This window comes from Malus domestica, chromosome 14 (assembly GCF_042453785.1).
Source record: "Malus domestica chromosome 14, GDT2T_hap1".
NCBI lineage: Eukaryota > Viridiplantae > Streptophyta > Magnoliopsida > Rosales > Rosaceae > Malus > Malus domestica.
In genome coordinates this window covers 27654998-27724816 of record NC_091674.1, presented here as the reverse complement: position 1 = coordinate 27724816, position 69819 = coordinate 27654998, and the positions used below count along the sequence as shown (strand labels likewise).

At 38.7% G+C, this 69819-nt stretch overlaps 6 protein-coding genes and 2 long non-coding RNA genes across 19 annotated transcripts in view; 6 read left to right on the top strand and 2 right to left on the bottom strand.

Annotated features, from left to right (window-relative positions):
• The first annotated feature begins 4068 nt into the window (after window positions 1-4068).
• On the top strand, window positions 4069-5522 carry LOC103422842 (mitochondrial outer membrane protein porin of 36 kDa-like). The gene is made up of 5 exons (XM_008360895.4): window positions 4069-4190; window positions 4287-4373; window positions 4464-4525; window positions 4673-4902; window positions 5041-5522. The coding sequence occupies exons 1-5, from the start codon at window positions 4142-4144 to the stop codon at window positions 5342-5344; spliced, it is 732 nt and encodes a 243-aa protein (XP_008359117.1). The 5' UTR covers window positions 4069-4141; the 3' UTR covers window positions 5345-5522.
• On the bottom strand, window positions 5432-24836 carry LOC103422841 (hypersensitive-induced response protein 1). 8 transcript variants are annotated; one of them, XM_070812469.1, is made up of 8 exons: window positions 24574-24739; window positions 24051-24122; window positions 23066-23151; window positions 6853-7054; window positions 6534-6654; window positions 6322-6413; window positions 6142-6238; window positions 5432-6031 (listed from the first exon to the last, which is right to left on the bottom strand). In XM_070812469.1, exons 3-8 carry the CDS (start codon window positions 23086-23088, stop codon window positions 5676-5678), a joined length of 891 nt encoding a protein of 296 aa, XP_070668570.1. In that variant the 5' UTR covers window positions 23089-23151; window positions 24051-24122; window positions 24574-24739; the 3' UTR covers window positions 5432-5675. The 8 variants fall into 8 exon arrangements, with proteins under 8 accessions (XP_070668570.1, XP_028948481.1, XP_028948485.1 ...); XM_029092648.2 differs by having other exon boundaries at window positions 23066-23136; window positions 24574-24713; XM_029092652.2 differs by lacking the exon at window positions 23066-23151 and having other exon boundaries at window positions 24574-24793.
• A 9561-nt stretch (window positions 24837-34397) lies between these two features.
• LOC139191594 (uncharacterized) lies at window positions 34398-35194 on the top strand. Its single transcript, XR_011575681.1, has 2 exons — window positions 34398-34571; window positions 34803-35194. It is a non-coding gene; the product is annotated as an uncharacterized lncRNA (long non-coding RNA).
• Window positions 35195-37503: 2309 nt separating this feature from the next.
• LOC103437796 (uncharacterized) lies at window positions 37504-38656 on the top strand. The gene is made up of 2 exons (XM_008376298.4): window positions 37504-37887; window positions 38044-38656. Exons 1-2 carry the CDS (start codon window positions 37726-37728, stop codon window positions 38485-38487), a joined length of 606 nt encoding a protein of 201 aa, XP_008374520.2. The 5' UTR covers window positions 37504-37725; the 3' UTR covers window positions 38488-38656.
• Window positions 38657-44710: 6054 nt separating this feature from the next.
• On the top strand, window positions 44711-46056 carry LOC139191479 (uncharacterized). Of its 4 annotated transcripts, none has more exons than XR_011575551.1 (5): window positions 44711-44932; window positions 45017-45114; window positions 45198-45295; window positions 45379-45476; window positions 45652-46056. It is a non-coding gene; the product is annotated as an uncharacterized lncRNA (long non-coding RNA). The 4 variants fall into 4 exon arrangements; XR_011575552.1 differs by having other exon boundaries at window positions 44730-44932; window positions 45560-46056; XR_011575553.1 differs by lacking the exon at window positions 45379-45476 and having other exon boundaries at window positions 44730-44932.
• A 4288-nt stretch (window positions 46057-50344) lies between these two features.
• On the bottom strand, window positions 50345-53226 carry LOC114821211 (protein NRT1/ PTR FAMILY 4.6-like). The gene is made up of 5 exons (XM_029093195.2): window positions 53102-53226; window positions 52914-53019; window positions 52564-52781; window positions 51753-52193; window positions 50345-51569 (listed from the first exon to the last, which is right to left on the bottom strand). Exons 1-5 carry the CDS (start codon window positions 53102-53104, stop codon window positions 50580-50582), a joined length of 1758 nt encoding a protein of 585 aa, XP_028949028.1. The 5' UTR covers window positions 53105-53226; the 3' UTR covers window positions 50345-50579.
• Window positions 53227-61018: 7792 nt separating this feature from the next.
• LOC114820486 (homeobox-leucine zipper protein HAT5-like) lies at window positions 61019-63207 on the top strand. Of its 2 annotated transcripts, none has more exons than XM_029091222.2 (3): window positions 61019-61536; window positions 62022-62416; window positions 62511-63207. In XM_029091222.2, exons 1-3 carry the CDS (start codon window positions 61401-61403, stop codon window positions 62952-62954), a joined length of 975 nt encoding a protein of 324 aa, XP_028947055.1. In that variant the 5' UTR covers window positions 61019-61400; the 3' UTR covers window positions 62955-63207. The 2 variants fall into 2 exon arrangements, with proteins under 2 accessions (XP_028947055.1, XP_070668569.1); XM_070812468.1 differs by having other exon boundaries at window positions 61355-61579.
• A 6125-nt stretch (window positions 63208-69332) lies between these two features.
• Window positions 69333-69819, top strand: part of LOC139191556 (uncharacterized) — a 2106-nt gene continuing 1619 nt past the window's right edge. The window contains exon 1 of the mRNA XM_070812456.1: window positions 69333-69456. The gene's annotated coding sequence lies outside the window, so the exon portion shown is untranslated. The remainder of the gene's footprint in view (window positions 69457-69819) is intronic.

The following is a 69819-nucleotide window of genomic DNA, read 5'->3' as shown; positions in this document are numbered from 1 at the left end:
GTCGGGGTTTAGGTACTATGTCCCCCCGTTGTATATTTTCTCAAGTAATATAATTTGGGCGTGAGGGCCTAACCCCCTAGCTTCGACTGGGTTCTAGCCCTTGTTAAATTTTTTTTTTTTAACATATGTTTCCGTATTAAAAAGGGCACATTTTGAGCTTTTGCACTGGGCACCCAAAAACTCAGGATCGGCCCTGGCACTTGCTGCTCTTCTTTGAATAACGAAGCATGGTTTCTGAAATTTTATTTGGAAGTAAACACTTTTCAAAATGTTCCTGCTTTTCCACTAAAAGGATACTTTGGCTTTGGAATTGGAATCATGTGCCTTATCCACACTACTACTACCATGCATGGCATATATCCACCAATGACCATGAGACCACACACCCACTCAGGTTGATATGCTCAATTCGATACAACTGTTAATATTGAATTCGTTACACTATTACGTAGTGTTATTAATTTATATCATTGTCGTTTATTGTTATGCTAGAAACATCGGTTTTATGTTTTCCTTTTTTCCATTGTGGTGATCCCAAATTCGTTTGGACTGAATGTATTTTTAATTGGTATGCAAGGCTCGTCTTAAACAAAAGCATGCATAAAAAAAAATACATTATAAAAATAGGGGGAAAAACAGAGAAAATAAAGAGGGGGATGTAAAGTGAGAATGGAATCTAATCTCTCCCCCACCCCAAACCTACCAAAAAACATTCGCTTCTCTCCATTACCATTTACCTCTTAACAATGGCACATTCAAGATTTGAATTTTGAGTGGTCTCAGGGTTAAAGGTCTAAAATTTTTAGATAAAAACAGAGTGCAAAGAGGGCAAAAAAAATTTCTGTTTATTTATTAAGGCATTTCGTCAAATACTTGATGAGTGATATTTATAGAAATGTCGAGTGTTTTCAACGCAACATGTCAAGATACTAGCATGTATTACATCAATCACTTGATAGATACAGAAAAATTTGTATAAAACATTCGTAGAGTCCTTAAAAGACATTTACATTTGTATCTTCTGAACTACGAATAGTCGTGAGACCACCCAAATCCTAGTGTGCATTTGCCTCTGCTCCTCAACCAAATCTACTAACAAGGCCTGCAACGGATATCCGGCTTTCACAAGCGAATACGGTCGACCCGGATGAGCTTGATGAGGGATTCGACAGTGTACCAAGCTAGGGTCCGATACGACCCGGATGCTGGCAGCCCGGGTCCAGACCGTTTGGGTGATTTTGCAACCCAAGGAGAAAGGGCCCAAGCATTGGTGAGTTGGAGGGACCCAAGGCCACACAGTTGTTCATTGGAGTGTGCCTGGCAATCATTGTGGTTTTATCTGCAGTGCCACCAGAAATGGTTGCCGTGGCCTTGGGATTTTACTACTTCCGCCACCCCATGTTCCGGGAGCCTATGCAGCCGGCGAGCCTGAACTTCTTCCGGCGGTTGTCGAGCTTGTCCGACCGGTTAATGTAGTGGAAGGGAGGAAGCGAACTATATATATAAGAGCATTTTTTTAGGTGCCACATTATTGAGGGTGTGACAAATTACAAAGCCAAACAACTGTGCTAAGTTGAAAAGAGTGGTCTATTTTAAAATTAATATCTTAAAATTTGATCTACACGTGAAGATGCTCGTGTATAATTTGAAAGATGAGTATTAAAATTATTGGTCTATTTTTATTTTCATGTAAGTATTTGAGTGGCAGTAATATTTCTCGTTAAAATGATTGTTTGCTAGCCAGTGATAATTAGGAGGACGATTTTGTTGCGTTGAAATTAATAAACTGCATGAGAGGGCGAGAGTTGGAGGATAGATTCTTAGGCTTGCTCTTCCTCCTCTCAATCATCTTCAAAATTCACCACATTTTCGATTTTGATCGGAGGAAGCTCCCGGTTTGCAACATTTGTTGTGTTTAATATGGGAAAGACGACTTTGTTAGAAAAACATGACAGCTCTAAAAAGGAAAAAGGCAACGGTGAGAAGGATGAGAATGAGAAGACGGAAAAACACGAGGATGGAGAAGATGAAACATAATAGAAAAAGAATGAAGACAAGAAGACCAAGGAACGTGAAGGTTAGGAGGAGGATAGAGATGGTGATCCTGTATAATTTGATCTACACGTGAAGATGCTCGTGTATAATTTGAAAGATGAGTATTAAAATTATTGGTCTATTTTTATTTTCATGTAAGTATTTGAGTGGCAGTAATATTTCTCGTTAAAATGATTGTTTGCTAGCCAGTGATAATTAGGAGGACGATTTTGTTGCGTTGAAATTAATAAACTGCATGAGAGGGCGAGAGTTGGAGGATAGATTCTTAGGCTTGCTCTTCCTCCTCTCAATCATCTTCAAAATTCACCACATTTTCGATTTTGATCGGAGGAAGCTCCCGGTTTGCAACATTTGTTGTGTTTAATATGGGAAAGACGACTTTGTTAGAAAAACATGACAGCTCTAAAAAGGAAAAAGGCAACGGTGAGAAGGATGAGAATGAGAAGACGGAAAAACACGAGGATGGAGAAGATGAAACATAATAGAAAAAGAATGAAGACAAGAAGACCAAGGAACGTGAAGGTTAGGAGGAGGATAGAGATGGTGATCCTGAAAAGGAGGAGAAGAAAACGAAGTCTCAAAGGTAAAACCTAGCTAGCTAGCTGGCATTGGTGGCAAAGAAACAAGGAAATTGCCTAGTGCCCGTTCTATTGAGACTTTTTTGCAATAAGACTTGGAGATGCTTCAAATTTGTAAGGAAGTTTAGTGTTTTATATAGAGCAGTGGTAGCTACAATTTTTTTTATATTCTACACATCCTTCTTAATTTCTGATCGCCGAACATAAAGAATTAAAAATAATCAATAAAACATATATTAATAGGGATGTGTGCGAAATATTATAAAGGGTGTGCGGATAGTACCACCATTTATATATGTGAAACATTGTACACCTAATTTTTGTTTTTGTAAACTTCCATGTAACTAGAAATTTATATTTAACAATTTGCACTATTTTTAAAGTTGTCACTTATTCAGTTTTAATATAGGGAACTTGATTTAGTTATGATATAAAAAATTGTTATTGACACTTCATAGCGTCATTAAACAAATTTATTTATTTGTTTATTACAGAATACTACATAATGATTCCACTTAAATGTCAATTGTTGGATGCGCGCGAACCTGAACCAAACTGGTCACGAGCTAATGTGATTTAACCCAAATGGTCCGGTGGGTTAGCTAAATTTCACTGCATTTCTCAAGCTGGTTTAGAGAGCTGCTCTTCTAAAGTACTCATTTTGAGGATATGCGAAGTATTTTTTTAGATAAGCCATCATATTAATACTATTAAGCTACTAGCTTAAATAATTTTTGTTACACAGAAACAAAAAATAAGTAAAAAAATAAATAAGAAAAGAAAAGAATGTTTCATGTCATGTCGAATTTCTTTCATTTGCAAAACAGTCTCCTCATCGAATATCTAAACCCTGCAAACTCAATTGCATAAAATCCTAATAACTTTACACATCTAATTTCTTCCAATCTTTTATAATAATATTCAAACCCAATTAGTTACAAAGCACGAAACAAATTGAGATTGTGTGGTTTCGAGAATTGGGATCCCATTCTTCTTGAACGTGTGAACCCTTTTTCATATGAAATTTTGAGATTTTTTTTTTAATTTAATCACCTTGCAAAATTCTTCTCTTTCAGTGTAACAAAGATTATTGAAATTAATAGCTTAATCTACCATAAAATTAATCTGATGACTTGTATGAAAAAGGTCCTCATAGGTCATCAAAATGAGAACCTTAGAAGAGCGGTTCTATATAGGTATTATCAAAGTTTATAATTGAAGTGGTCCTCGTACACACGAAGTCTTATTATCTAATTTGTAATGACCTGAGTTTCAACTATTTCCCCGCTCTTCCTTTCCGTTTTGAAGTCAACATCTTTGAAGCGTCATCATTTGGATAACGACCTTTCATAGCAAACGATCCACCACAGAGAATTTCCACTCTTGTCACAACATAGTACTTTTATGTATTACTTTCTCACCAGCAAGGAAACTTCCTCACTAAATCCCCATGCAAAGCACCCCACATTATATAATTTTACTCTGCACACCCAGTTCAGTAACAAGCAATGAGTAACACTTCGGGTGTGCGCTACAACATTGGCAAGGATGCCAGAGGTTCAATTTACTCTGCACACCCAGTTCTTCCTTCTTCTCTTTGCCTCCTCTTTCCCTTTCTATCAATCCTAAACATTTTCTTGTATTTTTTATCAGATCTTCTCTACAAGGACTATGTTCATGAACTGCCAATTCGGTTTGAATCCAAAGACTTCAACTGGATCAGTGACATCTCGTGCAAAGGTTAGTCTGACTGATCTCTGTGATTTGCTTCTTCTGTCAAAGTATGAAACTGCGTTGAAACTCATTTTTTCGCGACGGTTTGATGTGCAGTTAATTTGATTGCTCCTGGACTCAGCACCCTTTTCAGTTTTAACGTGCCGGATTATGGCCAGGTAAAAATTTCCCATCATTTTCTGTCAGGATTGTTATTAGCACTCTAAAGTAGTCATCCTGCGATTCTCCGTGCTTTTCCATTTGAACTATTTTTCACCTTGATGTTGCTCTAGAATCTAGATCAATAGTCTTTAATGTTGTGACAGATGGAACTGCAATACGAAAATGGTGTTGCCGAGATTGCTGGAGGAATCGGGTTGAAAAGAAATCCGCTGAAAATGTGTGAACCGGTTGCACTCTTTTCTGCAGTGATAGGAGGCAGTTCTGTGTGCTCCATTGGAACCGACCTTGCCTTCGACATATCTGCGGGAGCATTAGCAAAATTCAGTGCCGGTTTCAGCTTGAACAGTGACTTTGTTTCTGCTTCCTTATCCTTGTGAGCAATCCTGTGAGAGCTTGGAGAAGAGAGAATGTTTACAAATTATATATACACACACACACATATACACACACGCGCACACACAAACACACATGCACACACAAAAGCAGCATATGTAACTTTTTGAATATGCAGGGACAAGCTTGACACTGTAAAAGCTTCATGCTTCACCATGGTCAACCCCCTGAGCAACACAGCCCTTGGAGCAGAGTTGAAGCACCGGTTTTCAACCAACGATAGTGCCCTTGCTGTTGGTGCCCAGCACGCGTTTTTTCCATCTACACTGGCGAAGGCTCGAGTTAGCACACACGGGAATGTTGGCGTTCTTATACGGCAAGGGTTTTGGCAGAAATTGTTCCTGTCTATGTCCGGAGAAGTGGATTTTATGGGCGTACAGAGAAGTCCAAGATTTGGACTCTCTCTTTCTGTTAGGCTGTGAAATAATCTAATTTGTAAGCAAAGTCAAATGATCAGATTGCGAAAAAGAGTAAAATTGCGATATGTTTCTATGAAGAAATTCATGCACTAAACAAATAAAAACGCTTTTAGAGTCGTCTGTAAAAGGCGAAACTGTACATGATTCAAGTTAATACACGAAGAATACTCTTATTGTATAAGATCATTATACGCTCACCAGAAAGTGTAAATGCTCACATATAATATTAAACAATTAAACCACAAAAAGAAAACTAAAAACAAATAAAGCACGCCGCAATGACCCAAAAGAAGTTCCTGCAGATGAGCAACAAAAAGCTTGTAGAAGAACCCTACTACTGGTGAGAACCCTGAAGAAGTCCATCACGAATCTGAGAAGCAACATCGCGTACAGCACCAGGTCCATGGGGAATAAACACGGCAGAGGATTTAGAGGCAGCGCCAATTTCCTTCATGGTGTCAAAATACTGTGTGACAAGGACCATGTCCATGACATCCTTTGAGGTTGTCCCTGGAACATTGACGGAAAACCCCAGCACACTATCTCTCAAACCATCTACAATTGCTTGACGCTGGCGAGCTATACCCAGCCCAGAGAGATACTTTGACTCAGCCTCACCCTCAGCTCGTTTAATTTGCAAAATCTTCTCAGCCTCTGCCTTTTCATTAGCTGCCACCCTCATTCTTGCAGCTAAAAAATAGAGAAAATACAGTAAAACAATTGAAACCGAACATATCACATATGTAGAACAATAAAATACGTTAAAGGAACTGCATAATCATCGAGAATAAGACTCATACCAGCATTGATTTCATTCATTGCCCGTTTCACATGCTCATCTGGTTCTATGTCAACAATGAGCGTTTGTACAATCTCATAACCATAAGCAGACATAGCCTGCAGCACGAAAAGCAACTTGGTTAAAATCAAGTTGTATTTAGAGACCACAGTATTCTATGACTTTTGCTTTGCCACATTACTTTTTCGAGCTCATTTTCCACCGCTTTTGCAATTTCATTCTTTTGCTCAAAAGCAGCATCCAGATTCAGCTTTGGAACACTAGCTCTAATCACTGCGGAAATGGAAAAGGCAAATTCAATTAGCTATAAATACTTCTGATTAAAAAAACTAATATACGTGTATCCAAAAGTTGCATATATCTGATTTATTAAGAGGGATATTTAGTTTATACCATCAAAGACATAGGCCTGGATTTGAGACCTTGTGTTGCTGAGTTTGTAGAAAGCATCATCTGCTTTGTTTGCTAGAGCACGATATTGAATAGATGCAACGACGTTAACAAATACGTTGTCCTGAAAAGTATATTACAAAATATTTCAAGTTTCACATATAAAGAACTTGAAATAAAAAAACATGCAATGAGACAGCAAATTCAGTTTCTTGTCCGAAAAAACTTTGGAGAATGAAAGTGTCCAATATTCAACTAGAAGAAATGCAATGAGCACAAATGCTACGGATTAAGTCATCTCCACTAATGAAAGTTGACACACCTTTGTCTTGGTCTCACAGCGCACGTCCAATTGCTGCAAACGAAGAGAGAGATGGCCAGCAAGCTGATGCCCAAGAAACCAAGGCAGGTAATGACATCCTGGCTCAAGAACTTCCACAAACTTTCCAAATCTCTCCCTTATAGCTACTGTGGATTGATCAACTTGTACACAACAGAATAAATTACCCATGTTCTCTTCACTACTGTACCTCCAAGAAAGATATACGCAAGTCAGGAATTTGCTGGAAACAAACAATTTATAGGAAAGGAAAAAGGATTATACAGTAATAATCATGATTTCAGATTTTCAACAGCGTTAGAAATCTTCGTATAAGAAGAACAAAAATCATGAAAAATTACTAGATATTGGTAATATAGTTGCCTGGTCGAAGTTAATAAAATTTCAACACAAGAATACTGTTCAATCAAATAGCGGGTATAAAGAAGAAAAAAAAAAGTATCAAGCTTCCTGCGTAATTAATCTAAGATTCGGATAGATATAAATTAATATAAAGTTGTTGTAACGATTTCCTCAAACAAATTTACTTTCAGAAGAATCAAGCAACATTATAAAAAAGTAAAACGAGAGGAAGTCAATCAATATAAAGGACTTGGATTGTCTGCCCTCCCATTTCGGTGCCCTTTCCGTGCCCTCCTGTTTTGTGTGGTCACGGTTAAGCCACGTCAACATTTTATATTGTTTTTTTATAAAAATAATAAAACAAAAAGAAATAGTATATAAAACGTTGACGTGGCTTAATCGTGACCACACAAACAGAAGGGCACGAGGAGGGCACCGAAATGAGAGGGTAGACAATCCAAGTCCCAATATAAATTAAAGATATCCAATCCCACTTTACAGAAAATTCTTTCTAGCTGATTATTCAAGGCTTTTGAGTTTTTTATACTTCACAATACCTAATTAAACAAGTAGCAGAAGTATACAAGAAACTACATAGATCACAAGTTCAAGACCAATAATCCATATCAAGAACCCACTAACTTCAAAGTCATCAAAGACAATAATACTAGTGTTTCTCTCTCTACGTGATTAGGCATGAGCTAGAGAGATTTAAAACTCATTAGTCAAGCAAAAGAGACAACAGAACTGAGGCATGATTGAAACATGGACATAATTCAAGTTGATCTTTCATAACACCATCCTAGATTCCAAGTAGGTTGTATAAAAAAGATGTTTTAGATGCAAAACACATTTTAAAATACCGAGAACAAGAACACAGACACCCCCAAAACTATTTGTTCACCTTGAGAGAGAGAGAGAGAGAGAGAGAGAGAGAGAGAGAGAGAGAAAGGAGAGACTACTAACAGAGGAGAACAACAAGAGAGGAAGGGAAGAAGGAAGAAAGATAGGAATGGGATGACCCAAACAAGGTAAGAATGTAAGATATATATAGACTCTGACAGTATAGACTTCTAAATCTCAAGTTTCAGGTTATACCACTCTGGCACAAATACAATGAAAACTTACAAAATCAATGAATTAGATACCGATAATTCGCCACTAGGTATATAACGAAGAACACTTAATACTATGAGCTGTAACAACAACTTCACACAATTAAATCCCAAACAAAATAAAAATTAACATTTAAAAATTGCAAATTCCTACATAAAACAAACTAGTTTACTGCAGAACAAGCCTCAGAAACATCGTAAAAGGTGTTTAAATAGCAAACATTGGCAGCAGTACATAGTATTCATCAAGATACAACCAAGAGATAACTTAGTATACAAAATCAAAGAACAAGAACAGACGCACATGTATCAAATGAATACATTCCACTCCCCCATCATTCATTGTCAGTGTCACAGCTAAGATCTAACACTCTTTGACCTTATTAACCACGAAAACGACATATGGACTGCATTTGTTTCTCCATTTTTTTTTTTTTATAATTAATGCAATATTTTAAACTACATGAGAGATATTCAAACTCGGGTACACACTGTCACGACCAACTAGCCTAACCCACATTGCACATTTCACATTTGTTTCATAGGCTTCACATATATACAGAAAAATTGAAACTTTCACCTTATATCAATTATTACTATTCCGTTGATTACATTTCCAAAACCCATGTTGCAATTCAAAAACAAAACAGTAATATTATTCTTACCATGTTTTTATACCACATTTATATACTACCTTATGTGGACAGCTACATCATTTAAATTAATCAGAATTTAATTTAAATTAAAAACCATTTAATAAATCAATAATTAAAAAAAAAACTAGAATTAAATAGTGATTGTGGCATACAAGGAGTCTTCTCCTTCCTTCCCCATTCAATCCTGCTTTTTCTCTTGTTTCTTCTTCTAGCCAATTCTTTCACGCCATATTTTTTTCACTCCAGTTTTTTTCATGTTAGTGTGGACTACCACAATCTCAACTAATTCTCATATGCCAAAGGTTCATCGACGCTCCCCTATTTGGATTATTGGTAAGCATTTACCATTATTTTTCAATGAATTTATATTTTTTCAGTCTGTTTATTCCTCTTCTTTCTCTCAATCTCCATTGGACTATTTACCTAAACCTTTGTTCGTAGAAAAATGACGCTGGGGGTTGAAGATTTAACACTCTGAGTCATTAATGACTCTTATCTTGTTCCTACCTATAATCAAATTAAAGGAATCTCAGACCATCTCCAAAGGAGATATTCAAATTTTGAACATAAAATTTAAATTTTGACAGCTTATGTGGCACTTTGACATCTTTTAAAGTTTTGTTCTCCAACCGATATGTCAAATTAAATTATTATTTTATTATTTTATAAAATAAATTATTAAACTAATTAAAATTTAATAAATAACATTTAAAGTTTAATCAGTAATTTGTTCACCTTCCTTGATTGAAAAAAAGAAAAAAGTAGGAAAATTGCATCGGTCAACTCAACATTAATTATAATAAATGATTAAACTAATTAAAATTTAATAAAATACATTTAATAATTAATAAAAAAACATTTGAAGCTGCGGTCAAATTTGACAGCAACCTCTTTTGCTGCCAATTCATGTCATCACCACATAGGATTTGACACTTCGATTGGAGAATATTAGTGTGGTTTTTTTTTTTACTGTTATAGCTGATATGTAGATTTTGGTATCTCTTTTGAAGATGCTCTCAAGTATGTGTCGTCAGGAAACCTTCATCCCTCGTCACAACACCACTAAAGTCAACTCTGATCAAGACCTGAAGAAGAATTTATCTTGCTACACAATGGGAATTGAGAGAAAGAAGAAGAAATAAACAGACTAAAAACAATTAAATTCATTGAAAAAAATGATAGATGCGTACTAATAATCTAAATAGGGTAACCCTTGAACCTTGTCGTATGAGATTTAATTTAGAATTTAGATTGTGGTGGATTTGACTGACTTGAAAAAAACTGGAGTGAAAAAATAGGGCGTGAAAGAAGAAACGGGAGAAGAAGCAGGATTAAATGGGAAGGAAGGAGAAAACTTCTCGTATGCCATAATCACCATTTTATTCCAGTTTTTTTTTTTAAATTATTGGTTTACTAAATAGTTTTAAATTTAAATTAAATTTTGATTAATTTAAATAATGTAACTGTCCACATCAGATGTCATATAAGATAGTATATACATGTGGTATAAAAACATGGTAAGAATGCATTACTGTACATGAAAACTTGAAAAGTATGGGTAGATGAAAAGTAATAATCTCCACATAGAAGTGTAGAAAACTGGTTGTATCAATAAATAACAACATTAAGGTCAACGTCACCAGGGCCGGCCCTGAGGGTAGCCTAAGTAGGCGCCTGCCTAGGGCCCCCACTTCGGAAGGGCCCAAAAAAAATTTATATCATGTAATTAACATATGAATACAAAAAAAGTAAGAAATATCATAATTCATTTGTTAGTGCAGTGGAAATGTTGATTTTTCTTGTTTTTCAAATTTATTGCTAATATGTCACATCCTGGCCCGGACCCCCACCACATCACGGACTCGACTCCACCGTAGCACAATATTGTTCGTTTTGGGCCCTGACCACGCCTTCACGGTTTTGTTTTTGGGAACTCACATGAGAACTTCCCAGTGGGTCATCCATCATGAGATTGCTCTCACGTGAACTCGCTTAACTTCGGAGTTCCGATGGAGCCCGAAGCCAGTGAGCTCCCAAAATGCCTTGTGCTAGGAAGAGGTGGGAATATACATATAAGGCTTACACGATTCACTCCCCTGGGCAATGTAGGATATTACAATCCACCCCCCTTAGGGGCCCGACGTCCTCGTCAGCACACATTCGGCCAGGGATTGGCTCTGATACCAAATTGTCACATCCCGGGCTTGACTTCACCGTAGCACGATATTATCCGCTTTAGGCCCCGACCACGCCCTCACGGTTTTGTTTTTAGGAACTCACACAAGAACTTCCCAGTGAGTCACCCATCATGGGATTGCTCTCGCGCGAACTTACTTAACTTCGGAGTTCCAATGGAACCCGAAGCCAGTGAGCTCCCAAAAGGCCTCGTGCTAGGAAGATGTGGGAATATACATATAAGGCTTACAAGATCCACTCCCATAGGCGATGTGGGATGTTACACAATCCATCTGTCCAAATGCATATAAAGTTATAAAACTCAAGTCTCCTTGTAATCTTTTTTCTTTCAACTTCTCATTCTCTCCATTTATATCGAATGTTTAAACCAACTTCTCATTCTCTCCATTTCTATTGAATGTTTAAACCAATTATCATATGGTCTTAAAGATTGTACTTTAAGGTAATTAAAACTTTGAATTTATATATATTTTTTCATTAATTTTTTATTTAATGAATTATTTTAATATTTAATTCGTTAGTTTGATGTTGATTTTAGAAGAAGAAAAAAAACACAAGAGAAACAATTGGCGTTGAATTTATTATACTCGTCAATCAAGTTTTATTGTTCTTCTCTCTCAATCTTAAACTCTTAACTGCAAACATTTAATACATTTGTGTCTAAAAATGTGAATCGTGTAATTGTGAACACGGAAAATTCCTGAAACGAAAGAGACAAGAAACGACGCGCACAAACAAATATTAAGTATTTGATGATTTTGGGTTACAATCTCTCTCAAATTTGATCCTCTGATTCGATCTCCGTAAGGTGTTGATTGGTGGGTGTTTCGTTGATCCAAGGGCCGTCGAGGCTTAATCTTGGATGAACAGTTGGAAGTTTCTTCAAAGGGCCGTGGGCTTGATCTTTGAAGGTGGATTTGAGCGGATCTTCAAGGGCTTTTGGGCTTGATCTTTGAAGAACAGTGATGAACGGATCTCCAAGGGCTTTTGGGCTTGATCTTGAAGAACAGTGATGAACGGATCTTCAAGGGCTTTTGGGCTTGATCTTGAAGAACGGTTGGATGTGTGGATTTGTCGACGTTGTTGATCCAAAGGGCCGTTGGGGCTTGATCTTGGATGAACGGATGATGAACGATGGTGCTTTCTTCAAGGGCCGTCGGGGCTTGATCTTGAATTGGTGGATGATTGTTGATCCAAAGGGCCGTTGGGGCTTGATCTTGGAAGAACGATGAACGAAGAACGAAGAACGCTTTCTTCAAGGGCCGTCGGGGCTTGATCTTGAAGGTGGATGATTGTTGATCCAAGGGCCGTCGAGGCTTGATCTTGGAAGAACAATGAACGAAGAACGAAGAACGCTTTCTTCAAGGGCCGTCGGGGCTTGATCTTGAAGGTGGATGATTGTTGATCCAAGGGCCGTCGAGTCTTGATCTTGGAAGAACGATGAACGAAGAACGAAGAACACTTTCTTGATTCTTCGGGAACCTGGATGCTTGAGAGCTTCGGAGTTTCAGAGCTTCAGAGCTTCAGAGCTTCAAGGTGTAATATCAATTGGTTCCCAAATGAATGAAATTGGGCTTGTATTTATAGAATTTTCCAAGGCCTAATTTTGAATATAATATTCCAGATGAAATAAGTCGTTTCTGCCAGGTATTGACACGTGTCCTATTTGATGACTTTTCCAACTCATTTCAATTTTCGTTGAGTCACATGCTACATGTAAAATTTATGTAATACATGAGCGTTGACACTTTGATTTATCGGTCAACATTTATTTACCGAAATTTCGATGTCTACAAATGCCCCCACTTCAAGGCACGTCGTATACATGTGCTTGTCACGTGTAGGAGATGCGTTTTGAAGTCCCTTACTGTAGATGTCGATCCAAGGGCCGTCGAGGCTTGATCTTGAATTGGGCTGGAGATTTCTTCAAGGGCCGTTGAGGCTTGATCTTGAATTGGGCTTGAGATTTTTTCAAGGGCCGTTGAGGCTTGTTCTTGAACTTTTGTTTGAAATTTCTTCAAGGGCCGTCGAGACTTGATCTTGAAGGTTGAAATTGGACCACAAGGAGCTTCATGTGGTAGATGATTTTTTGCTTTGGTAGTGGACGAATCGGCACGTATTTTGTTGCGCTTGTTGACCTTCCACAGCTTTGATCTTGAACTGGGTTGGAGGTTTTTTTCTAGATTCCTCCAATTGTTGATTTTCCACAGCTTATTCTGGAACTAGGTTTTGATTCAAGGGTGGTAGACACTTAGTCTTGAATCGGACTTGTGATTTCCTCAAGGGCCGTCGAGGCTTGATCTTGAATTTGGCTGGAAACTTCTTCAAGGGCCGTTGAGGCTTGATTCTTGAAGGTTGACTCGAACACATGGCAAGCAGGCACGAGGTAAAGGTGACAACCTGTTTCTTTGTTCAATCTTTCTAATTCACACCTGAGCAGTTTGGTCAACGGTATGATCTTCAAGATTGATGGGCTTTTCTTCCAGTCGGTGACTTGATCTTTAAGGATTCGATTCAAGGGTGGTGAATCGACACGTGCAGCTCACAACGCCTAGTAAGTCGACCCAAGAATTTGAGGGTCAAAACGAGTCCTTCACACAGAGTGATTGCAACTTTGATGATATGAGATACTTTTGATTTTGAAGAAGTAGCGGATGAATCGGCACGTGCTTTATGCTTGTCTCCACATGCTTCAATGTATCATTTCCCTTGCCTTATCTATTCTTCTGGCAGAATGTGGCATGTGCTCGAGTTTCTCAGTTCAGACTCCTTCTGCTGAGTTGATTGTGCATGCCGCATTTCCTTATTTGTTCTCCAGGCAGATGTGGCATCTTCTCGAGTTCTTCAGCTCGGACTCCTTCTGCTGAGTTGACTGTGCAGGCCGCATTCTTCTCTGCTTGTTTCTTCAGCACGTTGTCTCCACATGCTGCAAGGTATCATTTTCACTTGCCTTATCTGTTCTCCAGGCAGATGTGACAGCTTCTATGGAAGTACAGCAGCAGTGGGAGACGAGTACTCGAGAGCAGTGCTAGGCAGGCAATCAGGGAAGGGTTCCAAGCAGTCGGTTCCTTACCCGAGTTTGAGTGGAAGTTCCGGCATATTGTTTTCTTTATCCTTGTCTTTGTAGGTAGGAGCAAGGACAAAGGAAACGACAGGGAGAACGCATGATATGAGATACTCTTGCTTTCTACCCTGGTGATATGAGATACTTTTGCTTTGAAGTTATTGGCTTACAGAGGTACCCCAAGGAATAAGGAACACTAAGTGACTCGAGAGGCTTCGTTGGGAAGGCATTCTCGGAGATGAAGAAAGGTTCTGTATGTCTGCCTCGCTATGGAAGGTGAAGGTGGACAGTTATAGGAGGTCCCTTAATACCTGTAGAGGTACTATTCTTTCACTTGTGTCGGCAACTAACGCGTGATTGAACAGTAAACTTTCACGTGCTTTCTCCTTCACCGAAAATCTTCGACAAATTGCCCGTGATTTGCGCAAAGTTGAGTGTGCATATGACAGGTGATGATGCGGCTGAAAAAGACTAGCGCCTCTTCGATATCTGGGATCGGCGCTTCGACAAATTACCCGTGATTTCCGCAAAGCTGAGTTTGCGTGTGACAGGTGCCGACGTGTCTGGAAAAGCAAGATGCTTCTCCGATTTCTGAGCTTGCCTCTTCGATTTTTGAATGGCCTCTTCGAATTCAGAGCTCGCCTCTTCGATCTCTGAAATCCCGTCGAGTGCTGATTTTTTATAGAGGCAGGCAGTTCATTTCAAAGCACACTTGAATTTTTGCTTGTACCTTCTTGCACTTCTAAGATCTCGATTTGTCCGACCTCTTCTTTCTTTAACACCTTTGAAAATGTCTGGCCCATCCGATCGTCGTTTTGACTTGAATCTTGGTGAAGAGGCAGTCCCTTCTTCTCCAGACAACATATGGCGCCCATCCTTCATATCCCCCACTGGTCCTCTTACCGTTGGGGATTCAGTGGTGAAGAATGATATGACTGCTGCGGTGGTGGCCCGAAACCTTGTCACTCCCAGAGATAACAGACTACTTTCCAAACGGTCTGATGAGTTGGCTGTTAAGGATTCTCTGGCTCTCAGTGTGCAGTGTGCAGGTTCTGTGTCTAATATGGCCCAACGCCTATTTGCTCGAACCTGTCAAGTTGAATCATTGGCGGCGGAAGTGATGAGTCTCAAACAGGAGATTAGAGGGCTTAAGCAGGAGAATAAACAGTTGCATAAGCTCGCACATAGCTATGCGACAAACATGAAGAGGAAGATTAACCAGATGCAGGAATCTGATGGTCAAATTTTACTTGATCATCAGAGGTTTGTGGGTTTGTTCCAGCAGCATTTGCCTTCGTCTTCTGGGGCTGTCCCGCGTAATGAAGCTCCAGATGATCAACCTCCGGCTCCTCTTCTTCCTGGAGTTTCGCCGAGTGATAAGGCGCCACCTGATCATCCTTGAAGATCCCCTCCTGTAAATTTGATTTGACTTTTTTTTTTTTTTTTTTGTACTGATGTAAAATGTACATTTTTTTGTAAATTTTCAAAGAAATCAATAGATGAGCCTTATTTCATTCTTTGTGTGTGTATATATATATATTTATTTATTTAGTGCCAAAAGCATAAAGAAACTTTTTTCTTTTTTTTTTTTTTTTTTTTTTTTTTTTGCAGATGGTGCGTAATGCACCGTCTTTTTATTATATATGTATATATATATTTTTAATCATTGTGCACCCATTTTTTATTTATTTTTTTATTTTTTTATGGTTGCAGAGCACCAAACATCAAACATTTTTTTTCTTTAATCATGGTGCCAGACGCACCAAAGATAAAACCCTTTTTTTTTTTCGGTGGTACTCACACATACCAAATCAAAATTTTTTTTTTTATTATATTTTCTTCTTTGCTTTCGGTGGTGCTCACACTCACCACCACTCATACCACACCACCATCCTTCAATCAATGATTCCTGTCATCATTTAAAAAAAAAAAAATTATTATTATATATATATTTTTTTGCTTTCTGTGGTGCTCACACTCACCACCACTCATACCGCACCATTTTTTTTTTTTTTTTTATAATTATTATTATTAATTTTTTTAAATATTATTATACATACATACATATACATATATATATATATATGTATGTTCGCTGCATGGGATGAAGGGCGACCATCTGCCGCGGGGGTGGAAGCTTACAAAGAGCAGGCGAGGATGACGGATGAAGCATGCACAGAAGCTGGAGCAGCGGGGGCTCTCTTCAAAGCAGTTCTCGCGACCCGCAAGGTCTTTTCCGGGTCGGATGGTCTCAGCCCCAGGATTTGGACCAAAGGGTGTTCCTCGCGATTTGGAATGAGATCGCAGCGATCGGGAGGTTGAGTGAGTGACAGTGTCGAGGAGGAGAGGGATGCAATCCAAGTCCCACGGTACAGTAGCGAGGCAAAGAAGGACTTCGAACCCAAGACCCTCGAACTGAGCGGAGGCAAGGTAGGGACGACCTCGATGGTGGAGGAGATGGTGACTTGGGCTGAGCGTGTTCATGGGGAAGAACGTGGATGATGAGCAAGACCCGAGCTTCAACAACCATTGAGCTTTAACGGCTTCAACCCTCGAAGTTCAAGAACGGCGCTACCATCCACGTCACCTATGTCATGTCGAACTGGATGTCGCAGAGACGGCGGAGAGAAGGCAGAGAGGATCCTCGTTCCATTTTGACAATGGTGTGGATTGGTGTGCCCAGCTGCATCGCCTGGTGGATCGCGGTCGGAGTTGGCGAGAGGTTGGAGTGCCAGAGATTTACCGCATCCTGTCCACGTACTCCTGCAACGGCATGGCTGCTGCTTCTTCAATGGAGGAGTTTCTCAACGGCGGAGAGCGGGGAAGATGATCCAAAGGGCAGGAGAATGATGAGATGGGCATGGGGTTACTGACAGATCCGAACCCGCCAGAAAACCAGATTTGAAAACGCGACGTGCACTGCCGGAGAGGCTGACACGTTGGCTGTCGTAGCTGCAGCGATGGCGGCGGTGCCATGTAGTTTGGATGGAGAACATGACGATGGAGAAGAGGATGACTGTGGAGATGGCACGACGTGGCGTAGTGGATGATGTGTTGGCGGAGGAAGATGCAGCGGTGGCTTAGCGCTTCTGGATTTGCTTCTGCTCGATCTCGGAGCGCTTTGAAGAATCGCTTGCTGCTGGTGTCTTCTTTGAGCCTCTGCCGAACTCCTTTGTTAGGAATTAGTTGTTCTTCATTGCAATCTTCCAGATCAGTTGTCCCGGAACGGTAGCCATCGCACTTAGATTCTGTCTTGTAGTTGCAGAGAGACTGAGTGAGAGAGGAGGCAAGGCTTGGAGTCGTACTGGGTCTCTGACGGTGGTTCTGACGGCGTAGAAATCAAGCCCGCCGGAGCCGTCGAGTGTGAATTCAGCGAGAGTGGCGGGCGGGGTGGCTCCGTTGCCTGAGCACTCCAATTTTCCTGAGCTGCAGTCGGCTGTGAGGCAGGAGAATTTTCCGACAGAGTCGTGGGAGCAGAAGGTTCGGCCCCAGAAGCGGTTGCCGGAATCGGGTTGCGTCGGCGGAGAAGTCAAGTTCGAAGCTGTGGTCGTTAACTAGCAGAGGCTGCATGTTCCTGCTCTGCACCAGAACGACGCCGTCCGCGCCGCAGCTGTTCTGCTCCTGAGCTTCTTCAAGTTTCGGATCCAAAGCCCGTAGTCCAGATCCAGATACGGATCCATTTCCTGGAACAAGCACTGCCCCGAGTTCAGATCTGGATTTTCCACCGCCTTGGGGTTCGGGAGCAGCCACGAGGCCGCGTGGATCTTGGAGTTGCAGTTGACGCAGAGGAAGGCGGAGTCGGTGCGGCAGTACAGAGTCGCCGTCGCCGATTGGCAAGAGTCGCAGAGCTTTGATGCCATGACCGAAATCTGCTGAGGTGGTATTGCAGCTATTGACGATGATCAGGAGAGATCGACGGTGACTTTAATGTCGGATCCTGACAGGGAGGAAGATGGCAAGGTCTTTTGGGCTTCTTGCCGGGTTTGGTCTTGGCATCTGGGCCTGTGAAATAAAAGGAGGCCCGGGCTCTTACTCCCTTTCTATTGGTGGAGACGAGGCTTAGGGCCGAGTGAGGATGAGAGCTGAGCTCGCTAGGGAGAAAGAGCTGCGAGAGACTTGGGCTTTGACAGCCGAGCCTGGGTTGATCTGGTTTTGGACACGGGCTGCTTCTGAGGCCCTTTATATATATATATATATATATATATATATATATATTAATACATAAAACATATGTTTTTTTTTCTTCTTTTTTTTTTTGTAAATACATAAAACATGTATCTCTTTTTTTTTTTTTTTTAATTATTTTTTTTACATAATAACATACGTTTCTTTTTTTTTAAATACATAATAACATATGTATTCATTTTTTTTTAAATAAAATTGACTCTATTTAATAAAGCATTTATTTTTTATTTTGATGTGACTGAACTTGTAATTGAATATTCAAGCTACCTACGTACCCTTCCAAAGAAAGAGATCAAGTCAAAACGTAGTTCAAATACATACATATATATATTTTTTTTTTGGTATTTTCTTTTTTTTTGTGCCGTTTGCAGTTTCAGCTCGTGCAGACAAGGAGCTTTGGGTTGTCGCCTTTTAGGCTCGTGCAGACCAGGAGCTTTGGTGTTGCCTTTTATGCTCGTGCAGACCAGGAGCTTTGGTTCGTGCAGTTTTAGGCTCGTGCGAACAAAGAGCATTTGGTGCCGTGTTGCAGTTTCAGCTCGTGCAGGCAAGGAGCATTTGGTGCCGTGTTGTAGTTTCAGCTCGTGCAGACAAGGAGCTTTGGGTTGTCGCCTTTTAGGCTCGTGCAGACCAGGAGCGTTGGTGTTGCCTTTTATGCTCGTGCAGACCAGGAGCTTTGGTGTTGCCTTTTATGCTCGTGCAGACCAGGAGCTTTGGTTCGTGCAGTTTTAGGCTCGTGCGAACAAGGAGCATTGGTTGGTTCGTCAAGCGATCTGAGAAAGTCGTTCCTCGCAATCTTCATAGCAAGGAGCTTTGACCGTGTGTTTGAAGAAGTTTTCGGGCAAGAAGTCGCGCATCGTGATGGGGATGGACAGTCTATGTGTCGAAATTTCATCATCTTCAACACGTTCACGTTGCTTTGAAGGTTGACAAGAGCTGCTTTGCCCCCTTTCCGATTGGCGGACTTGTGGAGGAGACATATGTTTCTTGTGCAATTTCTTAGGAGTGACTTGAGTCCATCCTTCTACTTTGCTTGTCTTGGAGGATGCCCCCAACGGTTGAGGTGAAACCTTTGAGTCGGAAGAGCCAGAAGTGAAGGTGGTACAGTTTGACTCCCCCACATCGTCAAGATCTAGCTCGATGATTCCTTTCTGAGCCAGCTTCATGATGAGATCTTTCAGCACGAAACACTTTTCTGTCGGATGACTGATGAAGCGGTGGAATTTACAGTATCTTGGACTGTCAGTACGATTCATCTCTTCCGGCCGTCTGCACTCAGGCAAACTGATCACCTTCTTGTCCAATAGGTCATCTAGCATGGCAACCACATCAGAGTCGGGGAATGGATAAGTCTTCTCCTCAAGCTCCTTCAAAGTGCGTCTACGCGTCTCTTGATCACGAAAAGCTTCGGTTTGAATCGCCTTGCCTCGTGTGGATATTTTGACGGGAGATGTGTTGACCGTCATCGCTTCCTTGGTGGGTTTCCATGCAGCCTTTTCCACCTTTGTCCCAAGAGCTTTGTCGTTCTTGTAGTCGGCGATCGGTTCTTTCTTCCCATGATGGGCGATGCTCAACTCCATGTCATGGGCGCGAGTGGCCAATTCCTCGAAGGTCCGCGGTTTAATGCCTTGAAGGATGTATTGCAAACCCCATTGCATGCCTTGGATGCACATCTCGATTGAAGAGGTTTCCGAGAGCCTGTCTTTGCAGTCGAGGCTTAAAGTGCGCCATCTGTTGATGTAGTCAATGACTGGTTCGTCCTTCCACTGCTTTGTGCTTGTTAGCTCTAGCATGCTCACAGTGCGGCGAGTGCTGTAGAAGCGGTTGAGGAATTCCCGCTCCAATTGCTCCCAACTGTTGATGGACTCAGGCTCTAGGTCCGTGTACCATTCAAAGGCGTTTCCTTTTAGCGAGCGCACAAACTGCTTGGCGAGGTAGTCCCCTTCGGTTCCTGCGTTGTTGCAAGTTTCAACGAAGTAGGCAATGTGCTGTTTTGGGTTTCCCTTTCCATCAAATTGCATGAACTTTGGTGGTTGATAACCCCTCGGCATCCTTAAGGCGTCGATCTTCTTTGAATACGGCTTTGAGTACAACCCGGAGGTATTTGAGCTCCCTTCGTACTGTGCCTTGATGGTGTTGGTGATCATCTTTTGCAGCTGCTGGATAGAAAGAGATCCCATGAGTGCCGCTGCTTGGTCTGGCTCGGGCTTCCCATTGATTTTCTTCACCGGGGGTTCTTCGTCTCCGCCAGCTCCTCCCTTTAGTGGATCATCCTCTGGGTCGGGTTTATCGCCGTCTTGTGCCTCCAATCGGTTGACTAGTGCTGCAATTTGCAAGTCTTTTTCTTCCACAATTCGGGTTAGCCTTGCGATTGCTTCATTCATTTGAGCCAGCTGCTCATCGATTGAAGTTGCTCCAATGGTCATGACTTGCATGGCTGAACTGTCGCTTGAACCGGCATCGGAGAGCATGGATTCGGAGTATTTCCTTGGGCTTTTCCCCCTTGGTGCCCTTAGTGAGGCTAAGGTGATCAAAGGCTCGTGCCTTGGGTGCTTTTGTTCCCTTGGCAGAGTTGATGCAGAGGTGAAAGAGGCGGCAGAAGTAGCTCTTGCTATGCTTCGAGTCGTGATGCCCAAAGTGACACCAGTTGCGACGAGGACGCTTTTGTTCTTTGCGCCGGTTGCGGGAACAGTTTGAGCCTTCCTTGATGCCATTAATTTTGGAAGCGCGCTTGAATTTCTTGAACGGAGAAAGAGATGAGAGGCAGAGATTGTCCCACTGGGCGTGCCAATTTGTGAACACGGAAAATTCCTGAAACGAAAGAGACAAGAAACGACGCGCACAAACAAATATTAAGTATTTGATGATTTTGGGTTACAATCTCTCTCAAATTTGATCCTCTGATTCGATCTCCGTAAGGTGTTGATTGGTGGGTGTTTCGTTGATCCAAGGGCCGTCGAGGCTTAATCTTGGATGAACAGTTGGAAGTTTCTTCAAAGGGCCGTGGGCTTGATCTTTGAAGGTGGATTTGAGCGGATCTTCAAGGGCTTTTGGGCTTGATCTTTGAAGAACAGTGATGAACGGATCTCCAAGGGCTTTTGGGCTTGATCTTGAAGAACAGTGATGAACGGATCTTCAAGGGCTTTTGGGCTTGATCTTGAAGAACGGTTGGATGTGTGGATTTGTCGACGTTGTTGATCCAAAGGGCCGTTGGGGCTTGATCTTGGATGAACGGATGATGAACGATGGTGCTTTCTTCAAGGGCCGTCGGGGCTTGATCTTGAATTGGTGGATGATTGTTGATCCAAAGGGCCGTTGGGGCTTGATCTTGGAAGAACGATGAACGAAGAACGAAGAACGCTTTCTTCAAGGGCCGTCGGGGCTTGATCTTGAAGGTGGATGATTGTTGATCCAAGGGCCGTCGAGGCTTGATCTTGGAAGAACGATGAACGAAGAACGAAGAACGCTTTCTTCAAGGGCCGTCGGGGCTTGATCTTGAAGGTGGATGATTGTTGATCCAAGGGCCGTCGAGGCTTGATCTTGGAAGAACGATGAACGAAGAACGAAGAACACTTTCTTGATTCTTCGGGAACCTGGATGCTTGAGAGCTTCGGAGTTTCAGAGCTTCAGAGCTTCAGAGCTTCAAGGTGTAATATCAATTGGTTCCCAAATGAATGAAATTGGGCTTGTATTTATAGAATTTTCCAAGGCCTAATTTTGAATATAATATTCAAGATGAAATAAGTCGTTTCTGCCAGGTGTTGACACGTGTCCTATTTGATGACTTTTCCAACTCATTTCAATTTTCGTTGAGTCACATGCTACGTGTAAAATTTATGTAATACATGAGCGTTGACACTTTGATTTATCGGTCAACATTTATTTACCGAAATTTCGATGTCTACAGTAATGTTTAAATAATGCTTGTATATTTATCTTCTTTTGATATTAATTTTTAATGATATTTGATGTGAAAATAGAACTTTTTATTTATTTAGCGAATTCTTTTTTTATACAAATCAATATACAAAGAACTAGAGATCAGAGAATTTTAAAACCCTACTTCGAAGGCTCACCTAGGACCTCCAAATTCTCAGGGCTGGCCCTAAACGTCACTGGTGCAATTTGTCTCCATAAAATTAAAATATTGGGTCAACAAATTAATAAAATCAGTTGAAAAGTCTACATTTGGTATGATTGGTTTTGGTAACTTAGTTTTTTACAATTATACGGTATATTTTAGATATTACAAGTTACATGATGAGAAAAATAAAGAAAAATATCGTCCGTTTCATGGTAGAAGAATCTACCGTTGGGCACCGCAATCTAAAGCATAGACTAATCAAAATAGGATTAGTTTGGCTTCTAGAGATAAATCATCTCTCTAAAATATCCAAATTTATTCTTTAGTTTTGGATAATTTCAAGCTGACATTTTAGATCAGAAGCAGTGTTATATCAAAATTTTCATCACAAGATGGAGTCCTTAATGACTCAGAGTGTTAAATCTTCAACCCCTAGTGTCATTTTTCTATGAACAAAAAGGTTTAGGTAAATAGTCCAATGAAGATCGAGGGAAAGAAGAAGAATAAACCGACTAAAAATATATAAATTAATTGACAAATAATGGTAAATGCTTACCAATAATCCAAATAGGGGAGCATCAATGAACCTTTGGCATGTGAGAATTAGTTGAGATTTGGTAGTCCACACTAACGTGAAAAAAACTAGGGTGAAAAAATATGGTGTGAAAGAACTGGCGTGGAAGAAGAAACATGAGAAAAAGCATGATTGAATGGGGAAGTACGAAGAATACTTCTCGTATGTCATAATCATCATTTAATTCTAGTTTTTTTTTGTTGTAATTATTGATTTATTAAATGACTTTTAATTTAAATTAAATTATAATTAATATAAAATGATATGGCCGTCTATATCAAATGTCACATAAAATGATATATAAACGTGGTATAAAAACATGGTAAAAATAACATTACTGATCAATAAATAACAACATTAAGGTCAATGTTACTGGTGCAATACTTCTCCATAAAATTAAAATATTGGGTCAATAAATTAATAAAATCAGTTGAAAAGCCTTTACATTTGGTATGATTGGGTTAGGTACTACCGTTGAGCACCGCAATATAAAGCATAGACTAATCAAAATAGGATTAGTTTGGCTTCTAGAGATAAATTATGGGGTGTGATATCCACACTCTTTTTTACTTCTTTCACACCTTTTTAATTTTCGACCGTCGGATTGGATGAATTAAAGAATATCAAAAGACAGAAATTAACAAGGAGTGTGAGAGAAGTAAAAAAGGTGTAAAAAAGGGTGTGTGGATAGCACACCCCTAAATTATCCGTCTAAAATATCCAAATATATTCTTTAGTTTTGGATAATTTCAAGCTGACATTTTATACCAGAAGCAGTGTTATATCAAAATTTTCATCACAAAATGGAGTCCTTAATGACTCAAAGTGTTAAATCTTCAACCCCCAGTGTCATTTTTCTATGATAAAAAAAATTTAGGTAAATAGTCCAATGAAGATCGAGAGAAAGAAGAAGAATAAACAGACTAAAAATATATAAATTCATTGAAAAATAATGGTAAATGCTTACCAATAATCCAAATAGGGGAGTGTCGATGAACGTTTGCCATATGAGAATTAGTTGAGATTGTGGTAGTCCACACTAACGTGAAAAAAATTGGAGTGAAAAAAATATGGAGTGAAAGAACTGGCATGGAAGAAAAAATGAGAGAAAAAACATGATTGAATGGGAAGGAAGGAGAAGACTCTTCGTATGCCACAATCATCATTTAATTCTAGTTTTTTTTTTAATTATTGATTTATTATATGATTTTTAATTTAAATTAAATTCTAATTAATTTAAAATAATGTGGTTGTTCATATCAAATACCACTTCAGATGGTATATAAATATGATATAAAAGCATGATAAGAATATCATTACTGATAACAAAACAAAATTTCCGGGAAAAAAAAAACAGAACTTTGCCTGGAAAATGTGCAGATATCGTAAAAAGCAAATAATTTCGATACAAATTGCTTAATTAAACGAAAATCGCAAATCAACCCATCATCCAAAATTCAGAATTGCAGAGAATGAGATGCGAAAGGTACCTTTTTTGCAGACCTTAGGAGATTTCAGTTCCCCCTTCGACGCTTGAAGACGAAGAAAGATAAGAATTGCGGTATTTAAATTGAATAAAACCCGGGGAAAGTGATAAGCTTTGAGTTTTCCATCGGAGCGAAAGATCGTGTGCATTTGTACATCTTCGTCATAATTATTATTTCTTATTTAATACGTTTTTCTATAAATGTTCTCTCAGCTGCAAACGATGAATTAGCAATGTTTCAGTATTTCACAATAAGACTATGACAGTGTGAGGTCATTTCGTGAATAAGGCCAAATAGGTGGTGTCGTTCTGTATGGACCCAAAATTACATCATCGGTCCATGCAATCAAAATCATTGAGTAAACATAACTTCTAACTGTTGGATAGGAAAGTAAAGATAATTTTGTTATTGTTAAAAGATAATATGATTTTTATCATAATAATTATCTTTTAATATGAATTATCTTACATTTTCTTAAACGGGATAGATAGGATGCAGAATATATCCCTAAGCAAGCAGTACAGTTCAAATTGATTTGGGATGTCTAGCGTGTGGTGGTGGTGACAGATTGATAAGTAGTCAGAAATGAATTTAAAATAAATTTGAAATTCATTAAATGAGGATTAAGATAAATGGATGAGTGATGGAATTATGATGAGATAAGAAAGCCTAGGTAGGCTAGGCTTTTGGTCATGGTAACAGCGGAGGCAGTAACAAGGCTAGAGTGAGCTCTAGCATAGGAAGAGTTTTAGTTGTTTAAGGTTAAAAATATTGATAATTTAGACTATTTTATTATTTTTAATTGTTATAGCCCACCCAGTAAGTAAATGTTCTGAAAAATAGGACTATTTTTAGAAAAAGTAAGAGTTAATAAATATTAAATAAATTATTTACTTTAATCAATATCAAAATTTATTATTATTATATTTTAAATCGTACACATTGACACACACGTCCCAATAAATCTTTTCATTTGATTAGTTTCTAGGGAGTAGTCTATAGTGATTAGTTTAGGTTTCCTATGAGTAGTCATTTTTAACTCCATTGCAATGATGAAGAATTGGTACAGATGAAGAGAAAGAAATGGTAGAGAGAAACAAACAAGATTGTATTGATTGAATTAGAGAAAATGTATACAAATGAACTTAATGAAAATAATAGCTATATCATCCCTTATATAGCCATGTATCCCAATTACAATAATACACTTCTAACTATACTAACAAACTTCACTACTATAATAGTGCCATGTGGCATTTCTGTTATTACTCCCCCCTCAAACTAAACTTGGTGTAGCCAAGTGAAGTTTGAACTAGCTAGAGCTCTGAAACTAATATGGAATTGCAAGACCAAGATGTCTGCAATGATGCAAGAACCCAAACAAATGAATACCACGAGGTGCCAATAACCACCTCTCCCCTCGAAAATTGCGCCACAAGAAATCTCTTCTTCTCTCTCAAAGTTACCCGAATCTCTGCTTCTGATCATCATCTCCCACTTGCCCTTCAAAGAAGCCGCAAGAAACTCCATCCTCTCCAATCCCTTATATAATCCTAACTCTTCACCAAAAATTTATGAGAGCTCAATTGATCAACCTATGAGGCGTGCTGAAATTTATGTAATTGCTGAAAATGCTCTACACAATACACATAGACTGGCACCAAATCAACTAAGGAGAATGACACTCCAAGAAACCAAATCAACCAAGGAGAATGACACTCCAAGAAACCAAATCAACCAAGGAGAATGACACTCCTGATAGCTTCCTAAATCTTCCCAGAGACTAACACCAAAATTAACCAAGGAGAATGACACTCCTGAGATCTTCCTAAATCTTCCCAGAGACTAACACCAAAATTAACCAAGGAGTGAATGACACTCCTGGGATCTTCCTAAATCTTCCCAGAGACTAACACTAAAATTAACCAAGGAGAATGACACTCCTGAGATCTTCCTAAATCTTCCCAGAGACTAACACCAAAATTAACCATCCTGAGATATTCCTAAATCTTGTCAGAGACTAACACCATAATTAACCAAGGAAAATGACACTCCAAGAAACCAAATCAACCAAGGAGATTGACACTTTTGAGACCTAGAAACAACAAGAAATTTCATCACAAATCTTCAAGAATTACAAAAAAAAAAAAAAAACAACAACTCCTTTTGCAATCACCAAACCCCCCAGATCACAGATACATAATCGTAGAAATTCGCAATAGCAAGTGAAGTAGGTGCAACCACAGCACCAAGCCAAATATCCCAAATATCCCAAATATCACAAACACTAATCTTGAGCACTGATCAAATTCGCAGACACGCAATAATCAACAACCCAGAGAAGAATTTGGTTTTACCTTCATGGAAATGCTTGGATCTTTTCACAACATATTCAAGAGAACCCGGAAAGAAAGAACATGGGTATTTTCTGTCATTTGAAGCAATAAATGGAGAAAGAAAGTAATGAAGAAAGATAGAAGAGAAATCAACCACCAAGATCCATTGCGTGAGCCTTGGTGGCTCTGATACCATATTAACTACATTGCAATGATAAATAATTGGTACAAAGGAAGAGAAAGAAATGGTAGAGAGAAACAAACAAGATTGTATTGATTGAATTAGAGAAAATGTATACAAATGAACTTAATGAAAATAATAGTTATACCATCCCTTATATAGCCATATATCCCAATTACAATAATACCCTTCTAACTATACTAACAAACTCCACTACTATAATAGTGCCACGTGGCATTTCTGTTATTACTAAACATTTCTGTTATTAGTCATCTGGTTTTAAAGAGTAGATTTAATATTTTATTATTTTACGTTTCCTAGGAGTAGTTTATTATTATTTTTTTGACTTTTGGGGTACAACAGTGACCCTTGTTCACTTTTCAGAAAACCTTCGTCTCATCTCACCTGCAGTTCACAAAAACCAAACATACAAGTGAGAAAGTTGATTGATTTTTCTCATCAATAGGTAATTTTTTTATCACTTTATTCTTATGTCTTGATGATTTTATTTGTTTATTGCTTTAATTTTAAGAGTTCGTACTTTAAAAATTCAATTTCAAGTTTAATATATTTTTTCTAATAGTTTGATAGATGGAGATGGAGAGTGAATTTCTAGCAGATTCAATGGTTGTGTACATTAAAAAAGAGCTTGCCGAAAAAATTGATTCAGAAGAAATAACAAAGGATTTCAATTGCATTAAGGATCGAAAGGCACAACTTGAATACGTACTTTTTCTTTTATTTGTTAAGTTGTTATGACAAGATTGATGAAGTATGTTTCTTTCTACTATAAGTTGCAAAATGTTTTCTTTGTTAAATCTAGTTGAAACTTGCTTTATTCATAGTTAAATTTCTTACTTTAAATTATTGCTTTCAGGTTTGGTATTGTGTAACTTTATGTAAGTAACAAAAAAAATTTAACCATTTGATCTCCTAGTAATAATTTTAGTTTAGCCCACCCATCAAATAATTCCTAGCTCCATTGGGTCATGGTGCTTTTATTATCTTTGAAAAAGCAGTCATCTGTAGATAGGCTAAATCATATGCCACGGATGAGTCATTCTACGAGTTTGAGTTTCAGTCGGTTTCTATGAAATTATCAGGCCGTGCCAAGCAAAAGTATGGATGCTATAAATACAGAGTCGGAAGCAACATTTTTGGCCCCTCCAATTCAACACACAAATTGTCATGCGCAAACCTCTCAAACACCTTGAAATTTTTATTTTCTTTTTCTGCTAGCATATCTTTAGTTTGGATAAACAACATTGTGTACACAACCGGTGACATCTTCAGTATGGATAAATAACACTAGAACCGTAGAATCAGCCAATCAAGTAACACCTTTAGTTTGGATAAACAGCATTGCTTCAAGATCGACTGGTTATTTATCCAAGTTTCGATCGACAAGGATTTTCGAGTCCTTGTTGGTAGAGGTCATCTCATCTGTGAAATCTTGTCCCCGAAATTTCACTATTCATTATGTATCTCGTAATTTAAGTTCGTATTTCACGTTTACGTCATTTTTATTACTTAATTTTAATTTCGTAAATTTTGAGAATCAAATCGAATTGTTATCAGGTTTGAATTTTTGTAATCAATCTTTATCTTTCGTTGACTTTTCGAAGTTTTAACTAGTGTTTTTAAATAGATCTCGAACCCACAAACGCATAGGCGAAAGCCGTTTGCGAGTCCGAGTTATAACAGTATAGTTACGGACGTTTGAAGTTGTGAACTATAGATTGTGGGAATTATTTAATTCCCACATGTGGGTTAAAGGTTAAGTTAGTTTAAAAAGGGGAAGGTTTCTGAAAAAGAAGGCGAGGTTTGATTTTGACCCGTTTTTTGGGTTATTTCAACCCTTTAACCCGCCAACTTAACCTGCTCATATCTCCTTCATCCGAGCTCCGTTTTGGGTGATCTTGGTGTCCATGGAAAGCTCTTGACGAGCCCTACATCTTTGTAGTGTTAGATTTTTCAGTTTCTTATCCATTTTTCCAGTTCAAGGCAGCAAAGTTCCATGGGTTTTCGGCGATTTTATCATTTTCCGGTGATTCCGTCAACCATTTCCTTCGAGTGAGGTATAAAACTTCATCTACTCTTCATAATCTTCAAGTTGTATGCTTGGTTTGTGCTTTCGTATTCGTTTTAGAGTTGGGTGTGTAGAACCCTAGAAACCCGGTTTTTCCCGATGAAATTGGATGGTTTTTTATTAGAATTTGTCGTTGACCTAGTTGTGAATAATGTTTCCCTTATTGAGCTCTAACTACCACGTAAATTTGAGCCTTTTGTGGTTAAGGTTGAAAAATTGGGTTTTCAAACCCTTCACCATGGCTACCATCGCGTGTGGCGGTGCGTGGGACCGTCCATGAGTGTTGTCTAAGTACCAAATACCTTCTAGTGACCCTATGAACCTATGTCTAGCTTGGTTTCCCGAAATTCAATTGTTTGGTGTGGTGATTAAATTGGACCACCACTTGTTTGTGTGATTGATGACAATCCGATCGTTGGATCATTGTACAATTTTGTGAGCACCAGAGTTATCAGTTGTTGGACCTTAGGAACTTACTAGTGAAAATCTAGTGGTTGGATCTTACGAGCAAGTGATGTAAGATCATGGACCATACCTTTGATCGACGGTTTGATTCTCATTAAATGTCGTTATGAGAGACTTATGAGAGTTTTGGGCATGTGAATTTATCGAGAGAAATCTAAATGTGGACTTATGCTTTGTTTTTACGGTGATAGAGTTTGATGCCTTGAATTCCATGCTAGAGTGCGTTAGTGTGGACCTCAGGTGAGTGACTTTAATATATGTGATATTGGTGATTACCTTATTTTCGTAATTGTTATCCTATATGTATATGAGTTGGTTTTATAAATATGTTTTCTATTGAATTGTTATTTTTAATGATTAGCCATTGATTTAAGTTTATGAAATGAGATTTGACATGTATATATTGAAATATGGTTTGATTGGCATGTTGTGATGAAATGTGAGGACTAGTGGTAGACCGTTAACACGTGGTGATGGGGATTTGTTGTTTCGATATGGTTTCATCTTCCGCTTCATTGATTCATTTTAAATTTAGTATTTGTGTCTTATTTCCCTTGGTTGAGCTTTTGTAAATTAAGTAACTTGTGCTTGTCTCATTTCTTTGAGCCATTGTATATATGGTTGTTGGCCTTCCGCGATTCCGTTGAGTGATGGTCCGGACTCGTATCCACTCGGATTCCATTGAGAGATGGTCTGAAATCCCTCATGCTCCGTGATTCCGTTGAGTGATGGTCTGGAATCATATCCAGCTTGGGTTTCATTTAGTGGTTGTTATGCATTGTACTCCGTGATTTCGTTGAGTGATGGTCCGGAATTGTATCCACTCGAATTTCATTGAGAGATGGTCTGAAACCCCTCATACTTTGAGATTCCGTTGAGTGATGGTCCGAGATTGTATCCACCTCGGGTTTCATTGAGTTTGGATTGAGATAGCTTCAAAGATGTAGGCTTCGGCCGAACTGCGTCCCTCTAGCTCTAGTTTTTAATGTACATATGAACGATAGATTTTGAGAATCTTGTGCTTTGAATTAGAAAAGTCGTTGGATGTCTGGGTGACTCTTTCGAAGTTGTCAATGACTTGATTATGATTTCATAAAGTAGGATTCTATACTTGATGTTTATAGATTATGATCGATGACACTAATTTTACATGCAAGAAACTGATTGATAATTTTGGTTCTGTTAAGTGATCCGTAACCCGATGTGGTTGGATTGCGTTGAGTGGTCCAGAATTGTATCCTGATTTGGATTCCGTTGAGTGGTCCGGAATCCCTACTCTTGCTCATTTCCATAAGTTAGACTTGTATCCTGGATTCGAGTGAATGGGAATTACCCACAATAAATCTTGTGAATATAAATTAGAACTATCAAGTTATTACTTGAAATCCAGGCAGGGAATTATATAGAAGTCCTTTATTAATTTTGGGCATTGAGGTGTGATCTGATTGACTGATTAACATAATTAAATGTTAATATAGTGCCTCTTTGATGTCATGGAATGGGTTACTTGATATGATTGTGGAAGGATGCTAAATATGATTGTTATTAAAATGATTAGATCAATGATCAATGCGACTAGAGGATACTATTGTGCTTTATTGATTCTTTGATATATTGCATGATATGAATAGCGATTTTATGTTAAAACATAATGATGTATATGATGGATGAAATAGAAACCTTGATTGTCATGCGGGTTGTTATGTAGTTTGAATCGAATAATTCATTCTCGTCAAGTCCAAATGTTTGATTGAGGAATGTTATGCATTTTGGCTTGAACAGACTGTGTTATACGTTGAGTTATAGCGAAGTTGAACTACGAATGGCTTGATCCTTATTGAGAGTACGTAGGCAGTCTAACGAAGAGGTTAGATGCAGCCATAAAGTATACAAAAATTTATCACGCAATTGGTTCTCGAGTTGTGTTTTGCATATCCTGGTGTTGGGGTATGTTAGAGATACAGGTTGTTGGTGACGTCATGTGTCGATCTTGGACGTATGTCAGGATCGGGACGTGACATCATCAGCCTTCTTGGCGAAGTGAGGTGTTACATGTTACTACATTCGGTACATTGAAAGCCGAATTTGATATTTGAACTTCGCAAAACTAGTAGCTCATTAGTTACTCGGCATGCGCGTCACGTAGGCTTGGTAGATTTTAGGGTCAACATTTTGGCACGCCCGGTGGGATCTAATGCTAAAACTACGAAGTTCATATGATATATCAAGATTCTGATCCGACTCCACGTAGTCGATTGTATGAGCTCCTAAAGCAATTGGAAAAACACAATGAGGAAAGTAAAAGATCTTTGGAAACGGAAAAAGTTCTTTATGGCCGTAGAGAGATGCAAAAGTCATTCGCTTGCATGTTGAGAATAAAAGCTCATGTTACCTTGCAAGAGCAATGGGTAAATGAAGATAGGGCTCGATTTAATGCCTAGCTAGATGGAGAACATTTTCCTTACGTTCTCGATTACAAATCAATTCCATTTGAGGAATGGTTGGATCAGAAGGTCGGGGGGCAATTTTTTGCTTTGGCCACAATCAAAATTTGGCCTAAGAAAATTGTCAAGACGGCTGAAGAAAAACCTAGGCCACCTGTTTTTTCGACCGAGACTGAAAGTGTGGTAGGCCTAAAAGAAAAAGCTCAAGTGTCTAAGTCAAAAATCGACTCATAAAATGATTCGTCAGAGGAGTGTTCCAATGACGAACAAGTCCGATATACGGCTTCAGACCATAAAACCACATCAATTGATATGGTAATTGGAGACATGGTTTTAGACGCCGAAACTACACCGATCAACATGATTATTGGCAATAAAGCTGATATGGAGAAATCATGTTCGACTAAGTTGTTTGAGTTAAAAGCCGAAATTATTATGCTCGGGGGGCTAAATAATTGTTCAACGAATTCGGCCACTGAAAATAAAAAATATTTTGCCAAGTCAAAAGTTTTTGGAAGTGATTCTTTATTCAGCCTAAAGTGAAATCAAATTGAGAATTTTGATACAAAAAGATCTCACCTCGAAATAAAATGTCGTTGGCCTCCTCCTAATTATGATTTGGTCTCTTTTATCTTCTTTTGTTTAAAAAAAATAAAAGAAAAAAAGGGAGAAAATAAAGGGGGCATAGGTGGTACATTTCAGTTGTTAAATTTTTTTCACCAAGAATGAGTGAATTAAAATAGATGCTTACTAAAACTGCTGCTCAATGCAGAAATCTCTATCCTACGATTCAAATTAATTGGGGATATTCGGCATATGGGTGATGGCAAGCTCACGCGACAGTGCAGCTACTACTGGATTAATTTCGTGCAATTAATCCATGCATGGGATGATGGAGTAGGATTCTCTCATCTCCTATTCTCATCTCCTTCCCTCCCCTCCTCTCACACATTGCTTTTTATCTTATTATCTCTCTATAAAAAAAAGGGTATGATATCCACACACCCCTTTTTACTTCTCTCACACCCTTTTAATTTTCGACCGTTGGATCAGATGAATTAAAGAAGATCAAATGACAAAAATTAACAAAGGCTGTGGGAGAAGTAAAAAGGAATGTGTAGATAGCATACCTCTAAAAAAAATTAATATAAAATATTGACGTAACTTAACTATGACCGTTCAAATATGAGGAGAGAGAAAGAGAGAAAGAGATTAGGAGAAAAGGGAATCCTCCTTCGTCGAGCCCAGTGATCATGGTCTTTGATGTACAGCCACAAGAAAGAGCAGAAATTATTTTCTTAAGTCTGTGGCCACTTTTCTTTGTCGACATGCGACCTCCTCGGCAAGATGCTTCAGTACATTCGGTGGACAGTGCATGGAGTGGACCAAAATTACACCTCTTCGACTGGTGTATAGTCATTCAGCTGGTGTATTCGGCTAGTTATGGATGTGACTTCGACTGGCTGTGGAGCAAGGTATTAAATATCGATGATATCGGAAATATCGGTAGTCCGAAAATACGGAAATATCGATGGAAATATCGGGATATTATCGATATCGATAAAAATAATATGGAAACCACGGAAATTGTAAGAAAAACTTGGAAATTTTTATTGAAACTTTGCAGGATATTTATTTTGTCAAATATCTATTAGTTTATCACAAAAAATTGGAAGGAAATGCATTGCATGATGGATTTAACATTATCAAGTTGATTATATAGCGAGCTGGCAAACATTGTGAGTGTAGAAAATATGTAGTAATTAATGAAAGAAGTTTAAACACACCATAATCATTTATATATAATGAATTAGTACATTATTTTACACTTTATACATTGCATGGTAAGATACATAAGTGACTTAGTACCACATAGAGTTCCTATTAGGTTCAAAATTTTGACTATCTTCATCATCTCTATGTGTAGAGTAAGTGTATTGTGAAGAGTAGTCATAAAATGATAAATCCCCAAAATAGTTTTGCATGTAATTGTTAACATGCCACCCATATGGATCCGAGATTAATTATCACCATTTTTTTTTACAGAAAATAGATCCGCAAACTAAACACAATCCAAAAAAATTTTAATTTTGTTCAACAAAAGATTTAAGAGAACCAAAAATTTTAATTTTGTTCAACAAAAGAAAAGAACATTAATGTTTTTGTTCTAGCATGTGTTGAAACATTGGATCCCCTTTCAATTGCCTTGAGCCACGAGCCACTCTCATTTTCAAACCAACCCGTGTAGAAAGAAAAAGAAGATGCTTTTCAGATTCTCAACCACTATCTCACTCTCTCACACTCTCTCTAGAATATGAGAGATGCTCTCATTTCTCCAACCTCAAGCCCAACGCCCATTCTTACAGCCTTCTCTCTCACAGCAGCTCCACTCTCTCTCATAGCTCTTCATTATTGTTTGCAACCTGAAGCCCAGCAACATACACACCTCCGTGTCTCTATAATCATGAAAACTGAGATGCATGAAGGTAAATCCCTCCTCCATGTGTGTTAATTTTTTTTGTTCTTTCGTTCCAGATTTATGTGTTGGATTGAAATAGAGCGAGATCTAACACATGCATGTGCTTTCGTTTCAGATTTATTTCTATTTCTATTCTTAACCTCTGAATATTTCCATCAATTGTGGAGGGTTTTGATTTAGTTTGGTGAAGGAATAGAATTGATTCTAATCCTGGACAATTTCTACATCTTCTCTGCAGAATCCGGTAAGCTCCGGCGATGTCAAAGATCTGGAGGATGAGCGACAGAGCAAGTTTGGGAGGCGATCCAAACGACGCAGCCTTGGCTGCCTTTCCGACGACGGAGCCACGAGATTGTTTCGATAATATCGAATATATCGCGATATTATCGATAATATCACGATATTTTGACGACAATTAGAGGATACGTGGGAAAATATAGATTTCTCTGATAAACGATAATATCGGCGATATTTCGCCGATAATATCGGCGATATTTCGCCGATATTATCGATATTTTAGTCATTGCTGTGGAGACACTTCAAAAAGTTTATTTTGTTGGTTCTCGGCGGTTACAGCTTAGTTTTTCAGCACGATGGTGTTGAAATAAAAATAATGCTTGTGAGATAGAAGCCACTCGGCTGAGACCCCACAATGAGGTTGGATGCATAGAAAATGACCCATTTTTTGTGGCCACTCGGTGCACTGTGACCAGCAATTACGTATGGCCATGAAGCATGCCACGTGAGTAAAAACATATGGAGATCCTGATATCAAAACATATGGCTTTGGAAAAAAAAAAAAAACATATGGCCACTCGGTTGCCTTTTGGTTTGTTGGTATATATATAATAATATAATTTTATTATTGGGTGGAAGCATGTTTTGGACTTTTAAGCATCGAAATTTGCCCAAGAATATTTAGACCAAGTCCAAGAGCGTTAAAACTCCAGATGCTGCCCAGGAATGAAGGTTATCCGGTGATGGTTTTGATGATGTTTCCTCGACCATATGTTTTTTTGCAGTCATTCAGAGATACTCGGTCGTTGGTCTATTGTTTTGCTCCTTGATTCGAGTTCATTCGATGATTTCTTCAGTTCGACAAATCGTTTTGACCGACGCCGTATCATGTTCGACGACCTTGATACCGTTTCATCCATGCTAGCTTGGTGGGGATATTTTGTAAAAGACATGGTTTATCCAAATTTCGTCAACAGCATCAAATATTGCTTTTGGTTTGAAGGCTTCGACCAAAGGTTTGGGATACTCCACCATAGATTTTGGTTCATGGAGAGACCAAATATGTTTTTTGTCGAATCAGTATGTATTCGGTGGAGTTAGTTGGCAGCTGCAAAAGTTCAATTGGCAGCTGCAAAAGTTCAAATGCAAGTGTAAATTTCCTTAACTATTCGGCTTACAGGCAGAAGCTCAAGGAAATTGGGAGTTGTGTTGAGATCCAAAATTCCGTCATCGGTCTATGCAATCAAGTTCGTTAAGTGAACATTGCTCCTAACTGTTGGATAAGAAAATAAAGATCATTTTGTTATTGTTAAAGGATAATATTATAATTTTTATCATAATAATTATCTTTTAATATGAATTATCTTGACATATTCTTAAACGGGATAGATAGAATGCAGATTATATCATCGAGAAAGCGGTACAGTTCAAATTGATTTGGGATGTCTGGCGTGTGGTGGTGGTGACAGATTGACACGTAGTCAGAAATGAATTTAAAATAAATTTGAAATTTATTAAATGAGGATCAGGATGTTGGAAACTATTAGTATTTAGGTTTATTTGAATGTTTGGTTTTCTGGGCTTAACCCGTTAGTATTAGGGTTTTGATTTCTTACCTTTTAGGATTAGGGTTAGTTTATTATAAATAGCATGATTGTTATTTAGTTGAGAACATGTTAGTCATGTTGTAGCTTCTTCGAATTTTATAACCATTTCGGCATCGCTTAATAGTATTCTTATTATTTTGTAATCTTATTCGTTGCACACTCTAATATTCAATTCGGTATCAGAGCAGGTTTGATCCTTTGAAATTTAATTTGCCATTGATTCGCGAGTAATTCGTTAGGTAATAATGCTTATGTATCTTCATGCGGTTTTGATTTTTACTAGTCTCTTTCCCTTAACAATTGACAATTTACCTCACTAACTTAATCCTTTGTCCAAAAAAAAAAAATTATATATATATAGCCTAAGCTTAGGGGTATATTCAATTAAAATTTTGAATGATTTTAATTCTTTTAATGAATTTAAGTGTATTCAATCAGAATTTTAAGTAATTCTCTAAAATTCAATATGTATTCGATCAATATTTTAAAATAATTTATTAAAATCCTTTGAAATTCAGATGTATTCAATTATAATTTTAAATAAGTTTATAACATTTCAAGTGTATTCATTTAGAATTTGATTTTAAAGAATTTGAAAAAAGTTGAGGAATTGGAGAGATTTCGTAGTGTATTTTAAGCATCCACAAATCTCACATATTCCAATGAGATTTCTAAGAAATTGAATCAAAATTTTAAATAAAATCTTTATAAAGCAATTAAACTCCACAAAATTTCATGAATTTATAAATCTATAAATCTCTCAAATCCTCAATTGAATACACTTATCTATCTCAACTTATGTGGCATGTAGATGTAGTAATTAGTAAAATGATTGTAGTTGTCTTATTTAATCAAAAGCAAGTTACGAATTTAGAGGTTAATATTTAGTAATTTAGTTTGAAGGTTTTTTATTTGATTATTTATTAAAGTAATTTATTCTCCATAAGGGGTAAACATATTAGATCATGTAACCCGTTAATTATAACGGATCGAGTTTGAGTTTGAAGTTAAAAACTCATTAACAAATTTGATATAAAAATAACATAAATACGACAAACACGATCTATTTATCAACCTAATTTTCCCATCTGTTTTGGAAATAATTTCTTGTAATTAATTGGGACATGGAATTTGGAAAGATAAAGCTATCACCTTTCGTCAATTTGATTGGCAGGTACACAGTGACGTTAGATTACCAGATACAAACCTTCCCCTTCTTACTTCCCCTCTCTCTCTTTCTCTGTCATCCCACGTGTCAGTCCAGCACACATAGACAATCAAACACACAGGGAGCCAGAGCTTCGATACACATCATCAATGGCGGTCACTGCTGCAGCATCTTCAGCTACCTGCAATCTCAACCACACCAGAAACTTCCTCTCGTCCAAACCCCACTTCAATTCCATCTCTGGCGCTCCCCGCACCTTCCCCGCCAAATCTCGATCATCAACAATCGTTTCCATGGCGCCCCAAAAGAAGGTAATTACGTCCACTCTTGCTCTGTAATACTAATTTCTGTTTGGCTGCCAAGCAAGTATTTTTATTTAAAATTACGAATACCGTTTTGTTTTTTGGTTAATTTACAAAACCCTTTTGTTTGTTTGCTGAGAAAATGTGAATTTCGTAAATTTCCAGGTGAACAAGCTCGACAGCGGCTGGGAGAAAAAGTGGTACGGAGCGGGAATCTTCTACGAAGGGGCGGAGGAAGTGGAAGTCGACGTCTTCAAGAAGCTGGAGAAGCGGAAGGTCCTCAGCAACGTCGAGAAGGCGGGGCTTTTGTCCAAGGCGGAGGAGCTCGGGGTCACCCTGTCGTCGATTGAAAAATTGGGGCTGTTTTCCAAGGCGGAGGAGCTCGGGCTGCTCAGCCTGCTCGAGAAGGTGGCTGGATTCTCCCCCGCTGCGTTGGCCTCGGCGGCTCTGCCCATTTTGGTGGCAGCTGTGGTGGCAGTCGTGGTTATACCGGATGACTCGGCAGCGCTGGTGGCTGCGCAGGCTGTGGTGGCTGGTGTGCTTGGGGCCGGCGCTGCTGGTTTGTTAGTTGGGTCAGTTGTGTTGGATGGTTTGCAAGAAGCTGATTAAGTTTTTCACTTGTTTTTGTTTTTCAAATTTTCTCCTTTTGGTAGGATAAAATTGAGAATTATGTACGTGATATACTAAATTAGAGAAATGGACTGATAACTGTTCTGAGATACAAATGAATCAATGCTTGTGTTGTTTTTGTATGAAATGAATGTAAGTTTTGGTGAAATTCTTACTGAAAGCTTGATATTTATGGTGGATGCTTGTTGCACTGAGAATGTGGAGAATTGAACAATGCAGCAGCAGCCTAGCACCATCCTGAATTGCTGCAGCGGAGAGCATTGAGGATGCGAACAAAGGCGGTTTGTTTTGCTTATGCAGGTTCAGGCTTTGCAAATTTAAATTGTTTTGGCCTAATAGTTGCAGTTGGACTCGCGGCAGGCACACCAGTAGCAGCTATAGTCCGATGAGTGAGACCGAAGGCATAATAGTAGTTGAAGAATGCATATGTTTGCAGTCTGCACAATTTGCCCGTCTCTGCTGCTGGTGTGGACTTGTTGCTGCTCGTTGAAATGCAGGTAACTGGTGTTTATTTCTCCAACCAATTCATTGAAAACTCAGCGTATTTTTGCGAAATACTTGCTCACCCTCAGAGTGAAGGAATCGGAGTGATCATTCCTGACACTTCCGAATTCTATCTTATTGGTTTATGTTTTGGGGGATATAATTAATTCATTAACAACCACGTCATATGATTTATAAAATTTGGTTTAAAAATTTGGTCTGTTTAGCATTACTTGATCGAAAAATTAAGAGAGATGTAAATCCGTTGCGTCCTAGTAAGAAAATGCTTGGTGCCCAAATAAGCATCTTTTCTATGTCAATCTGTTAAGTCAGTAGTTCTCTTATGTTCTTCTCCAACTCAACCAAATTCGTTGAAAAATAAAATAAATCAGTCCACTTCTTAATTGAAATTGATGAAGAAACCAGGGCAAGTAGAACTCATCTCGGTTGTCTGGTCTCACAATCCTCTAATCACACTCGAGCTCATCTGCAACCTAAGGGCCAATGGCTTAGACAGGAATGCTGGATACGGCGGCATTTTGGCTCCACCAGAACCACCGCAAAACGCTAGCGCACAGTGTCGTGACCATCGCAGGGTTCTCTATGATATTGTAGAAGGCCCTGACAACATAGACGCAAAGAGAACGAGGAAGAGGATATTGACATATGCATTTGATTATGACATTTCTACAGAAGAAAGCCGAGCAGCAGCAGGAAAGAGGAGCTGTTGAATTCATGAAAGCCAGAAGACGGCGGAAGCCCTTTGTTTTTATTGGGTTAGAGGAAACAGCTGCATACTTTGTGTTTAGAATTTCAGTTCTCTTCAACATTTCATCACATAATTAGTGCTAATAATCCAGATTTTAAAAGACGCTAGGAGCTAGTCGGGCAGTGAGCTGGGGCCTAGTGCTTAGACGGGCGCCTAGGTGGACTAAGCGGAGTTAAGTAAATCTATTATATTTCGTGTAAATAAATGTCTGTTTATACTTAAAATATATATATTTTCATCATAAACTACCAAATAGAATGATATATATATATTATGAAATATTTGAACCAGTGGCAGATCTATAGTGGGACCTGGGAGGTCCCAGGACCCCTTGGCGATCCTAAATCTTTGCTAGAAATTTCAGGGACCCCTCGTACTCAAACATGAGGTATATGCAGTGTGTTCTGTATTTTCTGAGTTTTGCTGATTCTGTTCTTGCCAAGACCAAAAGAAGGAAGAAGATGATTAAATGAGTTTCTCTCTCATCCTTTCATTCCCACAGGACCAGGATCATCTCCTAAGCTAAGGATGAGGATCCTCCTCATCAAGAGATGTAGGCCGTTGGATGAAAATCCAACGGCTACAATTATTATAATTTTAAAGAGACCCCCCTGTTTGTAGCCGTTGGATTTTCATCCAACGGCCCACACTGATTGATGAGGAGGATCCTCATCCTTAGCTCAGAAGAGGATCCTGGTCCATTCCCACATGACCACCCTCAAACTTTCCCATTTAATTATTTTTTAATTGGTCCAATCAAGTTTGGACAGCTAACATCAAGCTGATCTTTCCCAAAAAGAAAATGGGTTGTCTGTCCTAGGTGTATTTTTGCTAACTGGTGTGGCTCCCCTCTTTATGCTTCCAGTGCCTCATTTTGCTTTCTACACCCACATATTTAACACACTTATTTGTCTTAAAATTCAATATAATCTCTAAAAATATTATGTAAATTAATATGAACTTGTAATTATTTGAACTTTTATCTTATACCTTAAATTCACCAAAATATTAAAGGTGTTGATGCACAAAATCAGCGAAGACTTTGGTACAACAGAAAGTGTCAGGTTTTGTGACCTTCGCTTGGTTGCTTCCGTCACTAGTGAGGATAAGTACGTAAATGAATAGAGACAGAGAAGCAAACACAGGATGTACGTGGTTCACCCAGATTGGCTACGTCCACGGAGTAGAGGAGTTCTTATTAGTAGTGAAGGGCTTACACAAGTACAAAGGATCAAGCTCTCAATTTAGTGAGTTCTTGTGAATGATTTAACACAAAATGGCATTAGGCAATATTGTGGGGGAATGACCCCTATTTATAGAAAAACTTGTAGCTTTGTCACATTGACATGTGTCATGTTATGATTGGTTCTTGATGTCGACACGTGCTGCGCTCTGATTGGCTTCTAATCTTGACACGTGTCGAGTAGTGATTGGCCTCCTGGTCGGAGGGGAACTCTTCTGGGTCCTTGACAGTATAGCGTTGGCCGGTGCTCGGTAGTTTCGGGATTGGTCAAGTATGGTACAAACAGTGCTCCCCTAAGTTCCCGAGTGAGGGAAACTCCTCGGTTGGGGACTTGCAAGATCCAATCCCTTGAGTAATTACGAAACTTCTAAGTACCGAAGTGTGGTCTGATCTTCATCTGCCCTTCTCTGGAAGTACCTTTCCTCCATCCGGGAATGGTGTACTTAGCTGATGTTGACGCACAAGGTAATGTATCAATTTCACTTAAAGCTTAGTTGTAGTTTCGGGCTTAGTCAAGTGTGATACAAACCCTATAGTAGGAGTCCCCCAAGTCGCCGAGCTAGGAGATCTGCCGAAAGAGGTGACAGACAAGGTAAGCAGTCAAACTTCCAAGTAAGCAACCCAGGATCAGAGGTTTGACTTCGGCTTCCGGTTGATTGTTCTCCTTCTCCTTGTCTCTCATTCAACTGCCAGGATAAGGAGAAGCAAATGGATAAGAGATGATATGAGATACTTTTGCTTTTGAAGAAGTAACTTTCCACAAGCTTATTCTTGAACTGTGCTGGAGGGTTTTCTGGTGCCCTTCAGAGTATAAGGCCGACTCAAAAATTTGAGGGTCAAAACAAGTCCATCAAATCTAGAGTACGTTCGACCTTGATGATATGGGATACTTTTGCTGTTGACGGAATAATGAATGTGGTATGGAAAGGTGTCGTGCTGTAGTGATCTGTTTCAGCTCACCGTTGAACCTTCTGCTTCAATCTTTTGCATGGCAGAAGTGGTGTGCAACCTTTGCATTTTAATGGTCCTTCAGAACATTCCTTCATAGTGACTCATCCACGCTTGGCAGCTTCAGTGTAAAGAGCCAATATCTGATCAACTGTCATGAGGTATTTGCTGGTGGAATTCGTGACCTTGACAGCAGTTGAGGATGAGTACTCGAGAGCAATGCTAAGTAAGCAACCAGGCAAAGGCTCCAGGCAGTCAGTTCCAAATTGGAGGTTTGATTTCAGGTTCCGACTGACTGCTCTCTTTCTCCTTGTCCTGCAGGTGTGGACAAGGACAAAGACAAAGATAGGGAGAAAGCATGATATGGGATACTCTTGCTTTCGACCCTGATGATATGAGATACTCTTGTTCTTGGTGTGGCTTATTTGCTGAGGTATTATCGGGGGGAAATAAAGCTGAGTATTTCGAGAGGTTATGTTGAGGGTGCCTTTTCGAATGCAAGAAAGGGTTGAGCATTTTTGCAGGTTTGCCTGTCCGTTGAGGAGGGAGGTCAATGTATATAGGGATTTCCCAATAACAAGTAGTAATGTTATTCCTTTACCCTTCTTGGTCACAGCAATGTAGTGGGAGCTGCCAGCTTCACGTGTTTTAATTTTGTCAGAGCACTTTGAAAAAGTGGTATGTGGTATCTGGAAAGCTGATGTTACGTGTGAAGATTACAGACAAGCTTTATCTAAGGAAATCTGGCTCTCGAAGTTCTGAGAGTTGTGCCTCTTCGGTTTTCGAACAAGCAATCCCGTCGAGGATCTGACTCTCGAGATTCGGAAAGCGGTGCTACTCCGGTTTTTGAGAAAGTAATTATGTTGGGAGTCTTTTCTCGAATGTGAGTAAAGGTTGGACGTTCTTGCCAACCTGTCTTGCCGCAAAACACGGAGGTCGACACACATAGGGACTTTCCAGTTGTCAAGCAGTGGTGTTGTTCCTTTACCCTTATGGGTAATAGTAGGGTAGCTGGAACTTCGAAATTCTCGTGCCTAAACTTTGTCAGAGATCTTTGATAAAGTTATATGTGGTACCCGAGGAGTTGATGGTGCATATGGAGAGCGGTGATTGAACAGTAAGATTCACGTGCTTTCTACTTCACCAGAAATCTTCGACAGATTGCCCGTAATTTCCGCAAAGCTGAGTGTGCATGTGACAGGTGCTGACGAGGCTGAAAAAGCAGGTGCTTCTTCGATTTCTGAGATCGGCCCTCGTGGTCTCTGAGCAGCCCAGCTTTTGAGAAAACAAACGCCTCTTCGATTTCTGAAGCTCTGTCGAGTGCAGATTTTTATAGAGGCTGGCATTAAGTTCCACAGCACACTTGAATCTCTATCAGTAGAAGCTCATTTCTTGCACTTCTAAGATCTTGATTTGTCTGACCTCTTCCCTCTTCAACACATTTGAAAATGTCTGGACCCTCCGACCGTCGTTTTGACTTGAACCTTGGAGAAGAGACAGCCACGCCTTCTCCAGACAACATATGGCGCCCATCCTTCATATCCCCTACTGGTCCTCTTACCGTTGGGGATTCTGTGATGAAGAATGATATGACCGCTGCAGTGGTGGCCAGGAACCTTCTCACTCCCAAAGATAACAGACTACTTTCCAAACGGTCTGATGAGTTGGCTGTTAAGGACTCTCTGGCTCTTAGTGTTCAGTGTGCAGGTTCTGTGTCTAATATGGCCCAACGCCTATTTGCTAGAACCCGCCAAGTTGAATCATTGGCTGCTGAAGTGATGAGTCTCAAACAGGAGATTAGAGGGCTCAAGCATGAGAATAAGCAGTTGCACCGGCTCGCTCATGACTATGCTACAAACATGAAGAGGAAGCTTGACCAGATGAAGGAATCTGATGGTAAGGTTTTACTTGATCATCAGCGGTTTGTGGGTTTGTTCCAAAGGCATTTATTGCCTTCGTCCTCTGGGGCTGTACCTGGTAATGAAGCTTCAAATGATGAACCTCCAATGCCTCCTCCTTCTGGGGTTTTGTCAAGTACTGAGGCTCCGGATAACCACCCTCCGGTGCTTTCTCTTTCTGGGGCTCTACCGACTGCTGAGACTTCCCCTAAGCAACCTTTGTGAAGGCTCCCTTTTGTTTGTTTATTTTGACTCATGTATATGTACATATTTGTGGCTTATCGAAAATATTAATAAATAAGCTTTGCTTCATTTCAACATATTGTGTTAAATACACCAAAGCCTTCTTCATAAAGTTCTTTGAATTTTTGCTTTTGTTGAAACCTGTATTGTTGAAGCTTTGTGAGTGAAGCATGTAGTTTGAGGTAGTGTTCCCTTAATTTCCCGAGTGAGGAAAACTTCTCGGTTGGAGACTTGAAAAATCCAAGTCACTGAGTGGTTGTGAGACTGCCGAGTATCAAGGTGCAGTAGCATATGGTGGGAGTCCCCCAAGTCTTCAGGCGAAGAGAGTTGCCGAATGAGGTGTTTAGCTAGTAGTCAATGTCATGAGTAGGAAAACTTCAATTGTTTCTTTTCGAAGTGGTAACCCAGGGCTCTTTCTTCATATATTGTTTTTTGTTATGAAGATGTGTTAGGCCCAAAGAAGTGGAGGCCTAGGCCCTTTTTTTTTTTTTTTTTTTTTTTTTTTTTTACTCCCTCCCTTTTTCTTTGGAATGTTTATACAGATATCTATAATGTGGCCTTTGTCATGATTTTGGAGGATGGGTGTATTCGAATCCAATGAGGGGTAGGGTATGACTCATTATCATGTGCCATGATTTTGTCTTCCTTTAACTTTTTTTTTTTTACTTTGCTTTACCATTTTTGCTTTCCTTTAGTCTTCCTTTAGCTTTTCTTCAATATAACACCATTTTCTGTGGCTCAGATCGCAAAACCATCTTCATGAAAGTTGTTCCTTAGCTCGTGAACTACAACATATCCGAATTGGAGATCCATCGGAGCAGTACAACTCCAGAAATTCAGGTATGATGAGTGATTGTTCGTCATTTGTATATCAACGCGTCAGACTTGTTGTGAGCTTCAAAAACTCCATTTTCTCTTGCTCAGATCAACATACTTTCTTCATCGAAGTTGTTCCTTAACTTGTGAACTACAACATATCCAAATTTGAGGTCCCTCGGAGCAGTATAACTCCAGAAATCCAGGTATGATGAGTGACTGTTTATCATTTGTCTGTCAACCCGTCAGATTTGTTGTGAGCTTTGAAACTCTATTTTCTCTTGCTCAGATCAGCATGCTTTCTTCATTGAAGTTGTTCCTCAGCTTGTGAACTACAACATATCCAAATTTGAGATCCATCGGAGCAGTATAACTCCAGAAATCCAGGTATGATGAATGACTGGTTATTATTTTTCTGTCAACCCGTCAGATTTGTTGTGAGCTTTGAAACTCTATTTTCTCTTGCTCAGATCAGCATGCTTTCTTCATTGAAGTTGTTCCTCAGCTTGTGAACTACAACATATCCAAATTTGAGATCCATCGGAGCAGTATAACTCCAGAAATCCAGGTATGATGAATGACTGGTTATTATTTTTCTGTCAACCCGTCAGATTTGTTGTGAGCTTTGAAACTCTATTTTCTCTTGTTCAGATCGGTATGCTTTCTTCATTGAAGTTGTTCCTCATCGTCTCTTTCATAACATATCAAAAATTCAGAATGAACTAATGGTTAAATATTTCCAGATCTTCGAAACATCACAGCAGCTTCGAAATCTGCAAGAATCCGACTGTCATGTTTGGAGCTTCAACACTTTAATTTCCGTCGCTCAAACAGAAATGGTTCCTTCTTGAAAGTTGTTCATATGCTCAAGAACTATAGGGTGTCCAAAATTCAGCTCCATTGGAGAAGAGCAGAGGTTGCAGAAATTTGATAGATGAAAGGAGGCGGAAGAGGGAGAGAGAGAAAAAGTCTCTTGGGTTGAATTTCTATTTTGGGGCAGATTCCAATTTTTGTAGCACCTTCATTATTGATGAATTGCTTGTACTTTTGTCCATTATGAAACTTGGGACTTTGGCTTGTTGTTGGATCTATTATAATATGTTTGGGAACATATATAAGTGAATAAATAAGAAGGAAAATTTTGGGCCCTTGTGGGTGTAAAACAAAAAATGTTTATGTTTACCCAAGTGTTTTTGTACAAGTTCAAGGGCATCTTGGGTTTTGTGAACAAAATTTGTTTATTTGGAGCAAGGTTTTGTGTTGAAGCTTTGTAGGTGAAGCTTTGGTGTTGAAGCTTTCTAGGTGAAGCTTTGATGGTGAAGCTTTGTAGATGAAGCTTTGTAGATGAAGCTTTCTAGGTGAAGCTTTGATGGTGAAGCTTTGATGGTGAAAGTATGTAGAGGGAGCTTTCTAGGTGAAGCTTTTTTAGGTGAAGCTGTGTAGGTGAAGCTTTTTTAAGTGAAGCTGTTTGGGTGAAGCTTTTTGGAGGTGAAGTTTTTTTTTTTTTTTTGGGTGAAGCTTTTTTAGGTGAAGCTTTTTGGGTGAAACTTTTTGGATGAAGCTTTTTGGGTGAAGTTTTGGAGGTGAAGCTTTTCGGGTGAAGCTTTTTGGATGAAGCTGTTTGGAAAGTCGAGGTCTTCTCATTTAGGTGAGTCTGGCTTCCACCTCCCACTTGTTGATAAAGGATGGTTGTAGGGGGTTTCTCCTGATATGTCTTTGCTTCGGCGGAGGCATGGTTATAAGCCTGCGCCATCACCTCAGAGTAAGTCTTCCAAGTATTGGCATTGATCATGTATTTAAAGAAACAATCACGTAGGCCTGCCGTGAAGGCTTTGAGGGCAGTCTTGTCGTCTGCCTCGGCACACCGGGAGTATTCATGGCTGAAGCGGCCAGCATACATACGTAATGACTCGTCTGGCTTCTGGCGGATAGTGTACAGGTCATCAATTTAGAGCTCCGCCAGAGAGGGTGGAGGGGAAGAGAAGACATCGCTCTTCGTCGGTGTGCATCCGGTATGCCATGGTGGACTCAAAGAGGTTAAGGTGCTCAATCGGGTCCTCTTTCCCAGTATAAAGTTGCAAGCCAAGCTTCTGCTTTGTCTTTGCTTGAAGGGGGGTGTTGAGGATCCTCCTTGTAAGAGGGCCAGGCCTGGGTTGGTTCCAGTCAGGTATTTCAGCCTGACGTTCAGCCTTCAACTTGTTTACTTCCTCAAGAAGTTGTAGGACAAGGGGGTCCTGAGCGGAGTTATGTGCCACTGGAGCTTTCTTTCGTAAATCTCCATCTCCTCTTGGAATTAGGAAGGTTTGATCAAGGGCATGTGATTTTTCCCTGGACTCGCTGTACTGGCTTCCAGGGTATGTCTGTCGGAACACCTCTGAGTCCCCTGTACCCTCATGTCTCTCTAGGACTTGTTGCCCCTTCCCCAAGTTGGTGGCCGGCTCGGGCCGTGGCAGGGGACCGAGTCTCTCAGAAATCCTTGGGTCATTGATCTTTGAGCTTATATGGATGGAATTCTCTCGACGTTGCTTCAGGAAATCCCGACAATCGCGAAAGACGGCTTTCGATCCTTCTGCCCCTTCAGCAAAGAGGTGTCTCCCTCCGCTTCTCATGGTTCGGGTCGAAGCAACTGGGTTAAGAGAAGCCTCATGTTGATTATCAAATCGAGGGGTAATTTGTTCCCTATCAAGGATATCTATGTCGAATGCATGTGACCCTCCATGTTGGAGGGCACCCAGTTGATGGTTGACTTCCACGGGGGCAACAAGCTCGCGTGTCTGAGCTTGCCTAGCTTCGTGAAGTGTCTCGAAGAGCTTCTCATATTGCTCCTGGAGGACCTCATTCCTCATTGCTATCTTGTTGTTCTGAGCTTCCAACTCATCGACTTTAGTTTGAAGAAGAACTCGTTTTCCTTCCTTCTTTCGTTGTTTCGCACTATGTGCAAGGGGGGTGTCATTCTGTGTGCTGTGGCTTCCTTCGCTTCCCATGCTGGAGAGGGATGCCTGATCAAAAGAAAGTGTACGAATGATAGAAACCAGCTTGACACAGCTGAAGAGAGTAGGAATAAGTGTCGTTTCCCACAGACGGCGCCAAATGTTGATGCACAAAATCAGCGAAGACTTTGGTACAACAGAAAGTGTCAGGTTTTGTGACCTTCGCTTGGTTGCTTCCGTCACTAGTGAGGATAAGTACGTAAATGAATAGAGACAGAGAAGCAAACACAGGATGTACGTGGTTCACCCAAATTGGCTACGTCCACGGAGTAGAGGAGTTCTTATTAGTAGTGAAGGGCTTACACAAGTACAAAGGATCAAGCTCTCAATTTAGTGAGTTCTTGTGAATGATTTAACACAAAATGGCATTAGGCAATATTGTGGGGGAATGACCCCTATTTATAGAAAAACTTGTAGCTTTGTCACATTGACATGTGTCATGTTATGATTGGTTCTTGATGTCGACACGTGCTGCGCTCTGATTGGCTTCTAATCTTGACACGTGTCGAGTAGTGATTGGCCTCCTGGTCGGAGGGGAACTCTTCTGGGTCCTTGACAGTATAGCGTTGGCCGGTGCTCGGTAGTTTCGGGATTGGTCAAGTATGGTACAAACAAAAGGTATATAATAAATTTACTTAAATCCGTCTAGTCTGTCTAAACCAAGCGCAGAGAAGAAAGAAAATAAGACCCTTTTTAACAATTGGTACATGTTTTGAGTTTTTTTTTTTTGTTTTTGTTAAATGTGTAGCTTAGAAATAAAAACTATGAAGAGATTTTTCAAGCCAAAGCCAATAGCATCATCCATTTGTTCATTGAGAAATATGGTTGAGTAACAGCTTAGTTGTTTACATTGAGAAAGATGTTTTTTCATGTATTGGTAATGAAGCTATCATAAAACATTTTCAGAATATGAAACCCCGTCGTGGACGCTCAAATTAGGATTTTATAGTTTGTAATGTTGTTTTGCGTATGATTTTTTTTAATGAAATGTATTATATTTAACTTTTCAATGTTAATTTTGTCTATAATTTTTTTTACCTTTATTAATGGAAACCCCCCCCCCCCTTCCGAATTAAAAATCCTGAATCCGCCATTGATTTGAACATAATGAAAGCATGGGGACCAAGTATAAAATAAATGTTTATTTAAGTATGCAACAAGCCTCTTACAATTTATTAAAAAAATAAAATGCAAAATTAAAGTTATATATTGTTTGTCTAATTGAGTCGCAACCTAGGCGGGTGCCTCAGCAGGTCTAGGTGTCATTTCTTAATTTTCAAACACCTAGACATTAATCGGGACGGTGGCTAGTCACCTAGCGCCTAGACGGCGTTAGACGGGGATTTTTAGAACAATGCTAATAATAATATGTATCAATGTGACACTAATAATAAGTTGCTTAAATTTTACATTGTTTTGACCAAACATTTATGCCTTTTCAAACTTTAATTAATGCACTAAACCCAAACTTCTGTTGGTGTTCCGTTAAACAAACTTACTCGACTATCACATGAAAAGGTCAAATTCATCATTTCAATCCAAATTACATCGAATGCCATGAACATCTAGTATAGCTTAGGTTTAACTGAAATTGACGTGGAAAGGAAAGGTCTTCACTTTTAGGGGAAACCCTCAGCTACTTTCAGTACAAGGCGATGATCTTAAATCCAAGTGCAGGTTTATGAGGAGGATGGACAATGAGGGCTGGCACCGTAACGCTAATTTTCAAAAGGTATTTGATGTGATTCTGGAAGTGGCAGTCGATGATGCTTCCGGCCGTAGCTGGAGGACCGATTAGGAGGCTATACAGAGAAATTTTAAGGAGAAAGGGTACGGGGATGTGGTTCCACAGTGTTTTGGGACCTAAGATGCGACGAGAATGTTGGGGTGACCGCTATGAGTGGGAACTCCGAGGACTTTGTCGAGTGCTTCTTGGACATTGACGGGGATGTTGACCCCGAACAGGTCATGAAAGCTGCCATCTCCGGTGAGCGGTATCAAAATCTGGCTGTTGTGGACTGATCTCTACATGATTTATTGCTCTCGTGGCTTGGTAACGGTTGTTGAGTAGTTCTGTTATGGAGTGTGATATTCACACACCCTTTTTACTTCTTACACGCCTTTCTAATTTTTAACCGTCGGATCAGATGAATTGAAGAAGATCAGATGACAGAAATTAACAAAGGGTGTGTTAAAAGTAAAAATGGGTGTGTGTATAGCACACCCCTTCTGTTATTTGAGGTTTTTCGATCCACAACCCGTTTGTCTATTAGATTTCCGTTTTTCTGAAGAAAAAGAAAACTTGAATTTCATTTTACGGTATGATTACGGACCCAAAATAAGATTTTGATTTTTTAATCTGAGGATATTATCTTGTTTGATCAAATTACTTGGTGCTCAAGTAAGCAGCTTCTGTACTAAAACATGCCTTACTCGGTCTGTCACATTTGGCAATCAAATTCTCCAACAAATTAGTTGGAAATTTTATTTACTGGAAATCACTCAACAGTGGGACACAAGTTCAATTGATTTGATAAAGAAACCAGCGCAAGTTCATATCTTTTCGATTCTCAAAGCAAGCCGAAACCTTGAGAGATAGTACATTTGCAATATTGAATCATAAATATATTGATACCACTCACACATATACATATATTATATGATAGGTCATGGAACTCTGTTTAATTCTTGAGGATTTGATTTTGATTTTCCTTCGAGTGATCTTCAGACCCCATTGATCTGTATTCGTAGCGGCTCGCCCATAGGAGATAGTACAGAAAGTTGAGTCCACTTAAGACACACATCAACCAGTAGAACCTCTCAAGGTGATAGTGATTCAAGTTGTTGCCAACTAGCCACGGTGTGTGCCTATATTCGCCCGTGATGCCATTGACTATGGACACGAGCACGGAGCTGAGGTAGTATCCAATGGCGAGTGAGGTCCAAGAGAGTGCCGTGGCCAATGATCTCATGCTCATTGGAGCTTCTGTGAAGAAAAACTCCATCATGCCAGCCAATGTGAAAAGATCCGCAGAGCCGAGAAACAAGTACTGCAAAGCCACCCAAAGGAATGTGATGGGCAGAGGTTCGGTGGAGTCTAATAGACCGTGTTTACTTGCGACGTTCTTCCGCTTGATTTCCACCAGAGCAGCCACCGCCATGGCAATGATTGAAAACACTAGTCCAGTTCCAATTCTTTGTAAATGAGTGATCCCCATTTCAGTGTTGGTTAATTTTCTCGCAAATGGGAGGATTGCGTGGTTGTAGATGGGGGCAAGGATCATGATGAAGAGGACAGGGAAGACCGGGAGAGAAGCGGGTGGAACCTTAAAGGTTCCGAGATTAGTATTCATCGTGGCAGCTTGTTGCACCGAGAACGTGGAGAGTTGAGCAAGGCAGCAGTTTAACATTACCGTAGACATTAGTATAGGGAGAATTCTTAGCACTGTTTTAACCTCTTCAACTTGCTTTACAGTACATTGCAGCATTGGATGGACAGGCCTAGTAGTCACTGCTAAGTTAAGGAACTTGAGGCTTTCGGTTGGAGTTTGACACGTCTGCTCGTCTCCCTCAATAGGCTCATTCATACAAGATGGGATCACAAGCATATTCGTGACAGTGTTGCTCGGTTTTCTAGCTTTGCAGGCATTCCAAATTGCTGCAGCTAGAACCTGTTGGATAAAACAATGCAGCTTTGTTTAGCAACAATCAGACGATGCAAATTGAAATTGTTTTATCTAAAGACCTGTTTTGCACATGTGGATTAAACCAGTTAGTCAAGTTCCAAAAAAACTATAGTAAATTAGAATATCGCCCTGTCAAAAAGATATAACGATTTTTCTCAGAATTTATACCTTGAAAATGGTTGTAATTGGACTTCCTGCAGGAATTTTAGTCCTGTATTTCGGAGATCCAAGGAGGAAGAGTGGTATGGAGATGAGTATTGTTGCGGTGGAAATCCCTAAACCCCATTGCCAGCCTTTGTTGTCTTCGATCCACACTACGAAAGTAGTAGCAACAAGAGCGCCACAAGAGAGACAGAAAACATAGTAGTTGAAGAATGCAGATCTCTGCTTCCTGCCTTGTTGTGTTGTCTCGTCGAACTGCTCAGCCCCGTGTGGTGGAAGAGAGCCTTTTATTCCTCCAACTCCGAGCGCCACCAGATAGAGGCCTGCAAATAACATCGCTGTTCTTGCGCCATGAGCTTCTTGGCATGGACTTTTGGTGCTCACTGAAACGCAGGGTGGTGGTTTTAGTGATGGTATCTGAGCTTGGATTGTGAGAATCAGTAGGCCCTGCTCCATCAGTCGAAATTAGTAATGAGTCTAGTCACATCTGTGTATAAAGATATCGTTATACAACAAAACAATACCGATAATGGTCTTTGTATTTAATATGTATTATGCTTAAGTTGAAAAATTAATTTCTTAATGTTGGACAAATAGCATTATACGCGGCTACGTCGATATTTGAATCGTGAGTCCCACATCGCCAACAAGGATTTTCTTACATAACCCTTGCTGCTGATCTGTGACAGCAATTTAAAACGAAATGCTTTCGAGTGCAATTATTGAGGATGGTTTAGTATGAAACTGTTAAAACCCGATTTTATAAAGTGATGGATGGCGGAGAGAGTTAGGATCCGAATGTTTGTTGGAAACTTACCATGAATTCTATAGCAGCACTTATCAAATAGATGCAATAGGTGGTGAAAAAAGCGTCGGCTAGAAAGCCGCCAAGGAGAGCAAGGAGGAAGGCCGTGCCCATGAAATCAGTTACAATGTTGGCGGAAGTGGATGGAGTAAAATGCATGAATTTAGAAAGATATAGCACAAGGTTGCTTGCATTGGCCAGGAAAGCAAGGTTCTCCAGTATCTCCACCACTAAAGTATGCAACACAACAAAGTTAGAAATATTCATGCCACATTCTCCATCCATATATTTAAAATATGCAACTTATCAAAAGTTGACAAAATGTTCTTGCGGATTCAGTGATCTAAGGCTCACTTACTAACCTAAGACGAAGGAAGCAGCAATCATGCCGCCATGACAGCCTCGTTTGGCAGGTCGGTTCCTCCAATCTACGTAGCCTACCCATATGTCCAAATGGCGCGCCTCATCCTACAATCATAGCCGAAACAAAGTCAGTATATAACAGTAAATAAACCGAGGACTAAGTTATAAAACTTCACTTGAAACTCACCATCTCGTTTTCAAAGCTTCTTGGACTTTTTTCAGAAAGGAAAGGGGAAGGATTACTGGACTGCGTGGACACGAAAAAACACTAGTACGTTGGCAGTGATAGAAGGGGGCCATATTTATAGACTGGGAAAGTGGTGGTAGAACTATTGGAGAAAGGTCTAGACTTCAGGAAAAGGACTACTCATTCTCCCCAACCTTTTGAACCTTTAAACGATAGAGTTGGCAGCTTCTACCCCTCAAAAATTCAAGAAAAAAAGGGAAAGTGAATGTAAAACGGGAGCCAAATATACTCCCCCAGTCCAAATACTAAAGTAATATTGATCTTCTAATATGTTCTGAATTGACATAAACATTGCTGCTTTGAAGCTGATTCACATAATATGCTCAGTATACAAGTGTAAGAAGCTGATTGTAAAAACGGGAGATAGAGATGATGTGCAAATTAATTGGGAGTCAAGTGTGGAGCTAGCTGATTTGTCTGACCAAAACATGCATCCTGTTCTTGTCAAGATATGTAATGATATATCATATATCACAAGATGGAGTACAAAACTAAATGCAAGTGGGATAGACAAAATAAATGAGGGTCTTAATCTCATGATGTTGTTCTTGAAGGTCTAGAAGATAAAGCCATACTGCTTTTCAGGGCATGCCCTATATCCACGCCATTCAAAATCGCTTACCCTAATGAAGAACAATTGCTTAGTGTATGATCGTCATGCTGATATGTGCAATTATTAATTCACGTGTTATAATATGAGTGAACAACGATGCTAATATTTAATTAACTTGGGATATAGCTCAAATTAGTAGATACATGTGTTAAAAATTATAATGAATGGATTAGTACCACCATGTTGTGCATGTACAGAGACCATTGTTCTAAAAATCCCCACCTAGGCGCTAGGCGGTTGGCCATTGCTCCGATTAATGCTTAGGCGTTTGAAAATTAAGAAAATGCGCCTAGACCGCCTAGGCACCCACCTAGACACCTGTCTAGGTTGCAACTCACTTAGATAGAAAATAGATAACTTTCCTTTTGCATTTTATTGTTTCCAATAAATTGTAAGAGACTTATTGAACACTTATATAAACACACATTATATGTTTGCTCCTCATATTTTCATCATGTTCAAATACTTCATAATATATATGTCATTTTATTTTCTAGTTTATGATGAAATTATATATATTTTTAAGTATAAACAAACACTTATTTATACGAAATACAATAGATTTACTTAAATCAGCCTAGCTCGCCTAGGCTCTGCCTAGCCGTCTAGGCGCTAGGCCCCAGCCTGCTGCCCGACTAATACCTAGCGTCTTTTAAAACCTTGACAGAGACAACTAAAGCTCAATGGGGCATCCCCCCACCACACACATACAAACAAACTCGGAGGCAGAATTCTACATACTTCTAAGTTTAAAGAAGAGATATATGTACAACATTACTCACAAATATATACACGTATGAAATATAATTAACTGACCTTTAAGTTGTATATTTACTTGTATTTCCCAAGTGAAGATTTTAGCAAACTAAGGAAGATATGTAACATCTTTGATAACTTTAGAGTAATACTATAGTAGCAACATATTTCATGAATATATGATGAGTCATGTAATGTGTTTGAACGACTAACTATACTAACCAAAGTTTAAGAAAGGTATTGACATTCTAGTGTTATTGCTTGTTAAACCGTATTTTATTATTCAAAGTCGACTCATGAAGTAAAAAAAATAAAAAATTGGATCCGTCCTCAGCGTGCCAATCGGTGTGACAGATGAGGCCATTGTGTCTTAAACTAATCTCCAAGGATCAATTCTTTATCTACTCCCAAATCATGGAAAACCTTTTGCTTAATTTCTTAGGTCGAATTTAACAAGGCTATCCAAATTTCCCCATCAAAGTTCATGTGATTTCTTCTGGCATTGAGCTTTCAGAGCTGGACTGAGATGCTTCTCCTTTCGACTAGAGTCGTCTGACTGGTACTATATATTACGTACTGGTGTGGCCATATCATTCTATGTACGTAGTTGCCCGGTAGCTTAGGTTTCCTTTCTGAGCCACCTGTATGCCTGATCATGAAAATATGTGTGGCTATAATTTTTCAGAGACAAATTGGGTGGCTATTAGGGTTTCTCAATTGGGTGTGGTCCTAGCAGTCCACTATTTAATTACTCCCATGCATTGATATTGCCAATACATCTAGGGTTCCCCTTGTCGAACTTGAAAAATGCTTATTAAAATAAATAAAAGTATATGGGGATATCTTATTAAAATGAAAAAAGAAGTTACACTTAGTCGGAGAACACAAACTTTACCTCTAAAAAGTGAAAGATACAAAACAACAGCGACAATAACAACAATAAAGCATTATCTCATTAAATGAGGTTGACTGTATGAACCCTAGAACTCTACTGTGCTCAAATTTGTATTTAGAATATGATTATGATAACATGGTTTTCACAATATGTGTAATCATATGTGAAGGCACACCATAACATTGGTGTACTAATATACATATGATTGTAGTGATATAAGTTAATTAATTAATAAAGAAAATAATATAATATAATATAATTAATTAATTAATTCTAAAAGGATATGAATAGTTATATTTCAACGTGAAAAGTTATAACTTCCCCTGAAGAATATAACTCATCCAGAAAGGTTACTTCCATCTCTATATATTTGTTAAATCCTTTTCTGTCAGTTTTTATTCAATTCAATATTCACTCTCTGTTAATATCCTTCACACCATATTGTGATCGACAGAGTAAGCGACATCAGTTTCCGATCCTGGGAATTACCCGATTTCAATCAATTTGAGCCAAGTTTTCCGTTAGCTCCAAGTACTCAATCTCTTTTCTTTGAGTCTTTTCCAAGTCTTCATAGGTTTTATTCTACTTATTTTGCCCTAAGCCTCTATCTCATAAACGCATATTCTGACTGGAGCATCTGTCACATAAACGCATCCTCTAAAAAACGAAAGATACAAGAAAAAATTAAAATAAAAACACAGGCTAACAATAAGCATTTTATCTTTATACCCTTGCTGCTCTTGCTTTTGGTGCAAGGCATAAATATCTTCCTTAAGTGTATATTTCCATATGCCAATTTTCAGTAGATGATGTTAGGAATCTGATTTGAGTTGTTTCACTTTATTTTTGGGTAGGGGTCTGATCAACAAGCTTTTATGAAGCTAATTGTGGGAGTGTTAGGTTTGCTTTTTGAATGAGAGTTACAACACATATTCATCATCTCAACATCACCGCGAAGGGGTATAATCATCTGATTATTATTCTTAATTTTCATAGAATGTAGGTTTTCCCGGGTAGCGTTTCGTCAAGGAGAACATTAGTATGCTAATCTTAATCACCTAAATATGTCAAGATTATTCCTCACCGCCCACCCGCTAATTAAAGGAATATGACTGTTCATATTACTAATCATAATGTACGTAATTAGGCGGTGTAAATGGAATATGACTAATCATATTAACTGTTAAAACAGTAAATGGAATTTGACTAATCATATTATCTGTATGTTTTAACTGGGTTTTATATGTTACGGAAGTTGTATTGATAAATTTTTTTATCCGGCTACATCATCTGTTTCGACTTCTTTGACTACTTGCTATAGTGTGAAAGAGGAAGCGAGAGCATCAACCTGCTGGTGTGGATCAAATCTCTGGTTTCATATGTTATACCCAACAGAAAGTTAGATTTGCTAATCTCCCTTAATATTGCAAAGCTCAAACTTAACCTAAGTATTGTAAAGCAGTGGAAAAGAGAGAATGCGTATGAAAATGAGTGGCAAAAAGATTGCTAAAACTAGAAGTATATGTTAAAAGTTTCCTGCATATATATCCTTCAAATATTCTCGTCTGTCATTACTCTAATAACCTAGTAACTAGAAGCATATACAGCAGAATCCCTGTTTAGAATATTAACACCAGCATCAACAACATGTGACATGGGAACTTCTAGACGACCGAATGGGGACTCCAACAACTCCAATACCATCTAGAAAATTCCTCAAACCATTTCGGCTGGGCGGGACCTAGATGGCCGGTGGATCACCACCGGTCCGCCATTTAACCGGGGATCCAACCGAACTTTTGTGTCAATTCAATGTCCCAAATATTCAACAAATAGAAAGTGCAGTAGCCACAAACATTGGCCATGAAAAGTTTCTGTTTTGTAGTAAACTCTTCTATCTACAGCCACCAAATCTTATAGTGGTTGTTTAAGGAAGTGCCTTGTTTCACCTGAAGTTTCCCTAGCCAATAGAGACTGACCTAAATGCTGGGAACAATGGGAAATGGGTTCGGATAGTGAGGTGAAGAACTACTACAAATAGCAACCATTAAGGCAGTAGACTGTTGTAGTGGTTTAAGTTTGCCCTAAAAATAGAAGGGTTGAAAGAAATACTCAAAATGCATATCCTATGTTGGCCAACATGAGAAGGTTGAGAAGAACTGCTGCATATTCCTTATGTTTTCCATTGAACATGTTCTTTGCTTTGATTTTGAAACAATACGAAATTGAAAATTCCTCCAATCCACACAAGTTGGAGGTGCCACTTCCAATCTAGTTTGAACTTTTTTGCATAGTTGGTCAATTAGGCCATTGGAGTATGATTCTCTTCGCTCTTTTTTTTCCCTCCCCTTCCCTCCCTTCCTATTTAAACTATCACGGTTAAGTCATTTCAACATCTTATATTAATTTTTCATAAAAAGAGAGACAAATTAGAGAATGTGAAAGGAAGGAATGAAATCCTAGTCCATTTCCGATAGTTTGGCTAAGTGTAGCACCCTATGCCATTTTTAGCCTACTACATATGAATGTTTTGATGAATACTGCAGTGCTATATTTTTTATATTCAGTGATGCAGGGCTTAATAATATGAATTTTTTGTGGTGGGATTCGTTGCATTTTTCTGTTTCTTCCTATGGTGTGCCTTATTTTCTGATTATTTTGCACGTGATGGGCCACAATAAGATCAACAGAGATATGAGGATAGAGAGAGAAACGGAAGAGAGAAGACAGATATGATGATATTTGCATCACACCAGATCCGCGCCTCCCAGTTGCTCCGTGGTGAGCCGAGCCAACACCAACAATGGTGGCTCGGGCCTCCAACCAAACTACATTTAGCTTGGTCACCAGCTCTTGAGCTTGGAATCTTTTTTCAAGATTCCATTTAGCCCACATTAGAGATGGGTTTTTGTAAAAAAAATGGACTACAATGAGCCATTCGGCCAACCATAGAAGATGACCTTAGCAAACCCGGGTTAGACTAGTTAGGCTAAAACAGTGTGTCCGCTCACTTGCATCTAAACTTACATTTTTTATCCTGTATATTAGAGTATTTTATAGGGAACTTTAACGAAAAACTTCAAGCACTATTCACTTTAACGAAAAACCATATTTTTACACTAAAAAATCAATTATGGTACTATTCACTTTACCCTTATCGTTAAAACTCAAGTTTTCAAACTTTTTTCATTAGTTTCCCTTATTTTATAATAAGTTTGAGGTTGTTGAGCCATCAAAAGAAAGGGATTGCTTTAGTGGGTTTGCATTAGAATTGCTCATGTACTTGGAGAAAGCAAAAGAACCAAATCACTTTCCACTTGTTGCAAATCTAAATGAGAACCCAGAATTGGGTTCCAAAAGCAGAACTGGATTAAGATTGGGGATTGGATCTTTTACACAGTGCGTCGTATATGGGCTTAAGCTCATTGTGGATAGCTCCCAAAACGCAGAACAAATTATGGGCTTACGTACAAAGTGTAAGACAAATTATTGGACTAAAGAATTTAACCCAAGTTTAGAATTTTTTGTTACGGAAATAATTTTCGCACACTCTTTCTTCTTCACATATTTTTGATTTGATTATTTATGCCTCTTAATTCTCATTTCACTTATTCAATTTAAAGTCAATTAATAAGTAAGGATGTATAAGTGATAAAATGAACGTGTGAAATTACTTCCATTTCTTTACATAAACGATACTAAACGACGGAAAAATCAGACACAAGATCTTGTAATTGTCTAAGATCGAGACATTCACAAACACGAAGGGGACCTAGCAACTTACTTATTTCGAATGGTACTGAAATTCCAATTCCAAACTATCGTATTACAATTCCTCTTCCTCCTAATTTCATATGTTTACTAACATAAACAAATTACAAAATATATATAACACACATTTCAATCTTTAATCTCATTCTCAGTTCACATTTTTCATATTCCTAACGTCCACGATTCACGAATCCCTCCATTCTAAGTACATCACTAGAATTTTGTTTTGGCATATTGGCTAAAGTGGCACCGAGTGAATATAAAATCTGTATGAAGGGACATGGCTGGCCCCACGTCACGTAGACGTGGCCCAATGGTGGCCCGCCATGTTGAGTCGTGAGCGCCGCGAGTTGGTTAAAGTGGCACTGAGCGGTCAGAGTCAGAGAGAATCGGCACTGAGTCATCTGTTTCTGACTCGCTCCTTCTGAATTCTCAAAGCGATTGCTTCGACTCGATTCCTTTGTTTCTGTATTCTCCATCGTTTTCATCTTCCAATTAGAGCACTATTACCATTATGCCCCTCCACATTTACCATTATGCCCTCCACTGCATGTTCCACGCTCGCATTCTGTCATTTTCTTGTGGAAAATGTTTAGAATATTTTAGCATGTTGTTTGCACGTCTTTCTAAAGAAAATAAAATAAAATTTTGTGAATGCATACCTATTTTCACTTATCACGCACTTCTTTTAATTTTGTATAGTCGGATCGTAAAAATTGAAAAATATTAAAGAACAAAAATTAACAAAGAGAGTGTGAAATATAGCACCGCTATGAACAAGTCTCCCTCCCCTAACTAGCTCGCTATGATTTGGGAGAAAAATGAACAATTTTCTTTTCCAAAGAATATGGGGCTTGAAAGAGACTCTTAAAGTGAGATTTTTCAACTGTCACCTCACAATTTAATGTCAATTTTAGTGTAAACATTAGAAATATTGTGCAAAAAATATGAGATGACAAAGAATCTATAGAAAGTTTCACTTTAAAAGAGTCTTTTTAGCATTTCTCTTTTCTAGTATCGCCGTAATTTGTCAGTTATTGCATTAGAATCTAAATGAATACATTCCTTTAACGAGAAAATACAATATTTTCTCGATATTCAAATAAACTTCTTTAATATAGTTCAATAAATATAAAAATGTTTTGCAACCTAAATTTTTCCACAAGAGTGAAGTCATATTGTGAGACATGCACCAACTAAAAAAATGTGTGTTCATATTGTGAGTCATATTGATTTACATCACCAATATTTTGGCACGATACTTATTGATTTTTTAATTCAAAAATCATATCTAATAGGGTGGGTTAATTTCAAGAGTATATGTGTGTAAAACTTGTGAAATATGTATACAATCAGGCTCTTTAAGGAAAGGAATATTCATTTTTTTCAAAAAAAAAAAATAGGGACTAATTGTGGGACTCACTGTATATCGAATTTTAACTATCTAAACCGTCTATTTTATAAGTCCCGACTCATAGATCATTCTTGAAAAATTCAATTCAATCCAAAATCATTTGCCTATTTAATTGTCACTATGAAATTTTAATGTTTTTAGAACATATTGTTCGTAAATTTCTTTGAACTTTAATTAGATACTTCAAATATTTTTTATTTGACTATATTTTGTAAAGATAATCTATAAAATGTAATTTAAAAAATAAACAATTCGGATCGTTGAAGTTCAATATGGTGCGATCCTGCAACTAAAACTCTGGTTATAGAATTGATGCTTTATATCGAAGGGTAGGATAGTAATCTACCCCATCTTTGTCCTCTCCTGGAACAGGGACCCCTAATGGCTTTTACTATATTTATCACCATCAGGTTACGCTTCTGAGAAAGAGAGAAGGAAACTCTCCCTCTCTCTCTCTCCCCCTCCCTCCCTCCCTCTCTCTCCTCTCTCTCTCTAAAACTTCCCAATTTGCATAGCTCTTCTTCTTCTCCACTGTTTCACCACCACCTTCAAATTCAAAGTCCCATAAGTTCTCCTTCTTCTGAGTGATGGGTGTGTGCAGCCGCTGTTCCCACACTTCCCACATCACAGAAATCATCATCACCAGCTTCTTCCGCCACAAAGCGTGATTCTTTCCAACCCAGAGCTTCGGATCACTCTACTTCTCAAACACCAAGCTGTGATGTTCTCGACAGCAACTTAACAAACGCCTAGTATACAAAACTAATTCGTCGGAGTGTTGACTGTGAACATGGCCGGCGGGAGGGTCAACGGCGGCCGAAATTCGTCCGTCCTCAGTGCTTTGCTTCAGAACCAGAGGAGTTCTGAGCCTCTTGATTCTCTGTTCCTTTCTGGGTCATCAAATTCTTCCTCTGCTTCTTTTCTGGGTACTATTTCACTCACTCTTTGTGTACTCTGCTTCTTTTCTGGGTACTATTTCACTCTCTCTTTGTGTACTCTGTCTCTGTGATTTTTATTATTTGGGTTGATTTATCACTAATTTTTTAGTGTTTCTGATCTGGGTTTTCTGATTTTTCCCTAAATATTTGATCTTTTGGCATATATGAATATGTTAGATATGCAGGTTGCTGCTTAACTTGTGTTTGAATTAAGCAAAGATTGAAATTTGCACATAGTATAGGCCCCTGTTCATCTTTCTGTTTATAATTATGTTAATGATCTCGGAATTCGGAATCGTAGAATAATTAGCAGCCAAAACAAGCACACTCTTCGTGATCGGTGCCGAGAATGCTCGTCAATTTTAGATAATCCATATGATTTGTATTGGAAAATTGTGTGGCAAGATGTTGTTCATGTGTGTGGTAGAATTTTGGAAGATGGTATTCTAATTAACAGATAATATCTTGTTCAGGTTCAAGATCGATGGTGAGTTTCGAAGATGTACGCGGAGGAAGTGGATTGAATAGGTCATTGTTCCACCAGTATGAGCACGAAGATAACGGGGAAGATGACTTGGGTGAGTATCTCCATCAACCTGGGAAGAAGAGGCGGCTAACCGCTGATCAAGTCCAGTTTCTCGAAAAAAGCTTTGATGTGGAAAACAAGCTGGAACCAGAGAGGAAAGTCCTGCTTGCAAAGGACCTTGGCTTGCAGCCTCGGCAGGTTGCGATATGGTTCCAGAACCGCCGGGCGAGGTGGAAGACAAAACACCTTGAGAAGGATTATGAGGTGCTGCAAGCCAACTACAATAATCTCAAGGCTAACTGTGAAAGCCTTTCGAAAGAGAATGATAAACTGAAGGCCGAGGTAGCGATTAATATATGTCATTCGCTGCCTTAGTTTTTCCATTTGTAGTATTTTGCTCTCGAATTTGACATGATATGTTTGAATTGGTCATCAGGTTCTTATCCTCTCAGACAAGCTGCAACTCAAAGAGAAGGAGAGGGAAAATTCAGAACTATCTGATACCAACAAATTATCTCAAGAACTGCCGCAGAAGCCAATTGCTGACTCGGCCTCCGAAGGCGAAGTATCAAAAGTCTCAGCTGTGGCCTCTAAGCAGGAAGATCATAGTTCAGGCAGGAGTGACATATTTGATTCAGACAGCCCACATTACCCGGATGGAGTTCACTCTTCACTCTTAGAGCCTGGTGATTCTTCATATGTTTTCGAACCTGAGCAGTCTGACCTTTCCCAAGATGAAGAAGATAACTTCAGCAAAAGCCTGCTGCCTCCATACATCTTCCCAAAGCTTGAAGATGTTGATTACTCCGATACGCCTGCAAATTCCTGTAATTTCGGATTCCCGATGGAAGATCATGCCTTTTGGTCCTGGTCTTACTGAGTTTCTTCTGCAAAATTCGAATTCCCGGGTTATTATCTTCTTGTTTAAAGTATGGCATAGAAGTGAAAATAAGTAGCAAAATGTCGCACCCCGATCCAGATGTGGTGGTGGGAGCTAGGTTTCAAATGCAAAAGATGGTGGATTTTGCCCCATTTGTAATCTTTTTTTATTTCATGGGGATCTTAATTAGTGTTTAATGGACCATTTTTGTATGCAATTCATGTAATTAAATAAAATTATCTTGTTAATGCAACTTGACGGAAAAGCCTCTCATTTCATCTTCTTATTTGAAAAATGGGTAAATTACATTTTCATACCTCAGGTTTGGAGTCTATTTCAATCCCATACAACATCTTCAAAAAATTTCACTTTCATACCTTAAGTACTATTTTATTTCAAAATAATACATCCGTTACATTTTCCATCCATTGATCTGTTAAATGCTGACGTGGCTGCCACATATATGCCATGTGGCTGCTAAATATCTGTCATGTGGCAAAAAAAATTAATTTTTTAAATTTTTTTTAAAAACCTAAATCTTCTAAATATAAATAATAATTAAAAAAAAACTGAAATAAAGCACCCCGTCAACCAAAACCCAGAAACACATAACCCCCCAAAATCAGAAACCCAGAAAGAACCCCCACCCGCCTGCGACCCTCCTTGTGCACCCCCCAACCCGTGGCCCTCCCTCCCTCCCTCCGCACCAACCTTCGCACCCACCCTCTTCCCTTCTCTACACACCCCCACTCCTTAAATTCGGCGATGGCGAGACGGGATCTGGAGGGTTTTTTTTTTTTTTTTCCCGGGTTTGCAGGGAAGAAGAAGAAGATGGGGGAGATGGGTTTGGGGATTGCGGGGAGAAGAGAGGAGAGATGAGGATGAGGGGGATAAGATTTTTTTTGGGGGGGGGGGGGAAGCGAGGTGAGGTCGTGCGGGAGGGGGGAGCGAGGTGAGGTCGCCCCGGGGGGGGGGTGGGGAAGGAGGCTGAGGTCACGCGGGGGGTGGGGGGGGAGCGAGGTGAGGTCGCAGGGGGAGGGGGGAGGTGAAGGAGGGTGAGGGGATTTTTTTTTCCCCCTTCTTCCTCCCTCCTCCTCTTCTTCTTGCTGCTGCTGTAGGTTTTTGGATTTTGGGTTAAGGATAGGGATTTGGGTCGCTGGGGGGAGGAACTGTGTTTTGGGATTTTTTTTTTTTTTGTTTTTCCTTCTTCCTCCCTCCTCTTCTTCTTCTTGCTACTGCTGCAGGTTTTTGGATTATGGGTTGCTTGGGGGGGGGTTAGGGATAGTGGGTTTATTTTTTATTTTTTTTAAAGAAAATTCAGGTTTAAAAAAAAAAATTATTTACCATGTGGCAGACATTTGGCAGCCACGTAGCATACATGTGGCAACCACGTCAGCATTTAACGGATCAATAGATGAAAAATGTAACGGATGTATTATTTTGAAATAAAATAGTACTTAAGGTATAAAAGTGAAATGTTTTGAAGATGTTGTATGAGGTTGTAATAAACCTCAAAACCTGAGGGGCTACTGTGTAATTTACCCTTGAAAAATTCATGAAACAAGTTCTAAACACGAGCCCTTACTAGTTCCTCTTTATGCTTCTATCCCGATGTTGCTTGCCGTTTCTTGCACACCAAGGAACTTTTGAAGTTAAAAATGAGCTGCAGAATGTTTAACCAGAAGAGGGACGTGCAGATGATTGGTCTGTGTGTATGTATATATGTATGTATACCTATTGAAATGTATATAATGTTGCTAGCGATAAAATCTGGTTGCACAGATTTCTTGTGAACCTCAGCGAAGCAAAGCATCCATCTTTCTTTCTTTCATTCATATTGTGGGGGTCAACTTCATGATGGCGAGTCATCCATGTTATTTTCTCTCTTTTTATTCGTCCACTTTTTCTTTTCTTTCCTTTCTTTGGTGGAGGCCAAAAGGCATAGAAGAAAATTTTCTGTTGGGGTACCCTGCCACGTCCGTCCATCCAAGACACAAATAAGGAAAAATAAACCCTTCGTCATTGGTGGATCTCCTTGTGCGTGTCTTTGAGGTATCGTGACAGAGCAGCTCGACTGAAGTTTTTTCTTCCACATATAGAACTCAAGAAGTTGCTAACCATAAAGTTCATAATTCTTCATCCTTTCCATATAATCACTAATCAGTCCTCCACTCTTGGTTTCGTTTGGGTTTAGATTCTTGGGAATATGGCTACCAAAACCGGTGATATAAGATCATGACATCGATTAGAAAGGGTCCCATTAAACAAAAAGAGAGACAATTTGGCACACAACCCCATCAAATGATAGTGATGTTCTTGCTTCTATCATGTTGAGAATAATTTTTCTTTTTTGCGCTGGAACACATGTAAATATCATGTGTCATTATATAACTGAAAGAAAGTTTTATTTTTAAATTAGTAATTTTGTAATACAAGTATCTCATCATTTGTTTAATGATACGTACCTCGTATTACGGATACACTTGAAAAATATCTCCATGTTGAGAACTATGATCTTGGCCAAATTGGCAATAAGGTTAAGTGTGTTGGAGGAACTTCTCTTGCGTGATTTCTTTAGCAAATTTGATCATACTTTTCGAGTTAGCAACGAGCACCCTAGTGGTGCTTTTGTTTATTGGGAACTACAGCTTGTGCCACCAAAAATAGGGGTGTGCAATGTCCACCAACTTATCCTTTTTGCTTGGGCAATGAAAGGGATTGGTTGAAAGACCACATGCATTTCAAATCCAGGCAGAAAGTTTTTACAGTTTTTTTAGATACATTAGGGAGGCACATCATTTTCCTTCGTGTTCGATAAATTTCCTATGAGTAATGTGATCATCTTGTGATCAACAAGTTCTAGGCCGAAAAAAGTGAATTTGATACCAATATATTTAGCTCATAGATGTATCATATTTTTATAGTAGGTCAGAAAATTTGAGTGATACAAATTTATTGAACTCATGAGTTCAGAATATTAGACTCCTAAGTTCAATATATCAAACTCGAGATGCTACCAATATATTGAACTCACACTAGTTTAGCAGTAATTTTATAGAAATCAAATATCTTATTCTTATAATAGGTATCACGCTCACCTTAACCAATGTGAAGGGCCTAAGGTCATCAGTAGATGTGTGAATAATTTTATTTTGAAACTTGATAATGCAAAATCTTATGATTTTCAACCTTAGCGCAAAGGAAATTCTCCTTCATTGCCAATTAAGAGAGAAAACTTGTGTAGGATGCTCGAGCCACGTCATATGTTTACAAATCTCACAAATATATGAGATCTCCTCTATTAAAACATGAGATCTCCTATATTTTGATCTCACATTCGAGTTTGTTCAAATCATTGTTCATTTAGAGAACTGTCTTATTCGGGCAGCCATAACTAAATATAAGTTTCCCATATTCAAACCATAGGAATTGAAATTCATTAAGAAATCAAAAGGAAGCCAGCTTTTGATGCAATCATATCCTTATAAGCCTAATGTATGTTCTTTAGCTAATATTTAGCCAAGTCGAGAATGCGGTTGCTTCCTCTTCTCAATTCATGACAGAATTAGAAACTTGAAGAAGCAATTTGATAATCATTGCAAAACATCTCTGTCACGCGTCGTTTAACTTCTCTTTCATACTCAAAAGTTTAATAGTAAAATCTGCAACAATCCTGCTCTTCTAAAGTTCTCATTTTGAGGATCTGTGAGGACCAAAATCATATTAATTAGTCACAAAATTATATTAGTATATATATCTCAAGGCTTATAATATTTAACAACTTAATAAACCAAGACAAACTTAAAATTCATGAACGATTAGTAATATCATTTTTCTTGTTTTGATTTATTAAGTTGTAATTTTTTTTAACATTTGGCTCTAAACTAACATAATCTTGTGACTAATATGCATTTGGTCTTCAGGTCCTCAAAATAAAGATCGTAGGAGAGCAGGACTCATATCTCCGATATCGAATATGACCATTGAAATTGCTACCTATTCACCATTGGCAATTGGACTCCTTATTTAAAAAATAAATAATGCTATAGAGATTAAATTTTTTAAATCAAATAATGTGGTTGTTGATGATTAGATTATTACATAAGCGTTCATTAACGTGCTTTTTCGTATTAGTGACACGTCATTTGATTTACAAATTTGGTTTAAAATTTAGTCTCCCTAACATTACCCTTAAAAAATATATTTGACATAACTCGAGTGATTTAACATAGTACATAAGTCCCTTTAATCCATGATTTAGCAAGAGGTTTCCATAGGCTGATTTCTTTTTCTTTATTTTTTTAATTTGGCAAATTTTCCCTTGGGGTTTTGGAGTGTTCTCATTTTTAATTAAAGCTTGTGTTTGATTGAAAACTAATAAAAAATCAAAAGGATTGTAACTCAAGTCATCTCATTAAATTATATAAAAATGAATATTATGCATGCAAAATTTTATAGGCTACAATTGTAAGAAACGTTTGCTCACCTCACCTACCCCATCTAAAAAGATAATATATTTATACATATACATATATATATATATATTATTTATGTATTTGCAAATTTTAGTTAGAATGAAAGTCCATTTAATCGGCACAAAGAGGGCTTTAAAGTATAATGTGTTCGAGTCAACTAAAGAGCTTCGGTTTGAGACATAAATTCGTAAAATTTGCATGAATTCACAGTGCAAGCTATCTCCTATGGAAACATTTTTTAGTGTGCCAAAAATACGTTTTGCCTCAATGACAGCTTTTTCACTTACATGGTAATCATTTCATCAAGAGTCTAACCATACCCACTACAATTAAACAAAACAATTAGTTACGGAACTTGTATAACCAAATTCAAAAATTATACTTCTCTCATATCACATAGATCATATGATTTATATTAGAATATCGATCGCTCCATGGTTAGAACACTGTGTGCAGGATTAAAAGTCATTTCTCGTTATCTTCATCTTTGATCCATACACATATATCGAGTAGTCTTTTTCTTTCATTTTTTTTTGTCGATCAATCTTTTTCTTATTAAGGGTACAAGTGTAATACAGTTAGAAATATAATTAATAAGTTTGTTAGTATTTGATTAAAATAATTATAATTTCTCTTATAAAAACAGAGTATAATATTCATTTCGTCAATCAATACAAATCCTTCTCTCCCTCTCCTTTTGATTTTATCTTCAATTCCCAAAAATTTCAGTGAAGTCAACATTTCTTTCAACAATGCAACATAAAGCATATTTGTAAGAGAAGATTTTGTCACTTACATTCCCATATCTTACGGCACTAAAAAAAATGAGCCATATATAGCTTGCCAAGTGCCCCTCGTTCTCGAATCACGAGGCGTTTTCGGAGATTTTCCACCGACCATCAAAACCCTAGCTGCTTGGGTTTTGACGTGTCATGCACACGTGTACAGCTGCGATGCTCGGATCTCGTCCAAAGCATCACGTTAAAAGACAGCGTCTCCCTCAGAATCTTCCAGCTCGTTGGACACCACCCGACGTCGAAGCCTTCCTATACGTGGCGTAATATGCACGGCCCTGATTGGATGATGATCAAGTCAAAAGTTAAGTGGGTCCCACCACCTGCAATTTTTAAGAGATGGAGTGGAAGGACGTATGAAGTGGGCCCGGTGGGGCCCAGGAAGCAGAGGATATGGAGTGGACGCCTCTGTCCATGTACGATGGTCTCCCATCAGTTTTATGTCACCGTGTAGGGTTGCTTTCTATGGTCCATTTCTCACGTGCCTATAGGCCCCGGATTAGGATTATCTCATATTTTCTTTCTATTCCATTCTATCATCCCTTCTCACATTTTTTATTTCATATTTCTATAAAAAATTAATATAAGATATTGACGTAACTTAACCGTGATCGTTCAAATAAGAAGAAAAGGAAAGGGAGGGAAAAAAAAGGGGAGATAATCCTTCTCTATAGGCACCCGCCCTACTTCTTCTTGCACCTTTAAAAAAAAAAAAAAATTTCACTTACCACTTTCAATTGATGATAATGCTTAACATCATATCTATCATCAATTTTGAATTTAAATTTTGAGATCTGTTTATTAAATAGACACAAATTAAACTCATCCAATAGAGTTTGATCATTATGAGTCAGACTCACTAAAATTTGCTCAATTTTTTGTTTTTATCGTTAAGGTGGATAATTGAACTAAAAATTTCTTTCTTTATCATTAATCGAATCATTGTTCGAGATGTTGTAAATAATGGGTATGTTTGCCCACATGTGTATAGTAATGTGTATAGTGAAGTATCACATGTGTATACTATATACTCATAAGCTAAATAGTAATGTTTTGTAATTTTCTATAGAAGTAGCTCTATAAATAGAGCACTTCAATTGTGCAAAGAAGAGTGAATGAGAAGAAGAAAGAAAAGAGAAATATATCTAATAGCAATAATATACATTACTTCCTCTGCAACAGCTTGTGTCGGTATATTACTCTGCAACTGCTTCGTTCCTTCACCGAGTAAAGGTTATCTCTCTATAAATTTTGCCTATTTATAACACGTTATCAGCACGACTCTCTAATCATTTCTCATTTCCTTTCACCGAAAGAAAAAAAAAAAAAATGTTTCCTCTAAGGTTTTTACTGTTCTTCTTCTTCCTCTCTCTCAATTGCTGGGTATACCCTCGCGAAGAACTGTTTGCACCATGTTTACTTCTAGTTCTCCAACTAACAGTCACTTATATCTTTGATTTCTTGTTTGGTGTAGATATTGACTACTAACCCACTGATTATTTATGCAATCCAAGATTGTGCGGTTCTATCGCCTATCTTGGACTGCAGATCTAATTTTACTGCAAATTTTAAGTGGAGCGGTATAATCGCCCGCTC

What these genes read in the sequence shown, in the direction of transcription:
- LOC114820486 (XM_029091222.2), top strand. Translation starts at nt 61,401, where the DNA reads ATGGCCGGCGGGAGGGTCAACGGCGGCCGAAATTCGTCCGTCCTCAGT. An exon ending in TTCCTCTGCTTCTTTTCTGG is followed by an intron (nt 61,537 to 62,021) that starts GTACTATTTCAC and finishes TATCTTGTTCAG; the next exon opens with GTTCAAGATCGATGGTGAGT. An exon ending in ATGATAAACTGAAGGCCGAG is followed by an intron (nt 62,417 to 62,510) that starts GTAGCGATTAAT and finishes ATTGGTCATCAG; the next exon opens with GTTCTTATCCTCTCAGACAA.
- LOC114821211 (XM_029093195.2), bottom strand. An exon ending in GTGCTGCTATAGAATTCATG is followed by an intron (nt 52,194 to 52,563) that starts GTAAGTTTCCAA and finishes CTGATGGAGCAG; the next exon opens with GGCCTACTGATTCTCACAAT. An exon ending in CAATTACAACCATTTTCAAG is followed by an intron (nt 51,570 to 51,752) that starts GTATAAATTCTG and finishes TTTATCCAACAG; the next exon opens with GTTCTAGCTGCAGCAATTTG.
- LOC103422841 (XM_008360894.4), bottom strand. Translation starts at nt 9,161, where the DNA reads ATGGGGAAGGAAGGAGAAGACTCCTT. An exon ending in AAGGAAGGAGAAGACTCCTT is followed by an intron (nt 7,055 to 9,135) that starts GTATGCCACAAT and finishes TTGGAGGTACAG; the next exon opens with TAGTGAAGAGAACATGGGTA. An exon ending in AATGAATGAAATCAATGCTG is followed by an intron (nt 6,032 to 6,141) that starts GTATGAGTCTTA and finishes TCTATTTTTTAG; the next exon opens with CTGCAAGAATGAGGGTGGCA.
- LOC103422842 (XM_008360895.4), top strand. Translation starts at nt 4,142, where the DNA reads ATGAGTAACACTTCGGGTGTGCGCTACAACATTGGCAAGGATGCCAGA. An exon ending in CAGTGACATCTCGTGCAAAG is followed by an intron (nt 4,374 to 4,463) that starts GTTAGTCTGACT and finishes TTTGATGTGCAG; the next exon opens with TTAATTTGATTGCTCCTGGA. An exon ending in GTTTCTGCTTCCTTATCCTT is followed by an intron (nt 4,903 to 5,040) that starts GTGAGCAATCCT and finishes TTGAATATGCAG; the next exon opens with GGACAAGCTTGACACTGTAA.
- LOC103437796 (XM_008376298.4), top strand. Translation starts at nt 37,726, where the DNA reads ATGGCGGTCACTGCTGCAGCATCTTCAGCTACCTGCAATCTCAACCAC. An exon ending in CCATGGCGCCCCAAAAGAAG is followed by an intron (nt 37,888 to 38,043) that starts GTAATTACGTCC and finishes GTAAATTTCCAG; the next exon opens with GTGAACAAGCTCGACAGCGG.